General features: G+C 40.9%; 5 protein-coding genes across 8 annotated transcripts in view; 3 read left to right on the forward strand and 2 right to left on the reverse strand.

Moving 5' to 3' along the window:
- Positions 1-196, forward strand: part of pla2g6 (phospholipase A2, group VI (cytosolic, calcium-independent)) — an 18,531-nt gene extending 18,335 nt beyond the window's left edge. For all 3 annotated transcript variants that reach the window (XM_055041313.1, XM_055041314.1, XM_055041315.1), the window contains one exon: positions 1-196. This exon is cut by the window's left edge and continues 784 nt beyond it. The gene's annotated coding sequence lies outside the window, so the exon portion shown is untranslated.
- Positions 197-1,997: 1,801 nt separating this feature from the next.
- Positions 1,998-5,002, reverse strand: LOC129367154 (uncharacterized). Its single transcript, XM_055041451.1, has 9 exons — positions 4,978-5,002; positions 4,468-4,779; positions 4,142-4,375; positions 3,972-4,070; positions 3,573-3,791; positions 3,140-3,475; positions 2,483-2,822; positions 2,322-2,388; positions 1,998-2,192 (listed from the first exon to the last, which is right to left on the reverse strand). Exons 1-9 carry the CDS (start codon positions 5,000-5,002, stop codon positions 2,004-2,006), a joined length of 1,821 nt encoding a protein of 606 aa, XP_054897426.1. The 3' UTR covers positions 1,998-2,003.
- Positions 5,003-19,492: 14,490 nt separating this feature from the next.
- Positions 19,493-31,286, forward strand: LOC129367366 (platelet-derived growth factor subunit A-like). 2 transcript variants are annotated; one of them, XM_055041745.1, is made up of 7 exons: positions 19,493-19,747; positions 20,041-20,228; positions 20,470-20,566; positions 24,096-24,203; positions 24,346-24,539; positions 29,596-29,722; positions 30,765-31,286. In XM_055041745.1, the coding sequence occupies exons 2-7, from the start codon at positions 20,166-20,168 to the stop codon at positions 30,773-30,775; spliced, it is 600 nt and encodes a 199-aa protein (XP_054897720.1). In that variant the 5' UTR covers positions 19,493-19,747; positions 20,041-20,165; the 3' UTR covers positions 30,776-31,286. The 2 variants fall into 2 exon arrangements, with proteins under 2 accessions (XP_054897720.1, XP_054897719.1); XM_055041744.1 differs by having other exon boundaries at positions 19,493-20,228.
- A 17,556-nt stretch (positions 31,287-48,842) lies between these two features.
- On the forward strand, positions 48,843-54,633 carry LOC129367271 (dnaJ homolog subfamily A member 3, mitochondrial-like). The gene is made up of 12 exons (XM_055041595.1): positions 48,843-49,065; positions 50,066-50,202; positions 50,325-50,408; positions 50,540-50,749; positions 51,975-52,127; positions 52,243-52,390; positions 52,582-52,646; positions 52,995-53,123; positions 53,433-53,548; positions 53,789-53,883; positions 54,032-54,160; positions 54,263-54,633. The coding sequence occupies exons 1-11, from the start codon at positions 48,861-48,863 to the stop codon at positions 54,145-54,147; spliced, it is 1,458 nt and encodes a 485-aa protein (XP_054897570.1). The 5' UTR covers positions 48,843-48,860; the 3' UTR covers positions 54,148-54,160; positions 54,263-54,633.
- Positions 54,634-55,010: 377 nt separating this feature from the next.
- On the reverse strand, positions 55,011-56,050 carry tmem187 (transmembrane protein 187). Its single transcript, XM_055041604.1, has one exon. It carries the CDS (start codon positions 55,994-55,996, stop codon positions 55,211-55,213), a length of 786 nt encoding a protein of 261 aa, XP_054897579.1. The 5' UTR covers positions 55,997-56,050; the 3' UTR covers positions 55,011-55,210.
- Positions 56,051-70,983: the final 14,933 nt, after the last annotated feature.

Raw genomic sequence — 70,983 nt, forward strand, 5'->3', positions numbered from 1 at the left:
TTCCAAATGTTTTCTGTCTCCATAATGTGAACTGGAAGCTTTTTGCAGAGACTTAAATGTAACAGATCATGGGAGCTGCTGCTACTTGCAAACACAACAAAAGCAAATAAATAATGATTTTGTATTGTTTTTTTTTCTATCATATATTGAGACATTTACTTATATGGTAATAAATTTTATTACGACTGGCATAAGATTTGTTTCTGTTTTTTGTTGCCACAGTTTATTGCAATTGGTATTTTCAATAACTTTACCTAAATAAAAATAAACGTAATAAAGGTAATATTCCTTTGCAACATTAAGAAAACACCAACATAAAAACTACACAAAAAAAATAAACTTATGCAACCGTTTGCTGATGAGTCAGCTGTAGTTTCAAAATCAGATAAAGATATTTCAGGATTAAGTGTGAAAAACACATTTAATGTGAAATTTGTTTTTATCTTCTTCAACTTGCCTTGAATAGCCTTTGTTACTTTTCTTTTTAGTTGTAAGTGTGACGGAGAGTTCCCATGAATAAGCGTCGGTTTCACTTCCTCAAAAAGGAAGGAGCTACTTCTCAGTGTAACGTTGAAGGTTTAACAATGTCAAAGGTTTAATAAACGAGTGATGGGATCACTTTATAAAGGCAGAGTTTCATAAAGAGCAAAGTCGAAGTTTATTTATATGTCACATTTACAACAGTCTCAGCTGATCAAAGTCCTTCACAACAAACATACAAAAAGAAAAGAAAATTAGGTTTAGTAAAATAATAAGACAAAGATACTGTTAAATAATGAAGAGTTTCTTAAAGAGATACAGGCCCAATCTCCAGGCCTTAAATTAAGACGTCAAATTTATTTTAAGACATTTAATATTTAAAGCATTTTCATAATAACTGAAAGTGACATAATTATAAAATGGCACTATGTTGTAATAGTTGTCAGAACAAGTAAGAAATGGCCCAGGCATCAGCAAGCAGCAGGAATATGATGCTATATTAGAGAGAACAAATCTCTCTGTTCTTGTTGAGTTTGCATGTTGAAAAATTAGGTTCTAAATTACTACTAGATTTCAACTTGGCATTAAGACCTAATTTTTGTTGGCCTTTCAGAGTCAAATCAATAGAATCTCTTCTGATTAAAATCTTGCTGTCCATAGTTGAATGTTCTTACAAACATGTGTCCCAGAGTCCTTTAAAACCCAAAACTGCTGCATTCTGAGCCAAGCTCACAGCACAAAAGCTTACAGCACAAAATAATATTAGCTACCATAACTATGCGGATGATACACATCTCTACATTACGAAGTCACCAGGTGACTGAACCATTCAAGCACTGAATAAATGCTGCCAAAACTTTCTCCAGCTGAAAGAAACAAAACTGAAGGTATTATTAACGGTTCCTGGTTCTCACTAAAACCAGGAAGATAGAGACATAACACCAGTTTTAAAGTCCCTCCACTGGCTCCCTGTCGCTCAAAGAATAGACTTTAAAATACTGTTGTTAATTTATAAATCATGCAATGGCTTAACACCACAATACATTAAAGATCTGCTGTTGTTGTATCAACCTTCCAGACTCCTCAGGTCTTCTGGTTCTGGTTCTGGTTCTGCTCCGCATCTCCAGAACCAGAGTCAAACGAGGAGAAGCAGCTTTCAGCTTCTGGAACAAACTTCCAGAAAATTGCAAAATAGCGGAAACACTGACTTCCTTTAAATCTCGACTAAAAACCCGGCTGGTCAGTCGCCTTCGAACTATAATGGATCAAGAATTTAACAACGACATTTGACTTCACATTACATTAATGCCTTGTTGCTGAAATGTGAGGTACAATTTAATTGATTGGTTGATTGAACACAGAAGCAAACTTATATAGTAATGCCAAAAGTTAACACCAGGTTGCAGGCATAAACAATATAGATTTTTTGTTTTTTTATTAATCAAACTTTCAACCACAATTAAACTTTGTCTTGAAAGTATAACAAACAACGCAACACATGGTTGGACTCACAGCTGTTGGTTCTATCTGGCTGAATCTGAATTGGTGCTGGTTCTTGTTTTGAGCGCAGAGTAGCAGACATGCTCTTGCTCTTGATGCTGCTGGAAGTTGGAGTAAATGGGGTTTATTTTCGCCAAAGCTATCTGGCTGTAATGAAGCTCCTGTTTTGCTGGTTGAGCTTCAAACTCTTCATACATACCACCAGTATATATCTAAAGAAAGAGAAACATGACATTTTTAATTCAAGCGAGCAAACGACCATAAAGGTGTAGCGTTGGGTGACACTTCTAAGTGAAAATGAACACTTTGGATAAGGGAAGAAGCAGAAAAGGCAGGTTTACCTCGTTCATATCGTCCATATTGTCGGCAGATTCACTTTTAGAAGACTGATGAGAGGGCTTGAATTTCCTGGTTGGTGAAATTGATAAAACATAAATAATGAAGATGGAGCTCATAGTGAGCGTAACATGTTGATAATTAATAACAGGGATGTGATGATCACCTGTACAAGAAAACAGTCGCCGGTACCAGGACCAAAAGAAACACAGAGAGTCCTGCAGCTGCTGGTTTCCAGTTTACTGTTGTATCTGTTCTTTGTACAGTCAGAGTCTTTCCAGTTGAGTTGATTGATCCAACCGAACAGGAATAGTTTCCCTCATCCTGCCTGCTAACTGCATCTATGATCCAACGCTTGTTTGCTGTTTGAGTCAGACTCAGAGGCCGACTGTTCAAGTACCAAATGTAGTTTGTGTTTTCACTGAGAGGACAGCTGGTGCTGCAGGTCAGCGTGACTCTCTGACCCTCAGTGACCTCTGCAGCAGGTCGCACGTCCACTAGGAGACCTGGAAGACAGTTGGACTAATCGGTGAGGAGATGAGTGACGGTTAGTCTGCGGTTGTATGAGAACAGGCTCAAGAGGTGTAACCAAATTGACGTTTACTAATTTTATTATAAATGACCTCCAACTATAGGTAATTATGTCTCATTGTCATATTTAAGATATGAAATGTTAATTAAACGTACAAACGTTATGTTTACCTAAACATAAAAATTCCAGACTTGGACTTTAAATTTTGTAACATGAACATTTTCAGAATACAATACAAGAGTAACACATTTAGTTGGGAAAACATGACATATGAAAACTCATCATATGTACCTGTTACAATCAGAGTAACTCCAGGAAATTCAATTGATTTCTGTTTACGTTGCTCCGTTTCCATTCTGAACTCGTATTCTCCTGAGTTTTTCTCATCCAGGTTGTTCAACATGAGGATGTGTTTGTCCCTCATGTCCTGATAATTCACATCGGTTTCCTTCTCCATCACCTCTTCTTCAAGCTTTGTATTTATCTCTTTCTTATACCAGCGTTTAGTCTGTGGTGTTTGGCCTTCGGGATGTGAGTATTTGCTGGAGATGTTCACTGATGAACCCTTCAGGCCACAGATTCTCCTGCTGTCATAACTCACACTCCAGCAGTCGCGACCATTGACGCCTGAACATGAGAGAATGATCAATTAAAATAATTGTTGTCATTAAAATTCTCCCTTTTTTAATCAGCATGTCAACTCTATAGAATAGTTTATGCTCACAAATTTCATTAGAAAGCATATCATGATGATCCTTCACGGTGCAGAAGAAGCTCTCTTGTGATGAGATGATAACTGAAGTGTTTTGATTAACTTTCTTTTCACCACTTTCTGTGTTTGTATACAACTGGAATGAAGTTTTGCTGTCAGTCAGAGAACAGCTGGAGTTACATGTCATCTTGCAATGGTCTAGGACTGGTGTTGTCCTTTCAACACGGACTTCTGTTGGGACATAATGGACATGTTTTGGATATTTTCTTTTTACGTCGATAAGACAAACTGTTTAATCGTAATGAATTTTAGAAGCAGATTGTGCGAACAGGCGGATAAAGTATGAATATTTCCACAGTCACTGTAGAACAATCAGAGCCGACGTAAAACCAGTGCTGATTGTGCCGTCACCTGTAGGAAATGTGATGGAGCAGGACCGGTTCTGTGATTTGGAGGAGCACATTCTGCCTTCGGCGTAGGTCACACTGAAGCAGCTCCCAGAGACAGAATCTGAACAGAACCAGAGATCAGGACGTGTCCCACCAGAAGAGACAGAAAATGAACCAATCGTGGTCACTGACCCACTGAGACGTCAGGAGCTCTGAGATCCTCGAAGCGTTTGATAGCACAGGAGTATCTGACCGCCTGATCACTGCTGACCAGCTCTTGGTACCAGGGGGACCAGTCCTCATAGAGGAACTCTCCGTTCTGGTACCAGATGAAGGCCGCAGGGCTTTCAGTCAGAGAACAGCTGCTTGAGCACATCAGAGTCACTTTCTGTCCCTCTGAGGCAGGAAACACTTTCACCTGGAGGTCTGAGATATTGTTCATAAAAAAACAAAAAAACAACAAGCATCAGTTTAATATTATTGTTTTATAAGTAAAACATATTTAACAAAAAACATACCTGTAACCTGGAGCTGAATGCTGTTTTGCTGACAGCTGTCGGTTTCATCTGGCTTCCCTTCAGGAATCGTTTCACTGCAGCAGTAAGTTCTATTACACTCTGTTTGACCTCTGACTGTCAGAGTGAAATGATCCTCTGATAAACTGAACTCTTCATGAGTTGCATGTGCAGACACATTTTGATAAACATACTCTGCATCCTTCTTGCTCACGATGTACCATGTGATGTATGCAGCTGAGCGTTGAGCTGAGCAGCTCAGCTTCACTGATGACCATTTCAGAGCAAAAATGCTTTTTGGTTTTCCTCCAACACCTGAAGCAAAGATTAGGTCAACTGACGTTTGATTTGTCTGGTTTTGGTGTCGTCCTCTATAAAGCCACACATTCGTCACACTGTTATGGATCATGACCATATTTCTCAACAACGCATGAAGGTTCAACAAGTCAAATCTACGTTTTATCAAACAAACTTACAAAATTCAATTAAAACAGCTGAAGCAGTTCAACGTACCTGAGATGCAGACAATATAAACCATCAACACACATCCGGCTGATGATGGAAACATCACTGTTGTTGAGTACTACGACTAAAAATGATGCTAGAATTGATTTCTTCGTCTAAGTCCAGCTGCAGTTTAATGAAAAGTTATTAAAATAGTCAAAGGAAGAACAGCTGAGCTCAACAGCAGTCTAGTGAAAGCTGCTTCATGTGAATCTGTCTAATAACCTTGAAAGCCACTTCCTACTTTGTCATTTTCCTTTGAGAAAGAGGAGACCTCTGGTGAAAAACCTGAGACACTGCATCACTACTTCTGGTACTGAAAATGTGCTATAAAATTCATACATGTTTTATTTGACTTTCTCCTGTCTCAAGTAAAACGCAAACACACAAAGCTGCGTCCTAACATAATCAGAAAAACTAACACAGTGGCTTTAGAATCCCAGAAACAGGAAACTGACGAACATTTTTTGGAAGAAAAGCAGCAGAGGAAATAGAAAAGACCTGCAGCTTCAGCTGCTGGTCTGGGTGATGCGTGACTCCATGGCAGCACAATGGAATATCACTCTTATGTAATCACTAAAACTTAGTGTGTAAATTGATCAAGAGGAGAGACGTCATAAAGGAACTGATCAGCTGGCTCAACTCATACAGAAGATCCAAACAAAGATGGTTCGATTCCAACAGGAGAGTGTTTAATGTGAGGCTTTTATTGTGGCAGTCAGTAGAAATATTACAAAGTCTTAAAAGCTTTTAGCGACGTAAACCTGTTGCAAAACACCTCGAATTTTCAATTTGAAGTTGACATGCTGAAAATGTCAATTACATGTAGTTACTGAGGCCTAAATTTGAAGAAAGCAACGCAAATCATTGTGATTGACCAAAGAAGACTATAAATTACAAGCTCTCTTTTTCTCTTGCAGTCATGCTTGACACAAGCAACAAAATGTTTTCCCAGGAAGGGCGTAAAGCAATTTTTGTGAGTCCAAAAGTAACTTTGATGAACATCCAGAAGATGGAGAAAATGGAAGATGGACACTAGAATTTTCTACTGTCAGAATTCTGCACAAATCTGACAGTAGAGACGAGATAAACTGGATCAAGACAAGCTGCCAATGCAAGACAGGCCTTTTACTAATCCATCCACTGTCTGTCTACACCTGTTTGTAGGGCAGGACTGGTTAAATGTGATTGGACAGTACTTGTTGTAAAGACTGCCTAAACACAGTTTGACCTCCAGAGGGCAGCATAACTTACTTTCAATCAAAACCTTTTACATATCATCTATAACATCAGCAGTCACATTCAACCTCTTCCTGTATTGGTTTCATCTGTTTGTATTTTGGTCACTTATTGACTCAGATGACAGTATGACGACTGCTTATAGAAACTATTCATATTGTCATTGCGTTCCAATATGAATAGGTTAGATGGAAACAGATAAGTAAAAGTCACAACAAATAAATAACAGCATTTAGTGGTGGTATTTATTGTAAACTATAAGTTGTAAAGTAAGTAAATAGCTGTCATTGAATGTAAACAAATGTTCAGTGCCATCAATTAATACCTCAATATATTAGCATTATTATTACAAAGCTATTCCAACTTCTCATTCACTTATACCACGATTGCACAGTAATAGTACAAGACGAGTCATAGTGTTTAAACAGGCAAGTAAACTGACTGGTCTGGCATTGAGGAAATCAAATACAGCAAAACATTTCTTTGTCTGTATGTCAAAATAATGAGAACTTTGTAAAACTGTATCACTCTCTTCAAATTTGGAATTTTACATGAACTGAAATGACCACGCTTTTAAGACATTTGGGAAAGCCTGGATGAGGACGTCATGTCTGTGCAAGGTTCTGACAGGAGGTACATCTCCCTGAAGACCGGCGTGTGCTTCACTGAGTCGTTATCTGTCCAAACAATTCCTTTGACGAATACACAGCGTCCCTGAGATTCTCATGTTTGGGGCAAATTGTGCGGATCAACCACAAAGCGCAAAATCTACTGAAGGAGTGACTGACGCTGATAGAGTACTTTTATCAGCAGTGACAGCGTCATGTGGTGGAGATGTTTTACTGCAGGAGGTGCTGGTGCAGTTCACACAACTGATGGAATGAGGAAAGAAAAAAAATAGTTAAAAATTGAGCACTTATGGATCTTCAAAATGGATAATGAGCCCAGCATACCATCAAATGATCTACAAAGTGTCTAAAGGACACAAATGAGTGTTTTGTGGTGGGCGTCACAAAACTCTGATTTCAGCCTGATTGAAATTGCGACGGCAGAGCCGAATATATCTGTTTTCAGTTGTAGCCGATGTTAAACTGGCAGCTTAAAATAAGCAGGCGATGTGGTCGTCCCTCCCAACATCCCAAAACAAAGCTGGAGCAAGAGTTTTTATAGCTGCTGCAGCTTGACGTTGATCCCACGAACATTCAGCCCTTCAAGCCGTGTCTTGTTCAGGGCTTGCGTTGGACTTTTCAAGCCTTCATTACAGTTATATTGTGGATGATAATGAAGCCTGATGAAGAGGGGAGCAAAGCCAGGTCACAAGTCTCAACACAGGAGAGAATTTCTGTCTTTCTGCCATCACATGCTGGCTAACAGGTAATAACAAGACTTGTATATTTGACTCAGAAACTGACACAGGCATGCTTCAGATCTGCTCTGAGCCAAACAGCAGAAGATTGGCATTGGTTTAGTGTATTTCTTAATAACGTGAAATAACAGTGATCACTCTGTCCTTTTAAATAAAAACCATTAGAGGCAGGTGTGTTTCAAAGACGTTGTTCACGCTTGAAAGAACCTGTTCAGTGTTTCTTCTGCCTGACAGATTGTATTTACCCAGCTTTGTATTTGTGTTGCTGGCTGTTTGGCACATTCAGAGTAATTATTATTGTATTTTTTTATCTTCGAGGAGATGATGCTTCTGGTCTGATGAACATCCATACATGCATTGCTTTCATCTATGCAGGGTCGCTGGGGTTCCCATCTCTGGTGGGCATTTGGCGAGAGGCAGGATACATCCTGGACAAGCTGCAAATCCGTCACAAGACAACACAGGATAAACAACCACACACACACACACACACAGGCTCACACCCACACATACAAACATACCTAAGGTTTGTGTAATTAAGGGTAATTTAGATCAATTAAGTCTGAGAAATGCTGAGCTTTGTGCTCTTCACTACTGACATCGCTGTGCTCTGTTCAAAGTTCTCAAAAAAGTCAAGTCCTCTCATGGATGACTTGATGCACAGAACTGCTCTTGAGGAATCACCGTTTTGTCGCTAAAGTAATCTCTTACGTCTCTTTTTAAATTGCATTCACAGATTCAACTTAAGGGTTTTGAATTTAATAATTGGCTGCAGTTGCAGGCAGTTTGACTCTGTTGTGTTTCCCTGTATTCACTCATCGGGCAGACACTTTTTGTTTTAGATAAAGTATGTAGTTAAAGTTTCTTCATTCATCGGCTCATTTAAACGTCCCTCTACTGTCGCCTGAGACGCACCATGGCAGAAAAAACACGAAAGCGTTCACCACACCAGCACTATCAATAGTGTTACTACTAAATATCGCATTTCTGAACCAAAAGAATTTATTTTAGTAAAGCACACATTTTACTGACAAAGCTGCCAATAGAATGGATTATTAAAGCTATTCAAATTACAGCACTTTTTTCCACATATGCCAAATGAAGAACAATCCAAGCCATGAACAGATACAATAAGGACTCGTCTAACTGAACTGAAGATGTTTGTCTAACTTTATTTTTGCTCCACTTTGTCTTCCCTGCTGCTCCTTCCAATCACATGAAGTGATTGTGATTCTCAACGACGCTTCCTCCTCGTTCCAGAAGCTGCCGCGCCCTCCGGAGTGACGCCGTGATGTCACCGCGCCGTTGCGGGTCACACAGAGGGGGCAAAACATGACCTCTGCTCCTTCTGTCTGTTGCCCCTCTTCAGACAGCGCTGCATTGTTTTTGAGCCAAAGTTAACAGACCAGCAGCCCTGCAGATTCTTTGCTCCCAATCTGGCCACAACCTGGGAGAAATCCCTTCGTTTTTGTGAAAAGAGGACAGTTCCCAGCGTGGGGACACCTGCCGTCAGAGCTCTACTAATTGGGCTTCTGGTCTTTTGAATCGAAAAAAAAAAAAAAAAAAAAATCGAGTGGGCGAGATGGGAAAGAACAGACGGACGATGCTGTGGAGGAGTTGGATGTTGTGGGATCCTTTGCTTACCTGTTTGATTTCATGTTTTGTTTTGTTGTTTTAAAAAAAAAAATCTTTCTCCGCATGAGGGTGTGTGCAACAGTAAAATATGAGCAGATTTGTTGGTTTGGGAACATCTGTGGCTTGTGCATGTGCTTTCAGTTGGGCTTTCATGGGCGCGCGGTGGCGTGTGTGGTCAGGAGGGGTCCACTGAAACCTCCTGATGACTCATCATCGGAAAAACACAATCAACTCCCTCACTGCCTCCCGATTATTTCCGGAGAGGGTTTCAAAGTCTCCCGACTGAAACGCTGAACAATCGAAGACAGACGAACGCTGCACTCGAACGTTCCACAGCGATGCCTCGCATGACACTCCGCTGACATGGCTGCCATAGGGATCATAAAACAAAAGCCTCTTCTTCTTCTTCTTGTTGCCTCTTTGTGACTCAGACGCAAAGAGGGAACTGTGTTGATTGCAGTTGTTGAAATAATCAACTGGCTTGCAATGAAGGCAAAGGTGGAAGAATGGGAGGAAAAGGAAAGAGGAAAAAGGTGTTGGCGTTCCCCTCATGGTTGGAAAAGGTCTGGCTCAGGACCCGAAACCAGGCAAATAAAAAAAACTAAGCAGTTCGTTTACTCAAGTTCAACATTCACTAGGGTTTTTTTTCTTTTGTCAAGCCACCACTAAATATTAGACGAGTACAAAAACTCCTCAGTGCCCTTTTGTTCTTCTTCTCCTTTTTGTTATTGTCAAATTTAAAACATAAATAACTTTTCACCATCCCATTCAGACCGGGTTCTTGAACTTTTCAGGACCAATTGCTTTCTCTTCTTAATGAGAACCACGTCAATGTTTTGTGGGGAGAGCTGGAAAGGTGCCTGTGAGCAAGGCAGCCTAAAAGACTTGACTCAGATGCTTCGGTTCTGCCAGGAGAAAACAACTGTGGGCAGAGGGACAACACCCACAATGTTTTACCAAAGTCATTTAATTTATAAAAGAAGTTCTTACACACGCTAATGGAAATGCAACAAAAAAAACAAAACAACAACAAAAAAAAACACCCATTCATTGTCTGTAACTGCCATGGTTACAGGGGTTGGCACCTATATCCTGCCGTTGCGAAGACGCTGCACAAACCCCAAAAGGGTCGCCGCTGACAGTCCATCACCGGGCAGCCAAGAGACGCAAAAGACAAACAGCCGGGGACGCATCGCTCGTTGTTTTTAAACTGTGGGAGAAAAGCGACGCATACAGAAGGTCAGGATTTCACACCGAGGACCTTCTCTCTACCAACTGCGCCGCCGTTCAGCTGGCAAGAAGATTTTCCATTTCAAAAAAGCCTTGCACGTTCCTGTCATCTAGCAAATGGAACTAATCTTGGTCATGGCAACTGACAAGTAAAAATTAGGCTGACATAACGTTCTCAGCTGCAGGTGATTACTTTAAAACACGCCACAGGTGTGAGCACTTAAAGGGGGGGTGTTGTGTGTTTTACAGCCACATAGTATCATTTTATAGACGTGTCAAGTAACTTACGCCGCCTCCAGTCGTTGCAGAGATGCCGTAAACTTCAAATATGACCTGCAAAAGAAATTTGACTTTGTGATTTCACTCCTTGAAATTGGGCCCCTGCCTCTTTAAGAAAGTCATGCAATGTTTGAGAAATCCTTTCATCTCCCGTGGCAACTGCTCAGCTGATCCAAGCGCCTGGGTGGACCTGGCCCCGCCTTCGAGGTCGAAGCTCCTCCTCGGAGCCGCAGTTTCTGAGCTTCTGCCTCACAGAGCAGCTCCTCCTCTGCTCAACTCCTTCAGACTAGCCAGCAGAAATTAGGAAACACCTGGTGGAACTGCACATCCACAGTTCCGTTATACAAGCTTCTTCTCAGTTCAACGATGTTAAAAATGTCGTCAAAGGGTTAATGGAGGAGAGACGCTGTGATGACTTCCTGAAGGCGGAGCTTCAGAAAGAGCAAGAGTTTTAAAGCTACACAGGCCCAATTTAAAGGTGTTACATCAGAAAGTAAGATTTCTTTCAAGTCATATTTGATATATGCAGCATTTTGATAACAACTGAAGGTAACATAGTTACTTGATTATGCTATAAAATTGTACGATGTCCCTTTAAGGAATGAGAGAGGGATTCTAAACATGGTTTAAGCTCAAAAAAATGTTATTAAAAAGTCATGAACTGACAATTTTACTCATAGATCAAGTCTGTCTATCAATACCGAGCTGAGAACTTAGAAAACATCAGGGCACAGATGAAACTCGTTTATGAAGACAACCGTTTTTGGTTCACGTCAATCTTTCATGAACAATAAATCATACGACTACAACAACAACAAAAAACAAAACAAAACACATGTCCAGCGAGGTTCTTAAAAAACTCTTTAACATATTGTAAATGTGTTGAATGGGAAATTTCTTTTCCCACTTTGAAACGTACGGCTGCAGAGTGACGCAAACAAAACCCAGAGGCAGAGTCGGCTGCACAATGCGAACGTGGATTTGTCCCGCCACAAATCGCTTCCTGCGTCTAATCTTCGCAGCTCAGATCCTGCGGCCTGAGTGTCAGAGAAGGTTTTCCGGGCCACGAGGGCTTACGAGCGGATCACCGTTTAATAGTTTACTTCGAGGTTTTCCAGAGGATTTTCATCAATCCGAACCGAAAGATTAGTGAGACTTAAAGGCACTTGGAGAATGCCAGGCTCTGTACACTGTCGCATTATTTTGCAATAAGCAGATGAGAGCAAAGCCTATCGTAGACATGTAAATATCCCCTCAACCTCCCTTCTTTTAGCAGCAGTAAACAGTACCCAGTATTTCCTTTGTCTATTTTCTTCTTTCTCCTGTTTTGTCACCAAATAGAGGCTGTAATTTGGGGGAAATCCTGCCAGCAAACATTTTCATAGGAGGGATTTGACAGAGCTGACTGCACCTGCAACCGGTTCAAAGGAAGTCTGACTTATATTGATTGCTTAAACTGGTGATCTTTTCTTTTATTTGAGTCAAAGGATAGCGCAGGATTCATTTTTGCAAACCAGCTAAATTTCCGTCCTTCTAGTAGTGAGATCTCAAAAGGATTTCTTTGTATAGACGCCTGGGAAATGGGAAAAACTCACTGCTGCAATGAAACCCAGCAATGCAGTCATTTCAGGTAAGTTGGATCAGTTCAGCCTTTTGTTGTTTGACATCATAATATTTCTTTTTGTTGATTCTCTCAACAAAGTTTATTTTTTAAATTGTACGCTGCATATCAATCAGCGTTTGCTTGCAGATACATGAGATTAGAGGCAATTGGCTAATTTCCATCCCTAATCCCATTGACAGGTTGATGTATATTATGTTTAATAATAATGACAAGAAAAAAAACATCGTCAGACTCCTCCACAAAAAAGAGCTCCTCAAAAAGGACAAAATGGGGTGAAAGTTGTTAAAATTCGTGTTGTGAAAGGCTGACATTACACAAATCTACCAACGAAGTTAGAAAATAGGGAACAGAATGCCACTAAAGGTCAGTGGAACCAGTTGTTTTCTATGCAGGGCCTTGCAAAGTAATCACAACCGCTGGAGGGGTTTTTTTTCCGCATTTCGCTACATCACAACCACAAACTACAATTCATTTGATTGTAATGTTTCATGGCACACTAAAACGTTGTGTCTCTAAATCTGGAGTGGATGCTGAATTGTCCAAATAAAAATGCACAAAGTATGGAGTTATATTTAGCCCCTCTGACTGAGTAATTGACGGCAATTAATTCTGTCGGTCATTCAGAATATGTTTCTAGTTTCCGCAGGCCGAAGGTTTTGCCCTTTTCCTCTTTGTGAACCAGCAGAAGTTCAGTCAGGTTGGGCTTTTTATTTGATTCAGATTCATGCTCAGATTACACCATTCTAATTCATGGATTAAAAAACGATCATTTACATCTCTGATTGGATCATGAACCAGTTCTGATCAGCTCCTCTATCCCTGTGAGCACAATACGGCCACCACCATGTTTTGGAGTGGAAGCGATGGACAGGGCGACGCGCAGTGGCACTTTTACACCTGGTAGTGTTTAGTAAGAAATTAGAGTTTTATGCTCATCTGACCTTCTTTAGCACCTTCTTACGCTGTTTTACTGTAACAAACATCCATTGATGTTTGTTGATTTATTTCTTTCACCGTCTTCCTCTTTCTTTCCGGTGACATAGTGAGATGAAGATACGCACAAGTTATATCAATCTGCCAGTCGGGGTGGTTATGCTAAGTTTCACTCAGGAATATCGGAGTAAAAAGAAACGTGAAAAGATTCACAACAAACTCAACTGTTCCCCCGATTCATGGATTTAGTGCTGGTCTGTCACATTGACGTTTGCACGAGGAAAATGTGGCATTTTCAAGGCACCGCGTGTGAAAAGTGAACTTCGGTTTTGCCGTCTGCAGCGAGGGACGGGGGACTGGAGACGCATGAGCAGGACAGGAAGTCCTCAACGAAAGGGTGATTGGCCTCGTAGAGCCTGATAAGACGGTGAGGTTGTGTCTGTCCCGCACCAGGAAACATTCCTGCCCCGGCTTCCCACATTCATCGTTTTATTTGACTTTAATCTACGTTATTTTCACCTGTTTTGGCAATAACAAATCATTGTAATCCTTACTAATGAGGCTGCGCCTCATTAATCCAAGATACAATAAAAACCACATCAGGACCACGAGGTGCTTTTCCTTCTTTTTTGCTTCTTCTAATCTGTCGTGAAAGGCAACCTTGTTCCCATGAGTACGGATTTCCGTACCATCGTCGGCATTTTAATCCAGATACATCTGTGACATGAAGCGAGTCTAAATATTTATCTTTTCATTGAGTAGCAGAATTAAAAATGGGCTTTGCGGGCGCAGAGGCATTTTTCCCCTCTGAGGGCTTTCCAGTTTAGTTAGCAAATCCGACTCAGACTGGTGGGAGGTCCGGCGCTGCCGACTGCATGACTTCTTCAGCTGAGTGGCCTTTCTGCCTCCGCGACTCGGAGCTCGTTCGGCACGAGGGGCCCCGCGTCCTCACGTCCTCAAACAGAAGGACGTCAGAAGACCCGTCTCTCTGAGTCTGTGACGAACGGTGGAGTGGTTGAGGGTGAATAGGTAAATCCTTGCATGTTTTATACGATAATCCCTCGTAAATCCCCACTTGGCTCATGACCAGAGATGTCATGTCCCGCTCAACCGGTTCTGGCAAGCGTCCAACTGCGGACAAATTCTGGGGACAGCAGCAAAAGTGTGTGTGTGTTTATTTATTTATTTTTTTTGCTTTTAATTTTATGTGGACTGAACTGAAGAGAGAGGGAAAGTTTCTTAAAGTGTTAGTTTTTATTATTTTCTGCCACCACAAATAAATGTGGGGATAGCCCTTAACCACCACACTGTTCATAAAATGGGTTTTTTCCCCCCCTTGTCTTTAATAGATTAACTTTAATTCCCTCTGTGTTTCCTAAACACTCATTTTACCCAAATCTGCTCCAGCCTCCTCCTAAAATCTGCCTGTGATTTTTATGTCTCTTCGTCTCGCGTCCAACAGCAGAGCAGATGGAAAAAGCTGACTCAGTTATGTGTTCTGGCCCGGGTTGTCCTGCGGTCTTTTCTGCGTGGTTTGTTGGGTGTTCTTGTTTCGGGTACTCCGGGTACCACACTCCCCCAAAAAAATCATCGCGTTAGGGTCAGAATCGGTCTCTCCAAATTGCCTTTAGGTATCAATGTGTGTGTCCAATGAACGTCTGTCCTGCGTTGAACTTGTGACCCGTTCAGGATATTCCTGCATGTGGCCAAGCTGCTGCTGGAGAAACCGTGGAAGGACGAGTGACGTCAGACCAGGGGTGTCCAAAGTGTGGTCCGGGGACCATTTGTGGCTCTTGAAATGTTTTTGGTCTGCCCCCCAAGTCACAAGCTAAGAACAACAGACACAGAGAATGACTGACTGTGACAACGAGACGGCTGGGAGTTTGGAAATTGTCTGTTTTCTCTTTTAATAAGGCCTCAGTCTCAAGCCTTGTTTATGTTTTGGATCATTAAGAACTTTAATTTTTTTTTTATTTTATTTTTTTATTTAACAGTTAAAACAGCAACAAGAAAATAATCATGCATGAGAAAACAGAATGCTGGTTTTGCCATCTGCAGTTAAGGACCTGGGTGTTTACAGACATCATTCAGTCATTTAATGATTTGTGGCTTGCCACCCGTTTAAATTTGGCAGTTTTGGCAAATTTGAACCAGAAGCATCCAAAAAGTCTGGATGCCACTGGTGTAGACAATGGATGCATACTCTGCAGATGGAGAAGTGTGCACTTTCTACTCAACAAATATATATGGCTGCATATTCTTGCTTCTTTTACTTTTTTTTTGTAATTGTCCATATTTCATTCAGATTAAGTTAAATTACATTTTTCTTCTATTTTATTCTTTAAAGGAATTAACTAAAGAAAATACTGTGATGACTTAAAAGCGTCCCTTAAAGGCACGGTATTGTGTTTTTTCCAGCCATGTAGTTTCATCTTGTAGCACAATCAAGTAACTATATACACTTCAGTTATTATGAAAATGCAACGTATATCAGACGTGACTTAAACGACATTTGCTTTTGTAATTTAATTTGGAGCTGTGTCTCTTTAAGAAACTCCTGCTCTTTCTGAAACTCTGCTTCCAGGAAGTCATTACAACATTTTTCCTCTATTAACCCTTCAACAGCGTTTCTACCAGTGCTTCTCTGACAAGAAGCTGATACAAAGAGCTCCGTCGACAGACGGTTTCACCGGGTGTTTGCTAATTGCTGCTGACTAGTCCGAAGGAGCCGAGAGTGGGGAGTGGTGCACCGTGCCACTGAAGGCGGAGCAAAAAGCCGACGCAGGCGTTTTGCAGAGCTGAATGGTTTTCACGGGAGATTGAAGGATTTCTCAAACACCCATCAAAGAATCAAGGCAGTCCAGTCGGGGATAAAGACTAAAAGAGGGGCCCACAAATGTGTAAAAAAAAAGATTTGTTCTGCAATAAATAATCTCATATTTAGTGATTAGTTATTATTTTTCACAAAATAAATGTCAGGGCCTTTAGAGGAGAAACGGACCAGAAAGTCTTTATGTTGGAATAATTTGTTGCTGATTTAACTGATAACAGTAAATACTTTTATTTGGCCTCTTCCTGCTCCACTATCATTATTTCTTATTGTATCTTTGACCAATATTTTAACCATGCAAAGTAAAGTAAAGTGTGTTGTCCTTAATTTCATTAAAACAATTAGCTGGTTGAAACTACCAACATCTGTTCTGATGAACAGATCCCGGGCTTCATTCTCACAGCTACTTTATAACTTTTTTTTTTCTTTTAAGACAAGAATATTGTCTGAAAATAAATGTTTTCTGCTCAATTTCTTCTCGATGCCTGAGTCTCGCTGTCCCCAAACAGCTTTGGTAGAAAAGGGAAAAAAAGACAGAAAAAAAGGAAAGAAAAGAAACGGACTGGGGAGCAAATCAAGTTCAAAGAAGCTGCTGTCGAGAGGAAGCAACAGCGTCACGGCGCCGACGATGCCATTCGAAATCCGAGTCGGTTCTGACCCAATTACCCCTCCATCTTTCCGGTTCTTTGTCTCTCCTCATCTCCCTCTGTCTCTTTGTATGTGTGTATTTTTACACGGAGGCCTCTGATGGAGGTTCAGAGACAGCGGTGGACTCTTTTGTTGTTGTTGTTGCTGAAGTGTGATCTATGTCGATCTAACAGGACTTTTAATTTGGGGCCTCAAATTCATCAAATTACTCTTTTCTTCTGAATTCGAGATGATCCCCTCGCTTCCGTTCTTGGCCAGGAGTTTCCGTCTGTTCCTTCCGCGTCTAACTTCTGCTCTGACGTTAAAACTTGGACAACACTCGAAGCGAATCGCTCCGAATGCCGAAGTGAGAGGTCATGAGGTCAGGGAGGACGTGCGCACATGCCAACGAGAAGCAGACAAAAAGGGGAAATAAATGTGTGTGTGTGTGTGTGTGTGTGTGTGTGCGTGTGTGTGTGTGTGTGTGTGGGTGTGTGTGTGTGTGTGTGTAGGGGTGTGTGTGTGTGTGTGTGTGTGTGTGTGTGTGTGTAGGGGTGTGTGTGTGTGCGTGTGTGTGTGTGTGTGTGGGTGTGTGTGTGTGTGTGTGTAGGGTGTGTGTGTGTGGGTGTGTGTAGGGGTGTGTGTGTGTGTGTGTGCGCGTGCTGGAGAGCTTGAGGCCTGGTTTTATGGAGCATTATATCAGGAAAAGAAGAAGAAAAAAAAAACAAAAAAGCACAAAGTCTTTTATATTTTTCCCCCCACACCCTGACCCAAAGAACCGCTTCTCATTTTTCTTCTTCTCACTCACTCTCGGTTTAACCACGATGTCAGAGGGAGTTTGCTTAATTGAATAACACGTTGCAGGAAAAGACTTTTTATTCTCTCTGAATGAACTGCGATTCCCTCTGATTTTGTCAGGATCCCGACTTTGTTGTAAGGTCTGTTTATGATTCTGTGCCTCTTTCTCTGTTTGGATCAGCCTCGTTTCTGATTTACCTGATCTCAGTCCGTAGTTCGTGATTCTGGTTCATTTCTTCTTCTTCTTATCCTTATTTATTTTCTAGTGCCAGTTCATCTCTCTTTCTCTCTATCTCTTCTTACACCTGCAACGATTACAGCCAACCAGAACCATGTCTCTTGTTCCACATTCGCTCCCCAATGCTTGAATACTTAAACACTCCTCTCACTCTTTGCTTGTTCCTCTCGTTAAATCTTATTTTCTTCGTTTCTTCCCCCGTGTTCCCTGCTGGCTTTTTTCTTCTTCTTGGATTTATGGTTTTTGTTCCGCTCTGGCTCCCTGTGCTCTTTGTGAGCTCGCCCATCGTTTTCCCGTCAAGAAGTCTGCGTTTACTCCGCGCCTCTGCTTTGACAGGTTTGTCTTTAACGCAGCGTTTGATCGAGTGTGATCTGGTCAACTCAGGATATTGACAAAAGGTCATCCATTGACCAGTTTGGCCAGATGTTCCACTCGTTTGATCGTCTCATCTCTTTGGGGGAAATATTTGTTATCTATAGATATTCACGGCGTGATGGGACAAAGAATTTTGTCGTTAGCGGAATCTGTTAGATTTAGTTCATTCCCTGGAAATCATCCAGTTCCGTCTGATTTCATGTCTCCAGTTGCTCTCAACACGTTGTAAACATTTTGGTTCCATGCTAGAAGTCTCTGCGACCTTGGCCGCGCGATGGATCGTGGGAGCAGCAAATCTGAGCACAGTCATTATGTCCGGCATGAGCAAACACCAAGGCCCTTCGTTTCGCAGCGAGCCAACATCCGGCATGGCCGCTGACTTGCTCGACACACACTCCTGCTTCCTCTCCTTTCGGAGGCTCGTGCGTCTGTGGTTTTCGCAGAACTGTTTTCAATCGTGTGACTTGGACTCTGAAGAAAATGTGTGTCGAAATGGTTTATTAGGTCATGAATCACCGTCCGTGTCATGAATGTCACTGCAGGACATCAACGTTTGATTGTGGTGGTTTGTCCCATTTCTGGAAAAAAAAAGAAGGGTCATTTATTTTTTATGACAATGTTTAATGTAAGTGTATTTTTTTCTTTCTTTTTATCTTTATTGACATATTTTTGGGGGGGACAGGGGGTCAAAAATCCTCAGTTCTCAGTCCCGTCTATATTTTATTACTTTATTATTGTCATTATTATTTTATTATTGTATTAATATATAATATTTGGCCCGGAAGACACGTAACTGTTGAAATCTCATTTAAAAAGGTGTCGTGTCCCAGAGGAGAGCAGTGAAACACATAAAATGTGACCTCCATCCAATGACACAAAAGTTTGGGCAAAGATTAACAAAAAATCTGCAATGACTTGCAGATGAATAATTATCATATTAGTGACAAATATAAACAGTTAATTTACAATGATAGGAACGATAGGATAGGAAGCCAGGAAAAAAAGAAGGAAGGAAGAACAGAAGGAAGGAAGGAAGGAAGGAAGGAAGGAAGGAAGGAAGGAAGGAAGGAAGGAAGGAAGGAAGGAAGGAAGGAAGGAAGGAAGGAAGGAAGGACAGAAGCTGCATGGATAAATGGATAAATCATTTAATTTCCCATATTCACCCAGTGACATTTCCAAACTGGGACCAGTGGGGGGAAGCGGTCCCACTGTACATTTTGACCGAACTGCGCAGCTGCAGAAACTTGAAGAATTCCTCGTATGTTTTTTTTAAATATTTTTACGCGGCCACCGTTACGCAAAGCGCGCTCACGAGGGCGCGCGGCGGCGTTATATTGGAGGCGACTGGAGGCGTCTCGTGTTCATTCACCCCGGAGACCTCAGCCAGTCAGCGCGTGGAGCCCGCCGCCGCCTCCTGCGCTGCGGATTTCCGGACGCATTCACCGACCGTTTGGGTTTGGCTGCTGCCAAAGGGTCGAGCGGATTTTCCAGAAGAAGGTTCCGCGTGATCCGTCGACACGCCGAGGGGAACCGCGAGGCTGCAGGTGGAATAAAGTGTGCGAACTTGGACCGGGTCCCGCTGTGAACAGAACTGGATTTCTGGATGTGTGTAAAACAATATAATATTTATGTGTGTGTGTTTTTGATGAGCTTTATTTGTTCACCTGTGAATCTGAAGCAGAGAACTGCTGGAGATCACCTGTCTCCGTTTTATTTCAGTTTTCCCATTAAGATGCTTTTCTGCTAGGATTTTTAAAATCAATATTCTTATTGGGAATCTCTCTTGTGATTGTGTCACTTAAAGTGACTTATAATCAGAAGCGCCAGCGCTCTTCATTTAGTTTCCCTCATGGTGTAAAACCTGCCCTGAATGCTGAGCCGCAGTCACCTCCTCTAAGGTGTCGGAGGCAGCGCTTCCTTCCGAGGGATGGTTGAAAGCTGCGGGGATCAGGGAGCAGCAGCCCGGCCGGCTCCTGCACCGGAGTTTAGCCTCGTCGTGCTCATGCAGCGGACCTGAGAGGAGATGAAAGCCGCGGTCCTCCACCTCCTGACCGGCTGCTTTTGCCTATTGCGCGCCGCTGGCGAGGTGAGCCCTGCAGATCGCCGTCGGATTTGTGAGAGACGCCGCACGTTGCCATAGTTTCACGTTACAGTTCAATCATAGGCTCGTGCAAGAGCAAAACCAGAGTGTGCATCGGGGCTTTTTTAATATAGCCTATTTTATTTTATCTTCATTTTTAGAATACATAATTAATGTTTTTACAATACGTAACTTCTCGGTTCCATATCGTGTTCTGGATTAACGTGATGTCTGTGTGTGCGTGCAGGAGGCTCCCCTCCCTCGGGAGCTGCTGGAGCGGCTGTCCCGCAGCGAGATCCGCAGCATCAGCGACCTCCAGCGGCTGCTCGAAATGGACACCGGAGGTAAAGCGCCTTTCTTTTTTCTTTTTCTTTTTCTTTTTTTTAATGTAGCGTCTCGCCCTCCTCCAACATCCCAAGTTGTCCTTATAAACGTGTTACTGAAAACTAACTCAGCGAAACATGTGGTTCAAATTGCTCTTGTTAGGAATTAACTCGTTTTTTTTTCGAGGTGACGAAAACTCAACGGAAACGGCTAAATTAGCATTAGCATTTTTTAAGCTAGTTCTCCGTCTGATGCTGACCGGTTTATCAACGAACACAACCGGGGAGTTTACATTTTTATATAAAATAATTTTTCTTCATCTCATTGGTTATTAAATACTTTTATATGCAAACTAAAAAAAAAACACACAGACTGTTATTTTGTCCTTCTTGTCTTCACAGTCACATTAGAAGTTTAGGATGCAGATTTTAATTGGTTAATTTACGCTAAAAAAGTGCAGCTGCCTTTTTCTTTTTTTTTTTCAGCCAGCTGACCAACAGTGCTCAGGGGAAGGCCAGTGCTGGCTGACTCAATGCTTGTTTTTGAAACGTAGGAATGTGATGACTTAGCATTTTAGTGATTTAAAAAAAAAGAAAAATATTCTAACTATTGGAAGCCTTGGTTTCTCTCGAAATTTTGCTGATAGTCAGACAGAGTATTCTAGGAACACGGGAAGCATATTTGATTCTCGTCTATAAAAATGTAAGTAAACGACATTGACAGGAACCCTTGGAAAAACACCTCTGGTTTCTTTGGCTAGTTGTAAAACGTTAGTCACTGGGGGCGAGCGTGTGCTGTTCTTCGTCCCGCCTTGACCTCCGTTTGCTCCTTGAAAGAGTATTATTTTTATGTGGTTCATGGCAGAACGGGAAGATAGTGAATCATCTCATTACTGGGATGTCTTTCCAGATGCTGCTGGAAGCAAAAAGCAGTTTGAATCCAGTTTAAATCCTCCTTGGTCCTTTTCCACTTGTTAGCTAAAGGTTTGACCTGGAAGTGGAAACAGTGAACACAAAACAGTGAAGAAAAACAAAACACACACACACACACACACACACACACACACACACACACACACACACACACACACACACACACACACACACACACACACACACACACACACACAAAAAAACAAACCCTGACTTCTGCAGCACTTCAAAAAATTTCCTGCATCTTAAATCGTTTCATTTCTCGTGAGACGTCCACTGCTTTTTTTTCTTTTTTGTTCTTTGTCTTTCAGTAAAGATCGGTGCCACCATTAATCCTGGCATCATTGAGATGCAAATTCAGAGTGTGACAGCTCCCCAGGCTCAGTGGGGGTCAAGTGGCTCACTTCATTATACTGTTGTCATGCTGCCCATTATTAGTTTGAGAGGAGGGCTCCCTGCAAGGCTGCTGTGTTGCTATGTATAATTCATGCTGGAATTCCAGCGTGTCAGGCCACAAGAGGAGCGAGACGGAGACGGTCAGGGGCGGACTCTGTCGGGTCAGCCAGCGCACTGTGTGAATATCTGCACAACCAAAAAATATGTGCACCGTCACAGAAACAAGTTAGAGTTTAGAGTTATTACCACAAAGAGATCTGAGCTCCATGAATTCATTTTCCTTCAATATCATCGTGAAGATATGACAGAGATGGAGACATTTCTGAACTTTGTTATTCACTTGAGGTAAATGGAATAACCTCAGTAGAAACTATGAAACCAAACTTGGACTTTCCAAGTTTCTTGGGATTAAAGGAAAACTTTGGTGTGACTTAACTTCAATAGATTGTTACTTAAGCAGTTGAATATTCTTTTTTTTTTTTGCCTTAACAGAAAGCTATAACTGGGTTTCATCATTGATAAAGTTAAAATAATTGCTCGTTTTCTGATCATATCATTCCCCAATGGAGTTTGTGTGTGGGATTTAAAAACCCTGGGAACTAAAACAGAACCCTGAGGGACACCAACATCTGCAACATGGTCCGCCAGACTACTTTTTAATTCGTCTTCCAAGAACGACATAAACCGGCTTTATAAATTTATGTAACACCAATTCACAAATACAGTACCAATGCACAATAAATCAAATTCATACCACTATAGTCCAGTCAAACAGATTGAAATCAGTGACTTGCAGTCCAATGTGGTCCTAAATGTGACAAATGTATCATTTCTCGCTGTCGCACCCAAAAAAACACAAGTTTCACACTGTATCCAAAAGCCTTGAACTCATCGTTTACTATATTGTTTCTGATGGCCAAAATGGGATCAATATTTCACTTCACAACTAACCATCTGTACTAAAAAAAACAAAAAAAGAGGTTTTCTGTGCTTTAAACTTACTGTCTCAAACCCTGACTCAGCAAAACATTTCCTCAGCTGACGACCTCTGGGTGACCCCAAGCAGCTCCCGTTGGCTTTCAAACTCAATTTAAGAAATTCTTCACACGCTCTCGGACAGGTTTGTTTTTCTCAGATGAAATTGACATGGAGAAGACCCAGTGACCCGTTGAGATGTATAAACACCATAACTGAGTTAGAATAACCGCGTTAGACTCTGATCAGGAGGATGTTCCTCTGAATGAGAAATCGAATTCATCCTGCTTTGTTTTTCACATTTCTGTTCATCATTCATCAAAAGTATTTTAAGAGGTTCTGATCAAACAACAACAAAATTACAGAATTATAGGTGGAGATTTATGTTTTTTATTTGTTCTTTGAAGCTTATGAGCCCAATATATTTAATTATGAATGTATAAATCCCTAAAGGGGATTTTACAAAAGTCAATTATGTAAAATTGACTTTTTTCAACTTTACATCAAGTTATAATGTTACTCCCTCATTGAAAACATACCTGGACTTGCTTTGATTCTTTTCTGAGGTCTCGAGAAATCTTTTAGTCTCCTATGACAACCATTCAGCTGCGCAAAAATGGCTGAATGGTTCGGAATGGTTGCCTCCTCCAACAAAGAGTTTGTTCTGCTTTTAATATTGGTTAAATTTATTTCAACTCTAAGTATTTAATATCTAGGTGTTTTTATGGGAATGTGAATTTTTTAGATCAATTTGGTTTGCAATTTTGAGCATATTTCACATTTTATTGTGTCATTTAGCATGGGGCGTCTTGCAGTCTTGGTCTGGACTCGGTCGCGATACACTCTGGTCTTGGTCTTGTCTTGGTCTTCGGTGAGGTGGTCTTGACTACAACACTGCTGGGTGGACGTAGCAGTGATGGGGAGAGATGTTGTGACTTCCCTAGGGCGGAGCTTCAGAAAGAACAGGGGGTTCTTAAAGAGACAGACACCTCAATTTCAAGACGTAAAATTTTGAAGTCAAATTTCTTTAAAATCATGTTTGATATGTAGAATTTTTCGCAGTGTAATATGGTTATGTGGCTGGAAAACTCAAAACACTTCTTTTTTAACTGTTTAATTTGAAACAAGTTTAGACTGGAGAAAATCTAAGTTTCTCAAAGGTCATTGAAATGACGTGATGAGTGTGAGAAGATGTGTTTTACTGTGCTCCCAGCAGTACAATGTGTCCTATTTTGTCTCCGTCCAGAGAACGAGGTGATCGAGGAGACCAAACACATCCACCACAAGGACTTCTCTCACGTCTCCCCCACTCACAAGAAACCACACTTACACACAAGACAAAGGAGAAGCACCGGTGAGGCCCGCCGAGTTGCAAAATGATTCTGTTTCAAATCAATTTTTAGTTCTTTGTGCAGAAAATGTTGCAAGATTATACAGTCTAGCCGTTCAACAGCAGCTTGCTGAAGGCGTTTGATGTCCTTTCTTCCCCCCTGCAGTGGTGGAGGAAGCCGTGCCGGCCGTGTGCAAAGTGCGCACGACAATTTATGAAATCCCGAGGAGTCAGGTGGATCCCACTTCGGCCAACTTCATCATCTGGCCTCCCTGCGTTGAAGTGAAGCGCTGCACCGGCTGCTGCAACACGAACAACATGAGGTGCCAAGCGGCGCGCAAACAGCTCCGTACTGTCAAGGTAAAACGGAAAATCCCACCTCACTGTGTCCGTTACTCTGTCAGTTCTCCTCTGAGTCAGCTCTTTATTAACAGCTGATTTCGGTACCAGATAACAATAATAAAAAAACAAACAGATACACAATTAATAGCACTTATAAAATTAATCTTGTTAGGTTCATTTACTTCTCTCTTCCCTCTAAGAAAATTCTCAATGTTTATGAAACCAGTTCCAAATCAAATCAATTCAAATTGCAAATGAAACTGGTTTAAATTATATTGAATGCTTCTAAAAAATAAAAAAACAGTGTGAGATTGTGATTTTTAATAATTTTCACAAGGCTTAATCTTTGAATCACTGGAATTATTTCCACCCTTTATTGTTAAGATTAAGGATGGCTACACTTAATCAGCAGAGTATGTAATTCAAAGTAATTGAAGTCTGTGTCGTCTTTGCATTCAAGCACCGTCTTCCAATAACACAACACGGCTTTGCCATGACACCAGCAAACAGAAACTGTCGCTGAATAAGCTTTCATGTTCTTTGCAAACACTGATCACTTCTTGACTGACATGTACAATAGGATTCTATTATTTGTCCATGAGTAGCACACACTCAAGACTTACACACACACACACACACACACACACACATGCAAGACTTACACACACACTCACACACATGGAAGACTTTCACGCACATACATACACATGCACATACACCCAGTGGTTCAGCTGATGGTAGGAGTTACTTTTGGCAGATTCTGTGTTCATCTAAAGTATAAAGGCCTGCCGTGTGTTTATGTTTTCATTTGTTTTATATGTGTGCGAATAAGTCTTGAGTGTGTGTGCATGTGTGTGATTATGAGTGTGTCTTCTGATGCCTGAGATTCAGCCAGTGAGTTTGTTTATGAAAATGTTAGCTTTCAGAGCAGAGGCGTCTGAAATGTGCTTCACAGATAAACTTGATTGATTGATTGATTGATTGGTTGAACATTAACGGGAATTAAATTCATGTTTCTGATCTTTACCAACTGACTGAAGTTGAAGTTTAAAAAAAAATGTTTTATAGGAACAAACAGAAAGCTGGAAGGGGCTTTTGAGTGCTTGAGAGTTGCCAGAGACAAAGAAGAGAAGGAGAATTTTATTTTCGAAGCTTTGGAAACCCAATCTCAGATGAAAGGAGTCGTTCTTTGTCTGCTCACAGAGGAAATCAAAAATAAAGTCGTATGCCGAGGTTCAGCATTCAGAGGGCAAACGGTCACCACTGCGTCCCTGCTCCATATGGCAGGAGTCAGAAGAAAAACAGTGTCGGTGTTGCTTTATATATTTATTTCAAGCCTGATGAGAATCAACAAGTCTTTCCTGATGACCCATTTTTGTTTCAGCAGTGGTCTATTAAAATTTAATCTCAAATAGATCTTGAATCAAATCCATTTATTTTATTTAACGCGTGTATAAAAAATGTAATAAACAGATGAAAACACAAAACAGATCAAAAAGAAAAAAACTTGAGATAAGTGCAATCACGGAAAATGCACCATGTTCAAGAGCTCGCCAAGATTTCTTCGGCCTGAGGCAGAAAGCCGTGCAGCCTTTGAAGCTGCTGCACTGTTTGCCTGATTGCATCTCTCTATAAAGTTCACAGTGAGGTTGTGAAGAGTTCCTGACAATGTTCAGACAATTCTGATAAGATGCAGTGTTTCTAACTGCATGCCGCTCTTAACGTGTAAAAGAGCAGCTACTCACACAAAGTTAGCATCCTGCTAAATGAAAAACATGAAACAACAGCAGAGTCTCTTAAACTTGTAATAAAGGATAGTTTTACTACAAAAACCCGTATCGTTATTTTCCTTACTGGGTTCTCTTGGTCAATTTGTGTGAGATTTAGCAACATCGTGGCTGAAAGCCAGAAACGTTCCAACTGCAGACATAAACTGTGCTACTGAACATAAACTACATAAGTACTAAACAAGCACCAGCCTGCCACTGTAAACTTTCAACTGCAATTAATTTTTCCCCCTCCGTTCCTAGCAAAGATTTTCTTTTTAATATCTAGACCTTGAGGGCGTAGATGTGTGGGGTTTTAATTCCCGTCCCTGATTTAATCGTTGTTACCGAACGCGCGTAAAAAAAATGAACTGCAAAAGAGCAAGAAAACCACATTATTAACCTCTAATCTGCTGTGGGGATTTGAAATTAGCCAACGCTATAAATGTGATAATGTTCTATTTTTGTTGATGCGGAAAACTTTTCCCCATAAAAATAAGCAAAATAGAAAGAAGGAAAGAAAATGAGATTTTTTCAGATTATCTGACTCAATTTACACAAAACAGTGACAGTTTGACAAATACATTAAAAAAAAGTATTATAAAAGTTACATATATCATTCTGTTCTTACGTGACCCCAAAAGTGTTAATTGCTATAAATCAACCAAAGCATCGACATAAACACAGTGTAAAAATGGATCCACCGCAGGCCGCAGCTCAGACTCAACTCACAAAGCAACTTTGCGTTGGACGAATGAAGTATAATTAACTTTTCCAGGTTTTCAACTTTGCCTCGAAATCCTGCAGCTTCCAGTTTTGTCTTACCCAGGCTCAAGGTTAAAAAGATAATACAAATAAAAATCCCTGAGAATAAACTCAGTTTATTTGTTTTTTTGTTTAAGGCCAGCCTCTGCAGAACAGCAGGGCTTACCTTCCAGCGGCGTCTCACCCGTCTTTCTCACCTCGGCTAACCCCGCTCTGTCCCTCTCCCAATCCTCGGCGGCTTGGCTGTTTGTGAATTTGTTCAGACTTGAAGCGGAGACGCTGTTGCAATCTGACCTAAAGCTCCAACCAATTTGGGAATGTGAGCGCGAAGCACCCGCGTTTTATGTAACTGCTTTGGGACTAGATTACTGCGCACACGCGAAGAGCAACTCCAAGTGTGTGTGCCTGTGTTTGGGTGTTGACACTGAAATCAAGCCTCTTGTCCTTATGAATGCAATTCATTCACCCAAACAAGAAGAGCCACACCCATCTGTTTACATAGGGCTGGAGGTGTTACATAAGATCAGGAAATTAAGGAGGAGCCTCAAGCTGATGTGTTTTTAGTTTAAGTTGAAGTAATTATATTTTGATACAGAAAACGGTATTCACATGCAAATGACTTGACTTTAAATGATGCAGTCCAGATATTGCGTGCAGCATCTGTTATGGTTTCCTTATGTAGGTGAAAAACGGTCTGTTCATAATACCAATGGCCACAGACATCACATTTGGACAAGCGCGTTTCCTCAAACTTGCGGAATTTCTCCATAAATTTGGAAGTTCATGATGCAAGTTTATGTGTTATTGAACACTGAGCGCAGGTCGTTTCATGGACATTTAAATACATTTAAAGCGGCGGTGTGTTTTCCAGGCACATATGACTCCAAGTGAATTTTACTTTCTGATTTAACGCCTTCAAATTGGGCCTCTGCCTCTTTAAAAACTTCTCTTTCTGAAACTCCACCTTCAGGAAGTCGTCACAACGGCATCTGCCATCAGAGAGCTGCTGAGTACAGATTATCTTAATTATGAGTTTAATCACGGGGAGCGACAGGAACACCATCGTTAAGTTTTGTAACCAAATGACTGTGAATCACTTCTCTGAAGAACTGTCAGTAATAAAGACGAGAAACGCAGAGAAGCTGGTCAGAGATCTGAGCTGCAGTTAGTGGCGACAGTGTAAAACACCAGAACTGCATCATATTAGCTTGGTGTGATGTCAATTAGATTTTTTTGTTTGAATTTAAAAAATAATAAAGTTCAAGATCTGAGTCTTTATCATTATAATTGGGTCAGGAAAATTTATTTACAAGACAAAATAATATACCTGCGAGTAGTTAATCCATCACAACCAGAACCTCGAGGTTCTCCGTTGCTGAGCGTCGTTGCAAATCAGCGGAGAAATGACCGCAGCTGCTGCGCTTCAGACTGTGACATGGAGAATCTCCCCACTGGACTAGAACCGAACCGAATCACACATCAACCTGTTACAGAGAGCAACTTGACACTGGAAAGTGTGATAAGATGCCCTTTCGAAGCTCGGCTGACTGTTGTGCTGATTGTGGCTGCAGTCTAATAGTCAGACCAAGTTTAATTTGTGGCTGCAGCAAGTGTGTCTTGAACATGCTGCCAAAACAAAGGTGGTAGTTTTTATCACCTACTGACAGATAAGCAAACAAAAAAAAAATTTGGCTAAAAATTCTAAACTTGAACAGAAAACCCAAAATGCTTTATGTCTGCTCATTTCATTGTGTTGACAAAACGCCAAGGGAAGAAAACCTGTATCTGCATCCGAAGCAACTGAGTCAGTGAAGTAGCTACATATGCTAGCATGGCAGTATTTCTTCAAGTCACCCTCCCTCCCCGCAGCAGCTGTAGGTTTTGGTAAAACAATATTGTCACATTTAAACTGTGATAGTTTGTGTTCCCACATATTTTAGAGCCTAAAAGCTCTGACGAAAGCTGGTTAGTGAGTTGCTAACATGTAAACAAATGGTGGTTCTGGTTTGCGGCGGGAGCCTCTTGTCCATGAGGCTTAATACAGCAAGCCTCATGATATTAATGTGGATTAACCCTTTAACAAAGTTTTTACCAGCGTTTCCCTGAGAAGTAGCTCCCATAATGAGCTCAGCAGATGTGCTGTTCCACCAAGTGGTTACTAATTGCTGCTAGCTAGTCTGAAGGAGCCAAATGAATAGATGTTGTTTTCATTGGCTTAAAAAAAGTTTTCTTCACTTGCTTCTTTGTCATCTGCATTTTAATCAATCTGAAATGTGCTTTCTGCACAGCACCTTTCAGAAACAAAGCAGTTCAAAGTGCTTTACATCATAAAATCATAAACATATTACACTGTCACCAATTATGGAAGCCAGTAACAGACGTGGCATTTTGTTAAGTGCTCCCTTTACAGTCAACAGTGTTGGGTTTTTAGTCTTGACTTAGAGAGGAGGTCAGTGTTTCCGCCGTTTTGCAGTTGTCTGGAAGTTTGTTCCAGATCTGAGCAGCATAGGGACTGAATGCTGCTTCTCTGTGTTTGGTTTCAGGTGGCGAAGGTGGAGTACGTGCGGCGGCGGCCCAAACTGAGGGAGGTGGAGGTGACACTGGAGGACCACTTAGAGTGCACATGCAACAACAAGTGGCACATCGGCCAAAACCAGGACAGAGATAATGGTGAGGAAACCACTGAATGCTACCGGCTGCTAATGGCTCAAACTAATTTATTAACACTTCTCCTGAAATGTACCGCTGGACTGAAACTGAAACACGTCAAAACATTTCTCACCTTTACATAATAGCCATCTTTAAATCACATTTGGGTTTTTATTGTTAGTCTGTTACATTTTAACTAGCTTAACTTATCTTTTTGTAAAGAGAACTGGAATGATCTCAGAGGAAAGAAATATTATCACTATTTAAAATAATAATAATAATAATAATAATAATAATAATAATAGACAATATTGCTATAATGTCTGTTATTATTATAATGATAATGTTCAGCAGACATTATAATATCCAGTAGACATAGTAATAATTATTTTTATTATAATAGTAGACATTATTATTATAATGGCTATATTTATTATAATATACATTATTATTATTGTTATTAACTGTTATTTTACCAGGAAAACCGTGTGAGATTAAAAATCTAGCGTCTCATTTGGGCATTGGAGCGACAAGCCTTTGATACTTGAGAGAGTTATCAAGACGCTACGCATGCAGCGTTTTGGGAAAATTGTAGTCTGTGATTTTACTGGAAAGTTATGGATGCAACATTTTGCAATGACACGACTTTTTAGGAACTGTGAGGTGCGGTGAGAGCTCTGGAGGAGCCAGCTGCACAATGTCCAAAAGAAACACAAACAAACCATCATCCTCCTACTACTTCCTGTCCTTGTCTTTTTTGTCATTTCCACCAGCAGCAACATCCAGATGTTGATGATGTGACTTGTGTGATGTGGTTAAAGCTTTGCCATTGCAATTTTAAGAAATTCTGCTATTTGAATACGGTGGAAAAGCCACCTCATCTTAGTGCTAAAACTTTTCATCAAAAAACATGATGTATTATTTTCAAAATTAGCCCACTTTCTTTAGGCACATTTATTTTCGTACTTTCAGTTTGCACAATTTTATGGCTAATAAAAACGTAATTCTTCTGATTCTTCATGAGTTTCCATCCTCATATTCATAAAGACTCTTCTTTAATCAGGTATCAGGTGAGCCGACAGGCAGATCCTGCAGTGGATGGGACCTTCCTCACCGCCTGCTGAGGAAGGGACAAATTTTTCTCGATCCTGTGTGGGACTCGTGCCACTCATTTGGACCTGAAGTGCACACTTAAGAGTTTGCTGCAAAATAATAAACTCTGAAACTCTCCCAAGCCCAGAGACGCACCTCAGACAGACAGAACATTTCTCAACTCAGAGGACGAGCATTTGTGATGCATTTCATCATAACATCAAAGAACTGGTGGCTCTGCTTCTTCACCTGAACGGTAACAGCTGAGCACTAAAGACCGCCATCTGGCTGAAATCGTTTCTCTTCTTCAAACAGTGACTGGCTTGAGGTTTTCTACTCCAACGTTTGTTCTTCCTCTGGTAAAACATTCATGTATATCCTCTGATTTTTATAATCATGGTTTTTTTTAAAGCTGTGTTTTTTTCTACTTCTGGTACTTTTTATTCATCATAAATGGAAGCAGGATTTTACTGAATCAAATAAAAATATTTATATAAAACACAAGTTGGTGCTGTCATACAAAGACAGATTAATAGGGCTTGTTTTTAAAGTTCATGCAAAGCAAACTGGGAGGTGAGTACATGATTTAGGATGTGTTGCATTTGTGGTTGTGGATGCTACGTAATTCATTGCACATTGTATCAAATCACAATTGTCAGTGTTTGTAAAATCACAAAGTACTGTTTTGATGCAGACCACCGGCCATTTCTCTCACTAGTACTCAACTAGTGGGTTTGTTTTTGAGCGATCATATCTGGACCGTGCCAGAGTTAATTTGAACCAAACTGAGATCGAGGACCAGAGCTTGATTGGGCATTCACACCTCCCCAAACAAAGTGGACTCTCTAGAAGACCACAGGTGTCAAACTCCAGTCCTGGAGGGCCGGTCCCTGCTTTTAGATGTGCCTCTGCTGCACCTCAACAGAATAATTAGGTCATTAGCAAGGCTTTGGAGAACTTATCTACATAAGAAGGAGGTAATTTAGCCATTTTATCACGGTGTTTTGTACCTGGGGCACATCTAGAGACTGCAGGACACTTGAGGACTGGAGTTTCACACCCCTGCTCTAGACAAACAAACTGGAGTTAGGTTAAAACGGATTGAACAAGGAAAATGTGAATGCACCCAAACAGAAAGATCTCTCTTCAGTACTGTAGCTTTCAAGTAGATGTCCTTGGACACCTCGTCTCCATTATTTGGCTGAATTTAGCTCATTGAGGCAACACCTTCTTTCTCCTTAGGTGTCTCTATAAATCCGGTGGTGGAGACGTTTCAGGTGACTCACATGGATGATATTCACAGACACAAAGAGTCTGTAGAAAAGCGGTTCCCCAGGGCAGAACATGCTCTTGGACGTTCTCCTGTTTGGAGCTGATTGCTCTTTAATTTAAACCCGAATTAATTTAGACCATAAATCCAGCATCAGTCGGAGGCTGGGCCCATCTTGCCATTCTTTGGGACTCTATTGGACTTGCTCCAGCCAGGACCATTAACAGCTCTGAGCTTGTCGAGAGCAAAGTAAGCATTGAAGTTTTTGTTATACGAGTGTCCAGACCTCTGGTTCTCAGTAATGAAACGTTGCTGGGCGATTAAGTGAGTCCCTGCTGTCTGGACTTGAGTCTGTACTGCCATTATTTCCCATAACATGCGTCAGTGGGTGACTTCCATTGACTTTTAACACAAGACATCTCGAACGCTTATTGGTAGGCTGGTGAAAACTTACATAACTTTGCTGGCATATCATGCTTGGTAGAGGTAAACCACGCGGAGACGCCAGCCAGCAGCGCAACCAGACTGAATCGTTGGTGTAAATACATAAATTTCATGATTCAGTGGTTGTGTGTGAGCTGAACAAAGAGGCTACTGTTGGAAAACGCATTTTCAAAGGTTTGGATTTGTTGTCTTTTTCTGCTGTTTTCCCACAATTTTGTTAAAGCAAACGCATAAAGCAGACCGGTATCATGTGAACAACGGAGCATCAAAACATTATTTTTTTTTTTTTCGTTTTGAGAAAGGGAACAGTGAGGGAGCGGAGGCAGATGGGGGATAAGACTAGCAGGGTCTGAAAGGTGAGAGAGAGGAAATGAAAACAGACAGGATGGACTACAGTGCAAATGTGTGTGTGTGTGTGTGTGTGTGTGTGTGCATGTGTGTGTGTGTGCGTGCGTGTGTGTGTGTGCGTGTGTGTGTGTGTGTGTGTGCGTGTGTGTGTGTGTGCGTGTGTGTGTGGGTGTATGCGTGAGAGTGTATAGCACAGGGAGAAACTCCATCTCTCTAAAGCTCCGATAAGCAGATTAACAACAGGCTCGCTAAAATGCACCGAATGCTGCGCAGGTCAAACACAACTTGATATAGTCTGAGAAACGTTCAGTCCAAGCCTTTTTTTTTTTTTTTTTTTTTTTTTTTAGCACATATTTCAGATCAGATTGCAGAACTTTCATACCTTCATGACCTTCACAGCCTTTGAGAAACTGAGTAAATTCAGAGATCAAGAGTTTTTTTTTCTGTTGTTGCTGTCGCCTGGTCACAGCAGGTAGAGTTACTGGAACCAGTTTAAAGGAAAAGCCACAAGACCTTTTATGCAAGCAGTTATTTTACCAGCTTAGTGTGAAGATGACGTGACAAGCTTCTTTTCACTGGACAATATGTATATCTATCTATCTATCTATCTATCTATCTATCTATCTATCTATCTATGTATCTATGTATCTATCTATCTATCTATCTATCTATCTATCTATCTATCTATCTATCTATCTATCTATCTATCTATCTATCTATCTATCTATCTATCTATCTATCTATCTATCTATCTATCTATCTATCTATATCTATCTATATTAAATTCTATATAAATGCTGATTCCATTAACTTTTTGGGGGGAAAGCTGAGTTCAAGTTCTTGAGCAACTCCCTGACCCTTAAATGACCTCAATTAAACAGAAATGACATGAAGCAGGTTAAAGAGCAATTCAGTTCCAATCCAAAGAGGTAAATAAAATCAAATAAGAAGCAAAGACAATGACGTCTATAAATCCCGAGAGGTCGATATGTCTCAGTGACCAAAAGCCACTTATGAAGCTTCTGGATTCCAGTGAGCTGCAGTGAAAGACAAACTGAAAAAAACAAACAACAACAAAAAAAAAAAAACAGAAGAGTGTTGGACAAAAATGAAAACATGAGGGTTTTTACAACTCGTCCATGTCGCCACCAAAGCAATATGTGTTGCACTAGAGGCTGAGTGGAGAGGGAACAGTGAGCTAACATGGAAAAGTTGGTGCATGTTGTTGTAGCCGGGCGATGATGCCACTCATTAAAACCGGGTTTTATTGGATGAAGAAGACTGATATAAAACCTCTAAAAGGGTTTTCCTGAAAACATGACCCTGTTGGAAAAGGTTTGAGACACAACCAGTTTAAATGGATTCTACCATTCAAGTAAAGTAGTGAATGTAGTGAAACGAATTTGTTAAAAAATGTTTGAGTTTGACGAGCGATGTACTGAAAGATATTGATTAACATGTCAGCAGGTCTCTTCAAATCGACGCCGCCAAGTACATGTTTGGCTTTCCCAATGAACTCGGGCTCGTTTTTCTCCGAAGTCCTTAAGGTTGTTCGTTCTGCGATCACTTGACCACAAAGCGGAGGAGTTCAAATGTGTTACTGAAAGCCCCAAAACGAGAAGCATGCATGTCACCTAGCTCACCTATCAGCTGCCTTCTGGCCTGTAAGAGATCAAGCTCTTCATCCCAGCCCGGTTTCATCTCTGAGTGGCTTCTTGTCGTAATTTCCATGAGTCAGAGCTTCTTTTTTTTTTTTTCCTTCTTCCCAGACGAATATGTCCGCCTCATTCCCACCACTGGATACAGCAGGAACAGAGAAGTGGACGACCCGGGCTGAGGTTGTGAAACCTCAACTGGGGCTGAGGTTTGGCATTCTGTGGTGGGGATTATGTTTTACTGCTGGCTGATGTTGTAGCGCTGGATCCCGTCTACGTAGATCTGGTTTCCAGAGATCAGAGATGTGAACAGAAGGGGGAAAAATAATCACTTCTAGAGTTACCCGGTTGACTGGTGACATTTTGAAGTATCAACCTGTCCCACATATTTATAATGAAAGCTGCTGGAGCCACCTCAGCCACCCACCAATCAGCTTTGAGCTCTGGATCCCCTGATGTAAGGGACTCTGGCGGACGGTTTGTTTGCCTTCTCGTGTTTTAATAGACCATTGCAAATCCATTCACACACGTTGGTCAGAATCGTTTCAAATCCCTGCTTAAAGCTGCAGTATATAACTTTTTTTTTAAAAGTATGTTTTTACACATGTGTTAAAACTGTCACTATGTCTTGACAGTACAGTGTGAGACAGACAGTCTGAAAAATAATCAAGCTGCGCTCCCATGTGCTAAGTGCAGAAGTAAAAAGCTTGACCAGAAACAGCCAATCAGAGCCAGGAGGAGGGCCTTAGCGCTGTCAATCATGTTTTCCTGAAACAGTAAGTTGTTCCTCTGCCTTATGACAAAGAGCAGTATGTACACGAATGTGATTGACGGTGATAAGACCCGCCTCCTGGCTCTGATTGGTTGTTTCTGATCAGGAGCTGTGCATTTTACACTGAGTCATTACACTAAACCTAAAACGCATTACTTTGCATCTCAGTAACATAGTGCAAGGTGTGTACACAAAAATTTTTAGACTTTATCATTTTTAAGACGCTAAAAAATTTTAAGTCTAGTTTTCGGACCTAATCTATTGGAATATTTTCTGTTGCTCTTCATGGTTCCCGTTGATGGGTTGATGTGGTTGTTCAAGGAAAAGTCAGACTTTAAGTTGAAGCTCTTACATTTGACGTGAGAAAGCAACACAGAGATCTTTTGTTCACGTTACATACTAAAAGGAGAAATGGAAAGTAAATATATATATATTTATATATCTCATTAAAAGTATGAAAAGGTGAAGAAACATTTTAATTAAAGCCATGATTATGTCGTGGTTTGCGTCAGATATTTTCCTGTAGATCGTATCTTTAATGTTCTCGGTTTTGGTGACGTTTAAAATGAACAAAAAGCTAAAACAAACAAACAAAAAAAAACTAGGCAGTGACATTTTAACTTTGCCAGATCTATGAAATAGATTTTTCTTTCCTTAGTGAAGACATCTTTGCTCACGTCAGACATCCTGCATTTCCTTCAGCCTCAGAAATGAGCCAGTCTCGTTCCCAGGTCTGTTCCCAGAAGCAGGCGAGGCGCTGGTGGCTGCAGGTCTTCATTATTATGAATCCTCAGGGGAAAACAGCTGCCTGATCATTATCAGATACTCAAACACCCACTTCACCTTGTAAACACACACCTCCTTTTTCTGCTCTTCACCGCTTGACTCCAACTCAACTTCTTTTTTTTTCCTTTTTTTTTAATGGCGTAATACTGTGGAAAAAAACGAGCTGTCCTGCTGTCAACAGCTCCAAATCAATCAGCTCGTCTCTCCCTCCTCTCCGTCTCCGTCTCCTGCGGCTCATCAATTGTCTTTCTTGTTTTTTGGGGGGAGGGGCCGAGAGAAAGGCCTGCTGCCGCCGACACAAAGAGCAAGGAAACAGAGGGATTGAGAAATAAAATCAGAGCATCAGAATGAGTTTCGCGATTCTTTGGTTTTTGTTTGTTTGTCTTCGCAAAAGTCAGTAAACCGGGAGGTATATATTTTTAAAAATGCTATCGATGTTTTTTTTTTTTTAATCAACTCTGACTCACCCGATACTTTCACTCAACAACGAGGCTTGGAGCATTAAATGTTTTCACAGCCACAATATGAACCTTTAATAAACATGAAAGCCTCTTCCCATCACTTTGACGGAATAAAAGAAGTCAGATCTCATAATTGTGACTTGATTATCTCACAATAACGAGATACCATCTCATAATTATGAGATGCCTAAGTCGCAAAATCTAGATGGTATCTCGTTGTAATTTAGCTAACTCACAGGGAGCCAAGATTAGACTTTCTTTTTCCATCAGCGAGGCGGAAACGGGCTTCAGTGTATAATATTGCATTTACGACCTATTTTCCAGGACTGCATTGGTGAAGATTAAATCTAAAAGCAGTGGACTGTAGTTATTTTTAAGCCTGGCATGTTTGCCTTCTTTAATCCTCATTTGCAACAAAGCCATCATGAGCTACTTTGAAACCAGAGGATCACCAGAGCGTCAACAGGGAACAATAAACTGATGCTTTTGTCTACTTTTTATACGTCATGCTCGAGCATGAAAGTGATTGACAGCACTAAGACCCGCCTCCTGCTTTTGATTGGTTGTCTCTGCTTAGTCCTGGGAGCACTGGGAGAAGACAGACGAGCTCAGATTTTGTTACGACATAATCACACTTTTAAAAATAGGTGGAAAACATTTTTTATGTAGCCTATATGTGGAAGGATTTTATGCGGCCTCTTCTTCAAAGCCAAATAAAATTTGTTCAACAACACGTTCACTCTCGGTTCCCGGAAGAGCTAATGCTGTTAAAAAGTAAAAGAATGACCCTCATATGACCAAAGGCAGTAAATGTGCTTCATTCAGGACTTCAGGAAGGGGGTCTGACTTCAGAGAGGCCGCCGCACAGCGACCCATCAGACCAAACAATGACTCGCCTCTTTATCACCCACAAACCTTGTTCAGCTCTCTGAAAGTGGAGCACTGCACTGTTTGTGCTGTTTCTAATATAATCGCATTTGCCCTTGAGGGCTTTTAGAGTTGGTGTTTTCTGGGTGAGGCTCAACACCATAAAGTGGTACATTTATTAACTCTGTGAAGGACTCAATACTTGGAGCGACTCGTCTGCGTTCAGGTATGAATTTCGTTGCACGGGATCATTTTTCGCCTCAAAAAAAAGTATTGATTTCTAGAAAACAGTCCAGTATCTTAGTATAATCACAGGCCTCCAAGTGTGCTGTAAGGATTTTACGATGTGATGGAACAGCATGTTGCTGCCACCACCGTGCTCTGCCAAAAGGATGGTGTGGCGGATCCACGTTTGCTCTAGTTTTTTGTGTTTTCAAAGTGTGAACTGTCCCACTAAGCTTTAGCTTTTTGAAAATAATTACGTAAAAAATCAAAACCTGTCCTCCATGCCGGTATTCAGCAAACAGAACTGGTTTTGGAAACGCTAAAAAGCCCCAAACAGGAAAGATGTAATCTGGTTTTAATGTAAGATAAAATGAAATAAACAAGATGAGCAAAGATACAAACAACAATAAATGTGTGCAGTTTTTTTTCAGTACAAAGAGGCAATGCTTATTTACCAGCAAGATCTGGACAAATGTTCTTTTTCTGTCAGAACTTTGTGAAATAGTTGCATAACATTGTTGGTTCCTCTTGGGAACTGCTCCGACATTTCATCTATTCTGTCATCTGCCTTTGGAAAGCCATCAGTGCATGTGCAATTTTCTCATCTCACGAGTGAATTAACAAAATCTTTTATTTTCTGTGGCTGTAAATAAAGTACTAACTTCTCCTAGTTTGGATTCTGTTATGAAGGTTGGTGGTGTTGAGCATTCCTGTAAAAAAATAAATCTTAGGACTAAAAAGAACTTCGGATGGTTAATAAGAAAAAAAAAACGAACGGTCCGATGTGTGTCACTGCCTCTTTCTCTCTTCAGTATAAGGCTTCTGCTGACCCTTGACACTGACCTCTTGACCTCTGCTTTGTCAGGTCGTCAGGTGCCAGCTTGGTGTCCACAAAGATCAGAATTACGTCAAGACTCTCTCATTCGAGGCTCATAGCATTGTCTGTCTGGACAAGAAAAATAATCACCAGTTAAACACTCATGAGTAAAAACAAGATAGTTTTCTTTTAGCAAACTTTGTTTTTGTGTTGCCAGTTGTTTTCTTTAAGGGACAATAATATGTCTTTTCCAGCCATTTTATAGCATAATCAAGTAACAATGTTGCCTTGAGTTGTTATAAAAGTGGCATAAACATTGTGCTTCGGCATTTGGTTAGTAGGCTTGTTATGAACCCTCAAAGTCAGTCGAGTGTTATTATTATTCTTTCTAGGTTATAAGCAAAGATCACGTCTGACCTTATACATGGTAACAATGCACTTCCAGTAAATGATGGTTTACTGATAGCAACAAAAGTCCTAACCTGATCATATTCCATTCCTTGTTGCACTCCAAACATCCTTGTTGCGCTATAATATTTGCTTTAAACCATCATATAAATGGACAGAGTTGTTGCTGCGAGGTTGGTATTTTTAGCGAAAAACATTTGAAAATTCCTTTGTCAAATACCAGATAAGTTGAGAAGGCTGAGAGTGTGACGTAAGTCTTATGCCGGAGGGGGTTCACAGATAGCAAGCAGCACTCTGGATGTTCTGTGAAGATGACAAGTAATTTCATGGAAGGCTTTGCGAGGATTTCTGGCAATCTCTGCAGAAGAAGTTATGATGATATAGGGTTGTCACTTGCCGTGCCATGCCTGGCAGAGTAAGACCTCAGGATCAGATGTGTAAGAAAAGTTAACCTCTGTGATCTTTGCTTTATTCTCTTGCTTCTTCACATAAAAATTGCAGACTGCTATGCAGCAGATGTGAGGTCACAGGCAGTTGTTCCAGCCAATCATTGTGAACCTTTGAAACACCCTAACAGCAGTCATTTCATAATCAAACCAAGAATGAAGAACAAACCGTTTAATGCTCGGATATCAAAAATTCGGATGCAGAAACAAACCTAAAAAGCCTAAAAACCCAATTTCATTATCCCAATAAAGGCGGATTTTAGACAGAAGCCAAGAAACTAAACAACTCAAACTCGTTCTTGTAGGCAACTTGTAGGTTGTCCTAAGGAGCCATAGAGTTCAAGTGGCTGAACTGGAGTTCAACAAGCAGTTGAACGCCATGCTTCTGAAGGAAGCCACAAAGAATCTCAGGGGGACAGCCAAGCTTGGGAGGCAGGCAGACGTGCAGGTGGTCAGAGGTGAAAGTGATTAGTTGGTAAGGTATGGCTTGGATGGAGGCCTGCAGCGCAGGAGCTTAGAGTCTGGAAGGATGAAGTGTCAGATGGCGGGATGCTTGTGGGGTGAAAGGTGAGGATGCTGGTGGCAAAGGTATTCGGTCTGTGGCTGTCTGGAAGCCGACTTTGGCAGTGCAGGAGGTCTGGAGAGTTGTGGTACGGAGGTAGAGTACCAGAAGCAGATGGACATGAGCTAGAGGTCATTGAGGTAGATGTGTAGTTGGAGAAGAATGAATGGTTTTAGGAAGTTATCTCCATGATGGCAACAGGAGGAGGAAACAGGAGGTAGGCTATAGGTGGTGGAGAGTCACAGTGAAAGTCACAGTTTGTGGCGAGAAAGAGTGATTGTGTCATTCTTGATGCCAGGTAGGTGACTGGCATATTGAGAAGATGCACAGGCTGTGGAGTTTTGAGTTTAAAGGTCCCCTGGAACCTTTTGAGACCACATCCAGTTGGAGCCAAAAACAATTTTAAGCCCCAGGAAAGCTGACTCAGGTTGTTATACTTGATGCTGCCTTTTTCACATGAGTGTGTATTTTCTGTGCAAAAGTCTGAGACGTTTGTAATTTAGTGCAATTTGACCCAAATTATCCCAGATGCCTTAATTATTTCACAACTTTCATGAGTAATGGTGACTTTTAACACCATGGAAACAAATGACTCTTGTTGCCTTGAAATAGTCACTTGTTTTTTTTTTTTTTCTTGTTTCCTGGAGAATTTTAACCGTCTTGACGGATTACGACAGCTATTCTCACTTCTTTTCTTTCCTTTTTGGCCGCAAACGATCAAACTGCAAGTTTTATTTGATTTAAGATCAGCAGAGAAAAGCAGTCAGCTCAACTATCAGTTGTCTGACTTGACATCTCATTTTCTTCCTTTTTTTCCCCTTTACTTGTCCGCTCTTCACGGTTGCTGAGGAATGGCGAGAAGGCTTTGACAGAAGCAAAGGGGTGCAATTACATCTTCTGGTGTTGACAAAACAGCACAGAGAAAGTAACATCCTGCCAGCTCGAGTGTTTCCAACCGTGGCCGCTCCCGCAGCCCCCCCGCCATTGCAAACATCTTTCAGCCCTCCCCTACAGCCCTGATGGAGCTTTGCTTGAGTCGGTGTGAGGCTTAAGAGAACTTGTCAATGTCCTGTCAAAGATGAAAGGAGCTTTCTTTGGTGGTCCCTGATTGTGTCTGGAAGTGGGAAGAAAAGAGTGAAGACAAGAAGAAAAAAGAGGACCAGGCAGGAAACGCTTGAAGACCTCAACGATGCACTTCTGGTGTAATGTGCCAGTAGCTTTCTGGCATTGCTTGTCAAATTTGACAGGTGACTTGAGGAGATTTAATGCCTTGAATCTTTCAGCGATCGCCTGAGGGGAGGAAATGCTTAAATTTATGAGCTGGAGCAGGTTGTGAGGGTGAGACACCACACTACCCTCTGCTTCAGGCAAGAGTTTAGTGTCAACAACAACCGGACCTCTTTGTTTGAGGGCTCAAAGGGTAGACGTGAACTTCCTGGGAAATAGACAGTTTGACGGACAAGGGAGACGTCCTTTTTGCAAATTAGGGACGCACGTACACGGTTTTATAAATTAGAGTGGGCCGGTTGACCCTGGCATAACACCGACGGCGGGAGATACTCACAAGGAACTGGGTCAAGCCAACACAAGGGCTTTATGCGGAAAACTTTTAAACAACAGAAATGCTTCTGTGGCTGCACCACGTCTAATAATAATGGCATTGTATGAGCCACGTACTGCAAAGGTCAGAGAGCAAGAAACGTTTATAGTCTGACGATCATTCAACAAAGCCAAAGGAATCCATAAAAATGAGGACGGAGGGGTGTCCTCATAATATGAGACAAAAACACAACTGATCAAATTTATGAAATAGAAAAGATTGGTGACATGGTTCTAAAAATTGGCTTTAGGACAGAAAGCGATCATGTGTAAGTAATGCATCCATCTATTTCCCTTACCAGTTTTATCCTATTGTTCAAGGATTGCAGCCAGTGGGACTATAGGCAAGTTGTAGCAGAAATTAAGTGGTGCATGTCAAATGATCTCAATAGAATATTAAATAACCCTCTGTGTAATTGCAAAACAAGTAGTGTTTGTACATTTAACTTTGACCAATCACAGCTTCCCACTAGATTTTATTTTGGGGATTTTTTTTAATTAACCTTTCAAAAACATAAAGACATCTTATATGCAATAAACAACACAATACATTTTATCTCTTTTTTTTTTTTTTTTTTGAGAACATCTAATTCTGTGCAAATGTATTCATACACCTAGAACGTTTTTGCCATTTATGATGCTACAAGAACAATATTGAACATGTTAAGGTTTCATGTGACAGACAAATGCAATGTGGTACATAATTGTGAAGGAGGGGATTAATTATTTGAGGTTTTCAAATTGTTGAACAAATATAAAGTGCTGGATGCATTAATATTTAGCATTATTTAAAAAATTAAACCCAATGTAAATAATTCCCTTCAAACGTTACTTCACAGAAAATCAATGGACAAATTAATTACTTTTTTTTTGTTCTTGTGATAAAGAACAATCCATGATAAAGATTTAATCAATTGATGGTCAATCATGTCAAATTATAGATTTTTCAGAGTGAAAATGCTGCAGCTCAATGCATGAAAACACACAAGATGTAAGCAGAATGGAGATTAAAACAAACTTTTCCCGAATTGACAACATAGCTAACAGAATCAATAGCTAAAGAAAACTATTTTCATCCAGTTTTTATTTTATTTAATTCTTTTTTTTTTTGTAGATAGAGCCCAGATGGAAAGATCATAACTGTCCTGTGTTTGGCCTGCTATGTAGGAGGAAGCCTGGGAACAAACCAGCACACAGTGGATCTGAGTGGGTGGTCTCATTCATGGTTTTATAGTCTACACATCTCTTCAACACATCAAGGTACACTGGCATGTATCACAAATATGGAAAATGTAAACAAAACACAATGTACTCAGCTAATCACACGCCCCTGTCAGCCAGAAATGCTTCCCCGCTGTGGAAACAGCGGAACGACTAACCGCGGAAAACCTGACATTAGACAAAAACAAACTCACAAATTCCTTAAGCGATCAACCACAGAATGTCTGTGGGCCATTTAGGGTTTCAGAGCTTAGATTTATGGTAGGATGAAGTCTGGCAAATGACAACACAATTAAATTGAAAGAGGTGTGTGTTGGGATTTTAATGCACAGCCATCTCGCAGGTTAAGAGAAGTGAAAATATCCACAGGGACGACATAAAAAATTTCCTGTTGACGTCAGAGAAGAAAAGGAAGATTGGTTTGAAATGATAGAAAGGAGGCAGATCGTTGAACCAGGGTCGTATCGAAAAGTTTCAGGACACCGACTCTCGAGGACTGGATTTAAGGACCAACGCTCGTTGTTGATCTTATCATTTTAGCTGTTTTTCCCCTTTGAGTTAGTTAACGTATTCTCTTGCGTATTGGATTTTTTCCTCAGATTAGTGTTCTTTCTGTGTATGTTAGTATCAGCATCAACACCCCTTAACATAACAAAATCCAAGACTGAATTTTGTTAAAACCTTGAACCAGATGAGCGTCATTAGCAGAAAACCTAACCAGGAAACTGAGTCTTTGTGGGCTTTCTTGGATTAGCATTGCTAAATGTAGCAGTAAGTAAGAGAAGACAGTGACTGGATAACTTGTGCATCACTGCACATGGGTTCCAAAGCCAAGAATCGTCATGCCTCCTGAAAACCAAAACGCAGAAAGTGATCAGAGATTGTGGATCAGGGAAAAAACACAAAATGCTCAGCATGGTGTCCTTAGAACTCGAGACATGTTAGGAGGCGTCGCGCGATCTCTGTTGATTTCGTATTGAACTTCAGTGATGAACTTCAGTGATGAAGTTTGATGCGAATCCCACCTGGCAAGCTAAAGACACGATTTGCACAAGTAAAATTTTGAGCTCATACACACAGACATGCACGCACGGATGAGTGACGAGGAAAGTTGAAAGATGTTCGTCTTTTGTTGCTTGCATCCGTCGCTCCGTGCGTGTCGAGCCCATTACTTCGAGCTGAAAGCGGTTGATGCAATTAACCAATGACGAACCATGCTTTAAAATAATGATTTTGAAAAAAAAAAACTTGTTTATGGCTACACAGTTGACAGATAAAGGTTTTGTTTTTGCCATGTTCTTGTGTAGCAGTGTTAAGGTTGTAGAATCCCATTGCTTCATATGTATCAGTGCAATAAGGAAATAGCGCCCCTCTTTGTGTGGCTGGTTATATGTTGCTGGCCCCTGTTCTCAGTGCCAGTCTGTGAACGCTGCATGGGAGGTGAGGAGCATTCTTCAGCTCACAGTAGAAAAGTGTTAGCAACACATAAAACACATTTTTTATTAACTTAGATACGGCCAGTCTGTGAAAGCTGCGCAAGAGTGTGCTGAGTGAAGCTGAGCCCCTTGGCCTGTTGTAATTCAGGAAATAAATTGCCTGATCACCCACAAACTCCTAGTCTTCATTAAAAACAACCACACAGTGCAGAGTGGAGGGGCCTGGTACAATGGAACGAAGCAGAACCCGGTTACACTTGCACCTCTTTCTCTTTCTAACGCCTCCTAGTTAAGTGCCTATATGTCCTATATCAAGAAACACCAATTGGTTTAAACACAGACACACTCTTTCAGGGAAACAACACCTCCAGAGTTTTTTCTGCCGCAGCAGTTTGAGTCGTTTAAACAGCGCTGCGTCTTTACAGTTCTTCTCGAACTGAAACTGCTTCGTAGCAAATAAAACGCTCTTACATGTGTTATCATCTGTATGTCAGGATTCTACTTCATGTTTCAACACACGACGTCATATGTGTTTGAATATCACCACATCCTAGGCTTGTATAACCAAATGAAAACAATCTGATTGGTCGTCGCACTTTCCCAGCATTCCCATAGTGAGGTGACTCATCATAGGAAATTCCTTATCTAATTAGAAAACAGACCACCTACATGCAGCTAGGAAGACAGTAATTCTGATGGGAAACAATGTTATTTCATTTAGAGTGCGCTCGTTTAAGACAAAATAGAGAAAATCCACTGTTTTAAGGAAGGAATTAGAAGAACTGTGAAACATAATTTTAAGGGTTTTGAAAAATGGAGACCATGTCAGTTTCATAGAACCTCTTTAGTATCTGCTAAGGTTTATTTTATTTTACAACTTGTCCTAAAATATACTGATAAAAGCGACAGTAAACTGGGTCAGATTTCACTGACCCAGCTAGAAATGTTACTTGGGCTCAAACAAATAAAATGGAAAAACTGTTTTTTCTTTTTAAATGTTGTTTTTCTCAGGTCAAAGTTTATGCAAATCTAAGCCACATCTGCCTTATTAGCATAGATTTTTATGAAAAGCATTTAAAATGAATGTATATTAAATGTTTTCCTTGCTAATTTCCAGCATTCCCCAAACCATGCATCCCTTTCCTGCAACAACACAAAATCATACAAAGAGTATTTTTGGTCTATTTTCTTGTGCAAATATCTAAGTGCACCTGAAATAAGACAAAGTTAACTGAAAAATAACTTTTCAGCAGAATTAATGAGCTTGTATTAAGTCATTAATTACTTAATATTGCTGAAAAACTACTGCTTCCACTGGCAGATAAATTGACTTATTTTTCCATATGATAAATGAAATTATCTGCCAGTGGAACTAGAACGTTTTAATTAACGTTAAAGAATTATTGACTTCAAACAAGCTCCCGTTCTTGCTGAAGTGTCACTTGTACGTTAGTTTTGTCTCATTTCAAGTGTACTAAAACATTTAGCACTGGGAACCAGACCAAATAAATACTTGGGAGTATTATGTGTTTGATATGCGGAGGCCCACACGACACACTGATTGCAGTAATTCTGAGAGAGCGCTCAGTAATACAGTAGCTCGGCCTGTTACCATAACAGGCAGCTCATCTCCACAACAGAGAGGAGTGTGGAGTGTCACGCTGGACATGGTTTGACATTTTGCTCCTTCTCACTGATGATATATGCGCTTTGCCCTGCGGGACGTTCGCTTTCCACTAGTCTGTGAGACGACTCCGTTGTTGTCACATGGGCATGCGCGCACAAAAGCCGCATAATAGAGATTAAAAGAAAGCATGTGTTCCCGTCTTCTTTGAAACTTATTTGTGATATATTTATGAACGTCACAGTGGCTGTGGGGGCTAAGTGGGATCCACATCAGTGGGAAAACTTGTGACTCTGTGACCAAGGTTTAACTATTGCACCCACTGCACCCACTATTGGTTCCCCTGGGAAAAAAATATGTTGAGATGAAAACGTCTTACAAGATCACAGCTATACTCTTCGCAGTGGTATTCCTTTAAAATACTGATAAAAATTCACTTGAAATTGCCTAGAATATGCAAATTGTTTGTCACAGAGGGTTTGATGACAGGATTTATGGTGAAAGATCTGAAATGCTGTGGGTCCGTTGGCTACCCAAAAGCTGGAGGAATCTTGATGGCATCGTGAATCTGTTGCAATAACATAGAATGTTATATGTGAAAGATGCATTGAATCAATTTTATGCTGTACTTTTTATATGATTAATACAAGAATTGAAGTTACGACTGTAAATATATTTTAGGTATTTCTGCACACAGTTTATGTTAAAGTACCTGTACACAAAAAAGAAGGAGAGATTGAATTTGTTTCATTTTAAACACCCAAATTTGCAGTTGGCCGTATTTTTGCGATTAAATATTAATTAATTTGTAGCTATTTTTTATTAGACTATTATCTAGCAGTCATTCCTGTTATATACTAATTTGCATTCCACTATTTCTTAGGATTTTAAGTTCTTTTTTTAAAATCTTGTGTAATAAAAAATAACATAGGAGCAAGATACATTTTGGAGTTAAATGTTAAGACATTTTCTATTTTAACCCATGATATTCATGTATGACAGCTGTGCTGGTGTTTGACAATGGTTCAGGCATAATGAGCTTCACAGCCTCAAAACAGTAATGGCAGCAACAAGCATAAAATAAGCTGCCTTAAAACAACACAATGTGTCTTTGAATGTTTAAATGTGTTCGTGTTAAACTGGGGAAGTGGGTGTATGACCTTGACTTGACCTCTTTACCAGCTCACTTGACCTCCGACCTTCCACCTACATGGTTTCAGATTTTAAAAAGCTAGAAACCGACAACTTGTTGCTGTCACTGCTAACTGATTATAGAAATGATCCCACTCAGATGAGCATTTCTTTGAATCTAAGTGTGCTATTCTTAATAACTGTTCAGTATTTAGGCAGTATTTTGATTTTGTTATATTTTATCTGGTGAGAATTTCCACTTGGTGCTGGTACATGTCAGTTTTGCCACTGAAAGACAATAAAGCACATTGTCGTCCAGTCTGGTCTATAGAATAGCTTCATAGCTTCACAAGAATTTCTTTCTTGCCTTACAGAAAGAAATGAGGTTAGAACAGGGCTCTAATCTGTCTGGAGCTTTTTTACATGGAGATTGAGAGTTCTCCTTGTGCATGTGTGGGTTAACTCCAGGGACTCCGGCTTCCTTCTGCAGTCCAAAAACATAGTTTCTCTTAAGAGTGAATGTGTTGGTTGGTTGGTTGACTGACTGGTGGGTTGATTGTCCTTTATGTTCTGGCGACAGGTGATCCACTAGCATGTGCACCTTGTCTGCACCCTACGTGGGTATAAACAATGGAGGAATGATTATATACTATATTTACTCTTACACTTAGACTCAAATAACTTGGATGCTAGTCTGGAATTTGTTTTGAAGACGACTGGGACTGACAGGAAAGTCACGAGGCAAGAAGAGACAAAAACAGAGTTGAGTGAGGCATACTAACATCCATTCAACACTTTCTTGTAAAATGTCCAGAATGTGTTTTGGACCTGATCGTAAGCCTTGATCTTTGTTTTTTCCCCTAAGATCCCAACCACTGACACATCAAATAACTGGCTGTCTTTCCCTTGTGTTGTTAAGTAAATATAGCAGAGCGGGATAACTCTAGTACGTAACCTCCATTCTACGTTTTTTCCCCCTGCTGGATAGTTGGTTTTAATACAAAATTACCACCCAAACTAAAGAGTTTAACATAAATATTTAAGTGAAATGCAAACTCAATCTAAATTAACCTACTTTCAGTGATATTTATTTTCCTGAACAGATGACTTTTGTTGACCATTAAGACTATAAACCTGAATTGTCATTATTATTTTTTTTTTTTTTCATTTTTCAATATCAAACACACAATGCATTTTTATTAAAGAGAACCACTCAACAACAGACTTTTTTTTAAAAGAAGGAAACATTATTTTAAGTATTAGGTAACATAGCATTGTTTATTTCTCAAATTTTATTCTACAGTATGGCTTTCTGATGCACAATTTCCAGCTGCCTTTTAAAAAAGTTGAACAACAGTCCATGACTGTCGGTTCTCTGTGACGCTGCAGCAAAAGCAGGATCTTCCTCTGGTGGACGCCGCAGTCTTTAACTGAGCGCCTGTCAGCTCAACATCGCCATCTGGCGATCATAGGAAGAAGCGCTGGATTCTTTTTTTAAATGTAAAACTTCATCCATTCGGTCATTATTCATAATGTTGGCGTTCCTCAACAAAGAAAAAAAAAAAAAAAAAAAAAAACAACAACAACAATTGCTTCAAATTCAAAAATACTTTATTAATCCCAAAGTAAGATGTTATTAATTATTATTAATTAATTATTATTGTTATCAACTTTTGTAAGCGATTCGCTATGAATATATGACATCAATTAAAGGTTTTCACGGAAGTCAACTAAACAAGCGAAATTTTATTTATTTTAATTAATCAGGTGATTTGACCTCAACGTCATCAATAATTGTACTAATACTGCAACAGTTACAACAACGTATTTTTGATAAAACTCGGTGGACTTTCTAAGTGGGATTTGTGTATTTATTTAATTTAACCACATTTAGTTCAGTTTAATTTTCAAATATTTAATTTTGAAAGGCAATTTCCGTTTCAGCCTACCACGCATGCGCTCTCCTGTTCACCAACAGCGGCAGTGACGACAATAATGGCGTGCTGTGCTAGCCGGTTGACAACACGCCTGTTGGGAGTTTCTGTTTCACCCGGGCCTTTCTCCGGGCGCCTCCTGGTTGCCCCAAGCAGACATGAGAAGGCTCTCCACCCGGCGGTCTGTCACCCTCACCGGGGACGGATAGCGGTCAGCCTGAGCTCCTGGGCTCCCGGTGGCGTGGTGACATTGAGGGCTCTGCCAGGTGAGAGGAGTTACCTAACTCCAAACAGGACAGTGAGAGCCTGACAGCACAGCAGCGCGTCTTCTGCGGTCCGTAAAGCCCGCAGGCTGCTGTAACATCCAGCTGCTCTGGGTCTAAAAAGCTAAGAAGTGTTCAGCCGCTTCTGTTAGGTTAGCTGACCTTGGTGTGGGGATGATGCAACAACTGTTGCAAAAGTTTTTGGAGACGGGCAGAAAACCAAAGGGTCTACTCTGGGGGTCGTCTAATTCTTCTGGGATGTTACAAAGCGGACTATAAAAGCACTGTTGCTTAATTTGAAATCAAAATCTAAGCAGTGATGTGTACAAAAGATCCTCCAGGATGTTGGAGAGCATGCTGCCATGACATTGTGTCTGAAAATGCCACTTATTTGCATGAAACCACTTGCTGTGGCAGCATAGAAATGCATATAACGAGCAGAAGCAAGAAGAAAAGCAGCTGTAAAAGGGCCTAAATCATTGTATAAATTATGGTCAGCAACATTTCTGCCAAACATTTCAAGGTTTCCCCCAGAAAACATGCTTGTCATGGTAGTTGGGCGGCTCAGCACTCCTTCATCCAGCAGCCTGCCATGTTTATGAGTTACAAATGTTGAAAATATCACTTGATAATTATGTCAAGTTTTTGGAAGATTGGAAGAACACCAACCAGAAAGTCTTTAAAAATGCCAACATTGAAAAAACATTAATAAATAATAAGCAATGCTAAGCCTGGTGGGGTCACAAATAAAGTCTGATGGCCCACCAGGCTTATAATACACTGAGGGAAACTTGCATTTAAGTGAATTCAATTCCCTTATATATAATAACTTGATTTGAAGTTCTGTTCAACTTCTGTTTGTTTAACTTCTGTTCTTGGGAGTGGGCATGTCACCTTTATGGATTTGTATTTAGTAGTATAGCTACACTATGTTTTGGTCAGTCTAACACACATTTCCATCAGCTTTATAGTGTTCAATCCTTTTGTTCCCTTTTCCCGACAGGAGTGAAATGCCCCCATGGCATCACCTGTCACTCCTTCCACTCCAGCTGCAGACTCCCAAACAAAGAGGACTTCTATGAGATCTTGGGTGTCACTCGCACTGCTTCACAGAAAGAGATCAAGAAGGCTTACTATCAGGTCCAAGACACATTGAGATGTTTCTTCAACCCAGAACTGACTTTTATTCCTAATCTTAACATATTTAAATGTTTGGTTCTTTTTTGTTTGTTTTTTTGTGTGTGTGCTTTCCCTTCATCCAGTTGGCTAAAAAGTACCATCCAGACACAAACCCAGATGACCCGGAGGCAAAAGAGAAGTTTGCAAAGCTGGCTGAAGCCTATGAGGTGCAAAACCGTTTGTTTTTCTTTTATCCTGTGACTTTAAAGTGTTGGGGAATTAGTTTTGAAATTCAGTCATTCAAAGGGGATCTGTCAGTATTTTGGTTCAGCTTAGCTAACTGATTTGTTTTCTATAGGTGCTGAGCGATGAGGTGAAGAGAAAACAGTACGACACGTACGGAGCTGCGGCCTTCGACCCGAACCGAGCTGGAGCGGGCCAGCAGCAGTACTACCGAGCGGGAGGGTCCACCGTAGACCCCGAAGAGCTCTTTAGGAAGATTTTTGGAGATTTTCGGGGGGCCATGGGCTTTGGAGACTTCAGCAACTTGTTCGACCAGCCACCTGAGGTAATACTGGAGTTATCAAGCTCATTTTAATTTATCTCCAATAAATTAAAATGCTTATTGCCCACAGGCTTAACTCAAGGGAAGCCATTTTGTTCATTGAGGTACTAGTTGGGATACAAAACTTTAGATAATTTAATTGTTTTCAAGTAAATGTTTTTGTGCATTTTTTATTTTATTTTGCAAAAGTACAAGCTTAGTTTCATTACACCTGTAACACATTTTCACATACGTGGGAGATTAAATTTTTATTTTGAAAGAAGAGGCATCTTTATTGCAACCCTGCTGTCTAATCCAGACATATGAGGAAAACGGGAGATTGTTGTGAAACACAAACAATATATTTCTTCAGATTTAAAGGAGCAGCATCGTGCAAAATCGACTGTTTTGAGCTTTACTTCAAATATTAACATTATATTATAACATCATGTTGTGATATTATTCCCTCATTAAAAACATCCCTGGATTCTTTTATGCATCTTTGCGAAATCCTTTAATCTCCCATGGCCTACCAGTCAGCTGTGCAAAACACCTGGGTGGACCTCGCTCTGCCTTCCAGGAACGAAGGTCCTCCTCGGAGCTGCACTTTCTGAGCTTCTGTCTCATTGAGCAGCCCTCCTCCAGCTGAACTCCTCCAGACTAGCCAGCAGCAGTTAGCAAACACCTGGTGGAACTGTGCATCTGCTGAGCTCATTGTAGGAGCTGCTTCTCAGAGCAGCGCTGGTAAAAAATATTGTTGGAGGGTTTATGGGTGAACCATGTTCCTGATGGTAGAGATGGTAGAGCAGGAGTTTCTTAAAGAGACAGTGGCCTAATTTCAAAGCGATAAATTAGGAAGTAAAATTTCTTCTAAGTCATATTTGATATATACAGCTTTTATATAGCAACTGAAGGCAACATAGTTACTTGATAATGCTGTAAAATAACTGGAAGATGCATAGTACTGCCCCTCTATGCCACGCTACAGCTTTTGCTAAAATATGTAAATGAGCAGATACCATCAAAATCCTTCCAGGACAGCAGCACTTTAAATATTTTAACAAAAAATATTTTTAGTTTGAGTTCAAAAATGTATGCTAGTTAACTTGTGAGTTTTATAATGACTTCTTTTCAGACCCACTGTCCCAACTCAAACTTGGAAGTCCTTTTTTGAAAAACATCAATCCATGTTCTTGAAGCATGCACTTTACATTGATTAACGTCCATCACATGCTGTTTTCCTCCGCAGTATGTGATGGACCTCACGTTTTTCGAGGCAGCGAAGGGGGCGAGTAAGCAGCTGAGTGTGAACCTCGAAGAGGACTGCCCTCGATGTGGCGGCAGGGGCAGCGAGCCGGGCACCCGGGTGTCTCAGTGCGGCTACTGCCACGGCTCCGGAGTGGTTCGTTTCACACCCGTTCTCTCTCTCCGTCTCCTCGGATCGGATCCTCAACGAGGAACCCATTCTTTATACAGGCAGTCGGAGTTTTTCCATCTGTCTCCCCGTCCCCACGCAGGAGTCGGTCAACACGGGACCCTTTATGATGCGCAGCACGTGCCGACGGTGCGGCGGGAGAGGGACCATCATCATCACGCCCTGCGCGCTGTGCCGAGGGTCGGGCCAAACCAAGAGGAACCAGAGCGTGATGGTGCCGGTGCCGGCAGGTGGGTTTTCACATTCTGAAGAGGGATAAGTATAAAATCTGCATCAGCTGCTTCTAAAGTTGGTTGTATGCAGAATTGTGACTGGTGTTGAATTCATCTCGTCTGGTGTTAATATGGAAGCCTTTTAATCTTGAATTAATTAATTAATCGTAATTGTGTTTGTTTGGTTTTTTGTTTGTTTGTTTTTGCAGGTGTGGAAAATGGCCAGACAGTGCGCTTGGCTGTAGGGTCCAAAGAAATCCTTATTACATTTAGGGTAAGTATTGAAAGTTGAAATGCCTACCCTCCAGTGTATGTGTGTGTGTGTGTGTATATATATATATATATATATATATATATATATATATTTTTTTTTTTTTTTTTTTTTGGGCTATTGCGAGTTTACTACAAACATTTAGCAAAAATAGACAAAAAACATTGGCTTTAAGTGACTGACTCCCACCTGCAGGTGGCAATATTTCTGATTTCTACTACACTGCTGCTTCAGCCTTAAGTGACATAAAGTTAAAAGATCAAGAACAATCAATGCAAACCATATTGCGTATCAAAATCAAGCGGTAAATTTGATCTCTGTTTGGACGTTTTGTGGATTCCAAACTTGCAGGTCCAGGGAAGCTCGGTATTTAAACGGAATGGATTCGACATCCACTCCGACGCTTTCATCTCCATAGCCCAGGCCATCCTGGGAGGAACAGCCACAACACCGGGCCTGCATGACACCATCAGAATAGCGGTGAGTAAACCCACAAAGATGGACCTCAACTATTTGTTAAAAAACAAAATTAGGGGTTAACCGATTTATAGCGACTGTCTCGCCACATTTAGTGGCATTTCAGACAAAAAAGAATTGGTGTTGGCCAGAATCGGAATCGGCAGGTGGGCTTTTTATAGATCAGCGATCGGCCAGAAAATTACAATCAGTGCACTGCTACAAAAAAAATTAAATGACGAAATAAAACAGAAGTTGTTTATGACTTCATTTGTAGCTGAACTGCTTGGTGTTGTCTATTTAATCACACAAACTGCTGCTTTGTGTCCTCAGATCCCTTCTGGCTGTCAGAGTGATCAGGTGATCCGCTTACAGGGCAAAGGCATTCGGAGGATGAACAGCTACAGTTATGGAGATCATTACGTTCACATCAAGATTAAAGTACCAACGTAAGACCCACACTTTTACCTCTCGGTTGAAACCTAAATCTGCTTGGGTGTAAATACATTTGGAAGTAACTGTTTATTATTTCCTACTTGTTTAATCACGTGTTTCTTAGGTTCAGTTATTTATAAATGGCTGAACTATTTCATCTCTATTTTCTGAACATATGAATAAATGGATCATTAACACCCTGTTAGTGTTCGAAGACATCCCGGTGTGAATTTGTTGTTTCCTTTATACCACAGGAAGTTATCTCGACGGCAGCGGTCTTTGTTGCTAAGCTACGCAGAGGAGGAGTCGGATGTTCAGGGGTCGGTCAACGGTGTCAACCCTACAGCAGGTCTGGAAGACGGTTCCCATCTTTTTGAGATTTTTGGCAGAAATGTATTTTTCCTTTTTTTTTTTTTCTAAAAATGACCCCCAGATGCTGGAGTGTAATTTAGATCTGTCATTTTGGCCGCGGCTGATAAAATGCCTTCTTTGTCCAGGAGGGGGCAGCAGCACCTCAGACTCCAGCACAAAGTCGACATCTGAGGAGGAGACGCAGGACAAACAGAAGGAGGAAGGAGGCTTCTTTTCCAAGCTAAAGAAAATGTTTAGCTAACACTCAGCTGCAGGTCAGCTAGTTAAACTCCCAACTATTCTCCTGACGCATGACGGACATGACAAGTGTTATCATAATGCGCTTTATTCTTCTACTCTGAATTCTAATTTTGCAGATAGCATGAAGGAAGAAAACAAACCTACTCCTCCTGGCTGGTCCTCCACGTCTCTTCCTGGGGAAATGAAGCAAAGGAAAAGCTGGCTCCTGCGGCGTTTGTTGCCGTAGACACACATACTGGTGTATATTTAAAAGCCGAGGTTGGAGAACCAGCAGGGTTCATCCACACACCCTCTGACCCTTCACTACAGGCAGAGGGTGGCTGAGGAACTCAAGATCTGCTGAAACAAAGCAGAGACAGCAGACTGTTGTCTGAGTGGAGCAGTTTGAAAGATGGAAACAGTCAAACCAGACAAAACTCAATGAGCAAAGAAGGCACTAACTGATGGAAGCTGGATAAGAATAAACGACGTAAATGGATTCTAATAAGCATTGTTTTCATTTATTTTACGGCACTTCAGTGAAACGCTAGTTTAAAAAAAAAGAAAAGTTGGTAAAGGGTTAAGAGGATGTTGCGATGACTTCCTGAAGGTGGAGTTTCAGAAAAGCAGGAGCTTCTTAAAGACAGAGGCCCAATTTGAAGGCGCTAGATTATGAAGTCAACTGTCTTTTTAATCAGGTTTGATAAGCGCAGCATTCTTGATTGTGCTATAAAATAACACCATGAGGCTGGAAAACATGATGCTACTACTGAACCTCTAAACTGAAAGGGTGAAAATAAGACTGCACAGGACTTTATACCATGCAAAGAAAAAGCAACATGAAACAAATGGTAATGCAGTTAAACAATACACAAAGACAAAATGTCAAATTAGAACTTTTATTAGAAATGGGATCTCCTGAGGATTAATGTAGTCCAGAGGAAGGTTTTACAGGAATGCTAAACTTAAGGCCACACATCATTGGATCGGTGTATATATGACTTTTATTTTAAATTAAATTCCTTCTGCATTTGATGGCTAGCTGTTCATACAGGTCCAGTCCCAGATGAGAGTGATTTTCCTGATCACCTCTGCCGTGCTGCAGTCTCTCTCAGCGCCTTGTCTGTTAACGCAGTCAGGAAGCAGAAGCTGTAGTGGAACTGCAGCACGTCACACACTTTGGACCAGAAGTGTCCCGTGAGACTCTGGAAGACCCGGTACCGAGCGAGCCAGTGATCCAGCAGCTTCAGCGCCACGAACCCCACACAGGACAGCACAGCCAGCAGGAGGTAGCCCGCTGTGCGGCTGTCTCCGCGCGCCACCTGCACGCGGACTCCTCTGTACAACGCCAGCGCGACGTGACAGCCCAACGCCACCTCAAAGCCGCGCTCGTGCGCGAGCGCCAAGCCGTAACTGGCGACGGAGCAGAGCTCGAGCGCCGCCGCGCGCGATGCGCGCCACTTCCCAGGCGCGCGTTCTACGTAATCGATCCACACGGGGACCCACGCGAAGATGGGTAAGGTGAGCCACTGGTCCAGCACCGCGGGGGCGCGCCGCAGCGTTGCCAGGCGCGTCCATTGGACTGGCGCGTAGAAGACGGCCATGAGGGCGAAGACCTGTCTGAAGTAGCAGCTTTGCTCCGTTTCCGCTCCGCCTGTGCGCCAGAGCAGCCAGTACAGGCCCAAGAAGATGTAGGCCACGTTCACCGAACAGTTGAACGGCATCGCCAACCACGCAGGCATGTTCTCAGCCCTTCTTTCTGCGTAATGTTCGTACGTCAGGTCCACTTCAACCTCACCGAACAGGTTCGTGTTCACCAAAGCGACACAGAATATGAGCGGTACCGTCACATGCAGCAGAGCCGACCTCATCCTGCTCCAGCAGTTACAACCGACTGGGGAGAAAGTGGACTGAAGTAGCGAGCTTTCTGGGTCAAAAGCCTGAGCGTTGTTTATTTCCGGGTTTGAAAAGCGCGTGTTTTGGTTTGAGGTTTTCCATTGGTCGCTTTTTCGCTCGTGCTGCCAGCCGGACCCCCCTCCCCCCTCCCTCTTTCTCCACCTGTCATTTTGTTGAGTCTGCAAAAGTGAATGCAGTCACACATTGATTCTCGATTATACTTTAGAAAACAATGTGCAGGAATCCTCGATGATCATAATCATCATATTTTCAAAAACTGAATGGGAAGTCGGATATATATATATATATATATATATATATATATATATATATATATATATATATATATATATTTGAAAATGCATAAAAAGCATAACATTATAATAAAGAAAACTAAAAAACCATTTTTACTCACATGTTGAGTCTAATTTAAGATGTTCAGAGATGGCCAAAGATTTGAATACAAACACACACAATAAAACATGAATGCGTATTTGGTTAATCTAATATATTTTCTGTAAAATCTAAACATGCTCCGTTTTTCCTTCATTCCCTAAAAGGTTCATAATATATTGAGTTGGGATGTAAACCACTCAGACATGACATGACAATCTGCTTAGTAACAGTGTTTTCATCTCCTGTTTGCTGAAACTCATCAAGCCACGAACGACATAATAATGATAATAATAATAATAATAATAATAATGATAATAATAAAGTGTAGCATTAAAACTGGACAACAGGTGGCAGCATTTAGCCAGCCATCACTCATCTTCATTCATCCCTGCAACACCACTGACCAGAATGCTGACAGAAGCTCAGGCTTTCTGTTGGATGTGTTTAACCAGACCACAAACCTTTGGCCACAACTAAAGCTTTACCAAGACGAAGTGGATTTATTCATGCAAATAGGACTAGAAGTGAAGCAAGAAGAAGAAGATATGGGTGCACACAGATTATGCCGATAGGTTTTATTATGGACAGTTCAAACTTTCATCCTGTTTTTGTTTTTGAAAACATGATATATTGTGATCTCAAATTGAAATTCTAGAAATATGTTTTATGTCTTAGGTTTTTGAGCTTGTGTAAATAAATAAATTAAAAAATATATATATTCTGCCTGCATAGAACATCCAATAGTTATGAGCATAATGGAACAAAAGGCAACTTTTTATCATTAAAAAAAAGAGAAAAGAAAAAAAAATACAAAAAAGGTTTGCACGTTGCTGCAACAGCTTGATGCTGTGGGTCAGTGTGCGTTGTGTCACCGCCACTCATTAACCTAATCCAGGCCTCATTGCTGCAAATTGTTTGAAACATTCGCTAAAAACAATGAACTTCAAGCTGTCTGTTCAAGCAAACAAACGCAAACAACTTGCCAAAAGAATTCTGGAAGCAACTCAGCCTTCATGGAGTGAGTCACACACCACTGCAAAAATAAACATAGCAATGAACTGATGTGTTGTTCATATCTGATATATGAGAGGACCCATGCATGACTTGCGGCAAGAAACGCTGCTCTTGCAATTGATGCGTTGTTGGCAAGCTGGTGTTGATCATAATTAGGTTTCACTTTGCTTTTTTTCTAAATCGGAGCAGGTTATTCTTTCCCAATCCCAAATCTTGTCGTCCAGTCAAAGTCCCCCACCCAATGAGCTTAAACAGACACGTGTGGGAGAGCCGAGCAGCCAAAGCGTCAGAGGCTAAGGCACTGGAAAACGTTTGAGTCCTGCTCTCTGAAGCACAACACGAAGAGTCAGACGTTACATCAGTTCTTTGTCAGTTCACAATCAAAAGTAAAAACAAAAATCCGATTGAAGCTGAAGAAAATAACCTACATATATATATAATTATTGTGGATTCACAGTTCACGTAGAGCAGCTTAAGCGTATTTCTATCTTTGTAAGGTCTTCAAAACTGTGCTAATCGACCAGATTTCCCAGTTATTATGACGTCATGATAACCATAATTTACTCGTTCATGGTTTGCAATATTCCATGATGAATGATTTACTATATGCTGTGGTATTTTCTCTAACTCCTTTCTTTGTTTGCGTTGGGACAAAGCCTTGTTTTGTATTAATCAACATTATTTTCTCTCTGAACTCAGGTTTAAAAATTAAGAGAACAGAGATTAAATATTTAGTCATGAGCATGAAAACCTCACAATCACAATCTCATTTCAAGTAACGGTTTCAGTCATTGAAAGTTTAAAAATAGATGTTCAGCTAAAGCACTTTGTAAAAAAATATAGTAAAGAACTGTTTAATGATCACCAGCTGGGTAAACGTAGAAATGACGTGGCTCATATTTGTCAGAAATTATTTACTGTTGCGCCTCAAAACAATAATTTTAACTAAACTATAGAATTGCTGCAAATGTTACAACCAAAGACTGCTGTTGTTTCTATCAAACGAACAAGCTCGTTCATGCGACCAGTCATTAAAAATCAAGGCAGTGACGGATGTAAACAGTTACACGAGATGCATTAATATTTCAGTGTTCATCATGGATCAGCCATCAGAGGAGACGTTGGTTGAATTATTTACCTTCCTCTATCTGCCCATTTTCTGTCTGAGTGGTGTGGATGGAGGCCGACGAAGGAGAGCCACAGGAACGCAAAGATGTCGATGTTGGCTAATATTAGCATTTTGGCTCATGAGAACAGCAAATAGCATCAGGTGTTTCCAAATGCTGGCTAATAACATACTAGATCATCAGAAGATAAGTCTAACTTCAAGGTAGAAGACAATGTTTGATTTTAATAGAAAAATGTCAATAACAGGATCATTTTTTCAAGGAGTTATTATAATAAAGGTTCATTCAAGAGTCCTAATGGACTTTTTGTTGTTTATTAGCACACAAAAGACTGTAGTGCAGAATTAATATTGTAGTCTTTTCATGAGGTAACTTAAATGTTGTGTATCTTCATTTCAGCTCCCAGTTTTTAATGAAAAGCATCAGCCCTCAATGAGGAAAAAGTCCACAATCTTTGTGAACATTATACATCCAATGTCTGCTTTGCAAGGCCAAAAGTTAAGTATTCGCCAAACACATTCACATTCATATGCTTCTGACACTGAAGTAAAGCTGGAGGGACGGGGGGGACCAAAACCTTTGCAAAATCAGAAAGTGGACGACTTTTGTCCAAGACAGCAAGACTTCACCAAGGTCAATAAAAGCCAATTAAACTCTGGCCAGAACAAGCAACTTAAAGACCTCATTTAACCTTGTCTTGCAATTAATGCCAAAAGTTAAACAACCTTTCACCTATACAAACAGAGAAAAGCTCCTGCCTGCCAATCAAGTGTGACTGACGTGTGGTTGCTGGGAGTAACTGGGAAACCTGAAATGGCATCATGGGGAGGTCTGATTGATTTTTTTTTCTTCAGCCGCACAAGTAAAGGAAGCTCACATCTTCTCACGGTTCAATACAAAAGGTTAAAAACAGAGTGTGCTGGGTAATTGGACTTTTAGGGTACTCCTGTGCCACTGTGCTACTATTGCACGCTCATAGGCAATTATTTTTGAGAATAAGAATACATAGAAAGAGAAAAGGAACGAGGCCACACAATGTAGCCACCTATTTATGGCAGGAAGCTCTGTCTGCATTTATGTTCATTGGCGTTTAGTCTGGAGGACCCCCCAGGCTTAATGGCAACACACTCTTAACAACAAGCCTAGTTTACTAGAGCTGCTACATACCTGCTTATAAATGAATTTTGTTTCACATACAGAGCATTAAGTCAGGGATTTTGTTTGATTTGTTCTCTGTGGGTTCTCATGTGTTTTAATAAAGACTTTTGAAGGTCATGGGTCTTGGTGTCGTGCCAAAATATGAACCAAAGGGGGTTATTTGGTTGTTTTCCATAATCAGAACTTTATTCATGATCAAAATAAGGTGATTTCTTCCTTCTCTTGAGAATAATGAATAATGGGACAATACTGAATGTTTTTGGTATGGGCTCTGCTTTCTACTCCAACTCTTGTTTGAGTTGTAAAAACAAAATGTAGGTGGGTGATCAGGGCACGATTTGTACTGCAACCTCGCATTAATAGAGTCATTATGTATCGAATGACACTTAAAGACAGCAAGTTTTTCAGCTAGGTGAAACCCATAATATCTGCTATAATGTAGAAGTGTGGGCAGATCTGAAAAGGTCTATGTGGATGAGACGGCTTGCAAACTTCACGCAGTTCCACCAGTTCTGTCAGGAGGAATGGGCCAGAACTTCAGCAAACTACTGTGAGACATTTTTGGGAGGAAACCCAAAATATTTGACAAAGTCGTACAGTTCAAAAGCAAAGCTACCAAATACTGAGGACATGTCTATAAACTTCTGATTTTAAAGACGTTCGTACACAAAACTCTAACATATTCTTTCTTTCATCATTGAGGCATTTAACAAAAGAAGCAATTCTGGTCATTCTTATTGACCTAACCAACAGGAGTTTGGTCTGATTCAACTTTAGATGGAAAAAAAAAAGATATCAACATACACAAACTTCTGGTTTCGACTGTACCAAAAAATAAGTGTTGGCCTGCCCAAAACTGAAGAGTTAAAATCAGAATATTTTACACAAAAGTAACTTTTTTTTTCTTTTTCTAACTAAATATACTTCCTCAGTGTTTTTTTTTTTTTTTTTTTGCATGCCCATGGAATCATAGAAAAAACATCCCGGTATCATTAATTTTAGTTGACGGCTGTATGGCGTCTCCTGCATAAAGACAGAGAGTTTTGATAGGAGACTTTGTGTCTCCTATCAAAACACAAAAGACCCAAAGTCTCCTATCAAAACACAAAAGTAAACCAGAGCAACATTAATTTTCCTGAGATGCATGAAGGCACCATGACGGAGCGCATCCATGTTTTTGTAGGACTTGGGTTTTACCTGAGACAAAAGACCATTAAGCCATTGATCCGGATTTTAAAGGCCTGACCTTTTCGGTGTTATAAAAAGTAACCTTCCGGGTTCTAATCTTAAACAACCACTGCCGATGTCTCTTACATGCGTGGTTTAGAAATGCAGAAGCAAAGGTAAGAATGAGCGATCCAAATCCGATTAGCTAATGATTCACGCCGTAGCTGTGAATCATAAAACGCCCAGAATGGAACGTTTTATGTGGGCAGATCTGAAAAGCCCAGAATGGAAACCCGTAATCACAAAGGATAAATCTGCTCCACGCAGCAGGCCAACTCTGATATTTATTTCCAGTCCGGTACGTTTTAGTTGCACGCGTGTGTGCACAAGTGTAAGGCGAAAGGGTAACATTGGTCTGAGCCTGTTTCCCATTTCCCCTCAATCAGGGGAACCTCTCATCCAATTTCACCCTTCCCCTTCCTTCCACCCCCATTTTCAGCTAATTATGGATCCAGATCACTACCACATGCATGTAGGCTGACACTGATGTGTGTGTATGCGTGTGTGGGTGGGTGGTGTGTGTGTTTGTGTACATGAATGTGTATTTATTCTCATCTCAAGAGGTCAAGGAGATGTTCTTTACCTCTTCAGCTATTAAAAGGTTGACCCCAGATTCAGTATCAGATCACCAGATTGCTAAATGTTTTCCACATGGCCTTTTCATATATTTCCACAATCCTCCTCCTCCTCTTCCTCCTCTCGCCCTGCCACAGAAACACAATGACACTCAAATGGATGACCTCATAACTGGTAATGCTTTTTCAGAGATCCCTCAAATGCATCACACGGACTGATAGGCTGTTTGCGTTCAGCCAAGCTACCAACTGGCCTTCCTGCATAGAGGTTTGAGGTTTCTTTGGCTGACTTCGGGGCCTGGAGTGAACAGAATAGGATATCTGGGGGAAATCAGCGCCGGGTGGATGATTATTGCAGAGACCAGCGCTCTGTTCCAGGAGAAAAAAAAACTGAACAAGAGCAGAAATAAATTGTAACTCGATGTGGTTTGTCTTTGCATGCAAAACAAATTCTGTTAAACAGTTTCGAGCCGCTATAGCCAAGTAACGACATTTCGTTGTCAAGATTCACCTTGTGTTTTTTTGTACAATGACAATAAAGGAAGTCTAAGACTACAAGTTCTGAAAGCAGCGGGTTCTGACAGGGGTTGTCGCAACATACATCAGTTAAGAATACCTTTCTCCTTTTTGCCAACACAATAGATGAGACAGCACTTAGTTATAATGTTAAATAATGTCAATAACTGTACAATATATTTTACTTATGCTATAAATTTGCCCCTTATTGTACAGCCTGTGTTCTGATGTCAGTTTGTCAGTTCTGCTGCCCCTGGTGGTGGTATTCTGTAGCTTCAACTAGCGGACCTTTTTTTAGCGGCAGCACATATATGCTACTCCACAGAACCAACTGTGAATGTGAACACAGTTGGTTATTTTTGTTTTTATACAACTCTGTATTATGTTCTAGTATTTTAAGGAGGTTGGCTTGAGTTATAAAGCCGTGCTAACGATGCCAGTGCTAATTGTGACGCTAACTGCTAGCACGCGGCTAGTTAGAAAGCGAGAAGGCCAGTTTAGCTCATTGTTTTTGTTGTATTTGTGAATGTGCATTTTATATTATTTCTATGAAGACTGTTATAAATAGCGTAAGTATCTGAAATATAATATATTTACAATTCATTGATAATATATATATATATATATATATATATATATATATATATATATATATATATATATATTTGCACCCCCAGAAGGTTATTTATTGTATTTATTTTACGTCTTTTTAATGTTTGTCATGGTGTTTAGGTTGTAAGTATATTTTTCTCACATTCACAGAAACACAACTTCCATCTAGAGCTCCATAACTTTTATATACTGACTGTTATTGATCTTTTTTTAATACTGATTGCGTAAATCTAATTGAATCAGCAGAAGATTCTCAAAACTAGCGATTAACTGAATATTTAAATAGCAGCAAACGTGGCTCAGCTATGAACGGAGAGAGCGCTGCGCATGAACGGCTCTGCTCCTCCACATCTGCACATGACCTGAACACCATGAGGATGACAGGCACTGAGAGAAGCACATCAGGGTCCATTAAACTGCTCCCACTAATCATAAAATCCCCCCTACTGTCTCTCCCACTCACTTTCTCTCACAGTCAGGCTCCTCTGGTTGGGTTTTTACTGGCCTCGAGGCAAACAACGCAAGTTGTAAATCGTCAAACGTCGACAGCAAAGTCTGCAGTTAACCAAAGCGGAAGATTTCATCGCTAATCGTTGCCACTAATTGTGAATCAAGAGGCTCAAATTGGTGCTCAAATACGGGGCTGGCTGTAATTACAAGGACATAAACTGATCAGACAACCACCTGTATAATGACACGGTTCAACTTTTGCCTGGAAGCAGCTACTAGCTGTCAGGTAACTGATAGAGAACATCTGCTTTGCTACTAAAAGGGAGGGATTTTTGCAGTGTTGGGCTGCGATTGGTCTGCAGGAATCTCTCGGAAAACATCCATGAGAATATCTGCGTGGAGTTTTTCCCAGCAGGACTCAAGACCGGCCTCTGTCACTGTGTTACGGTTGCCGGCTACATCAACACCATGGGCTGCTGGTGGTTTCATTGTTGCAGTCGTGTTAGCAAATGCATTTCATTTGCACATAGTTTTGACACATTAAGCAAATGGCAGATATTTTGTCCAGTCTGAGAGGCCAAAACCACATTTTTATGGCTGTTTGTGAGCTGCAGAGCAGACGGCTATCCTCTGCATTTTCAAAATGTCCCTTAGCAAGCGGTTTATATCAGTGAAAAGGGAAGAAGGAAATGATGCAAGTGTCTGACTGGTTGGGGTGTAAATGATTTCTCACCTCTGCACGAAGCCAAAGCTCGTTTCTTTCAGAGTGGCAAGTCAACCCCACCCACTCTGATTGTTCCCATGCTTTGTGTGGGTGTATTGTTTTTCATTGCTGCTAACTGCAGTTTAATTAATCTAAACGATTGATTAAGAGTTTCTTTTTTTTTTTTAAAGAAATGGTAAAAAGTTCAATAGAAGACAGCCAAAAGCTAAACCTTTAACAGATGCAAAGGATGGGAAATTACAAGAGAGCAGGAAGAATGATTTGTCATTCAGACACAGAAAACAGAACCATAAAGCAAAATCTCCACCCAACGGAAAAACCAACGAAGAAGACACTGAGCGCAACTTCTCCATTTACAAAATGGAACAAAAAATGGAGCTGTGTCAGATTTTAGCGGTTGTAGGATTTCTCTAATAACACACTACTAAAACATTTATTAAGGCTTAGCAATGTTAATTAGATGTGCATTATGACTACGATATCTGTCATTATCACTGCTATTATTAATTGACCAAGATGAGGTCAGCAAACCAAAAGAAGCTGTTGACAACTTTTCCATGTGTCATTATTCCTCATGTGGCTTTTTGCTGCCTCCCCGGATGTTTGAAAAGCAAACAGAACAAAAAAAGCTTCGCCAGTCAAATATAACCCCTGCTGTTTCTTCTTCCTTTCTATAGGAAATAAAGTCTTTGTCTATTTTAGCATGTCGTCACTCTGGTTGTGGCTTCTCGTCGCTCTCATGTGGAATGTGCCAGTCCACCAGAGGCTTTTCGGCCTCGCTCTCCGAGCGGATGGGAATCTTCCTCAATTTTGCCCCCAAATTGTCTTTAATTACAGGAATCCGCAAGTGCAGAGCAGCAAGTGGCCTGTAATTACTGCAAATGAAAATAGAGCCTGTTTGTGTAACTCCGAACAGATTACTTAAGACAAAAGGTGTCAGGCCTGGAGGATAAAAACAGCTCTGCCACTTTCTTATTTTGGGGCTTAAGCTATGTTATTTGGTGGCCAGACATGTATAAATGTTTAAGTTCTTCGCAGCGACATGAATTGGCCTTGTAAATGCAGGAAGTGAGGGAGAAAGTACAAGAATGTTTCTTTTGGTTTTGTGAAGAGACCATGCCATCACAGGAATGGATGCAAACTCTCGACCTTGCGTTTCCCTGTAAAGTTTGGGGAAGTGGGAATGACCAATAAAATCGAACTGTGGTCCACCTAAAAGTCAAGGTTTTGGTTCGGTTGAAGTGAACTTTGGTTTCTTGGCATTCACAGAAGCATACGAACTGAACCAGAGAACGCTCCAAAAGCAGGAAGCGGGTTTTAGTGCAGTGCATTCTGGGTAAATACAACCAAAACCCACGCAGGAGTTTAACTCTCGTGGTCGTTTCCCGGAGACAAAAGAGAAATCCTACAGCCTCTAAAATCTGACCTGACTCCATTTTTGTTTACATTTTGTGAAGAATAAAGTTGCGTTCAGTGTCTTCTTCAGACACTGAACGCAGTGTCATTTTCTTCAGTGGCTCTGGGCGCAGCGCCACCGCAGGGCTGTTTGACACCGTGCAGTGAGAAAGCGAACCATTCTACCAGAAATGTCCTTTTCATTCCTTTTTGCCTCCCAGTGTGTAGACGAAAGCTAAATTTATGCATCATTTTACTTTAATAGCTATGAATTAGTATTTAAAAGCACGTTTCAAAAGCGCTGCATTCAGTCAGCCTGCTTAATTAGCACCTTGTGCTAAACCAACTGTATTTGTAGCATAAATCTCTTCATTCCTGCCTTCAAAGTTTAGACTGTAATGTGACAACCAGAGGAAGTGAGTAACTATGGCATAAAGTACTGAAGATAGACTTAGACCGCTTGCGGTTTCACTCTATAACATTGTCTGTGTACATGTTTCTGTCTTGATTTTTTAAATTTTTTTTTTATTTTCCCCATGGCGTGCTTCGAAAACCTCTGGCCTGAACGGAGGTCTGAACGTGCAGCCGTCCCGCTGCTGACTTCGTTTCACGCGAGTGGCGTAAGTTGAGGTCAAGAGGGTCCTGCCCTCTTCCTCCTCCTCTGTCATCTCAACAACAGCTGCCTTGCTTCATGTGAGCCCTGCAGCACGTTCTGCTGCACGTCATTGTGTCGGATAAATGTACACAGATGTTTACGTCAGTGGAAACACAGTGAGGCAACGGTAGTTAATGGGGGGAGAACTAGAACTAACAAGGTGCTTCACGTAACAAAAACAGAAAAATCCAAAGTCATAAAGAAAACACCATGCAGTCAACAAGTGGACAGACATAATATTTTGATGAGCGCAGTCAGCAAAATTACCATCCTGGTTCACACAAGAGGTCGTGATGCTCAACTCCGATAACTTTTTCATTTTTTCCCAAAATCAGATTTTTATGTTGCTGCTGCTCGGTGGGTCGTGAATGATGCGATCTCGGTCACACAGCAGCGCGCCGTTTATGGACGTAATAACTGACGCCGCCATCAGTGGGTCGATTTTAAAGTTTACTCAGCTACCGCGGAGCAGACAGGATTGTCACAAAATGATAGCAAGATGAAGGAAGCTAAGTCAGTGAAATCACAACAGATGCGTGCGGCGTTTTGTGGGGCCTTCGCTGCAGCTCCTGCAGAGAATGTGTAGAATGGTGGGACTGTGATGTGAAGCACAGTGCACCAGGCTTCTTCAATCATTCCATAATTATGATTTTTGATTTTCAGCCTTTGTTTACGTCTGGTCTCGCTTGGCCATTTTCACGTCTGTGCTTAATATGATCTCTGTGTGTGTAGTGGCGGTATAAATATAGCTGTTCTGGCATTTGTGCTCACGGATGGAGGTCTGGGGACCAGCTTTTTCCCCTTTTTTTGAAACCCGAAAGCCGAGAGGGCGAACTTTCAGGGGTACAGAAAAATAAATATGCAGAATACGTGAGATTGTGTAACCGTCTGAAACTAATGGCTCAGGAAGGAGCCGGAGAGCAAGAAGTATTTTGCTAAGTGAGAACGGTGTTGCATCACTTTTAACAGCCCTTCTGAGAACAGGAGAGAACAAAAACACACCAGCAGAATATATTCGACTGTCTCAACTCTCAGCAAGAGCAATAAAAATCTCTGGTAGAGGAAGCAGAAGAGATGAATCATTTTTGTTGATGGAAAACATAACTTCTGGTTTATTTGTTTGACATGCGTTGCCATTTAGTAGCCAAAGCATACATGCAAACCATATCTCTACTAATAACTTTTATCTCGCCAACTGAATCCAAAAATCTTTTTAATTTACTTTCTAACTGATTCGAACAGTGTATATTCATCAACATGGTAATTCGTGGCAGCTTAAACATGCGGATATGAGCACAATAGCCAAGTTTGATCCATTGTCCTAAAACTTTTATTTATTTATTCTTTTATTTTGCGAGAGAATCCTTCAACAGCATTCGCAGCACATGATGCAGATGCAGCCATTCTACACTCAAGTTGTTTTCATGCATGTAAAGACAGTAAAGCATATCAAAAATGCATTTCTGTGATTAAAAAAAGACTCATTATTGTATTTTTGTGGCGTTGTTACTTTACAGTTGACCAGCGGATGGTCTTTGACAGCCTTCACAATGAGGCGAAACGCAGGAGAAGGTTATTGTAGCTGAACTCAAGCATAGAGTGGAAGAAAAAAGTATGGCAGCAAAGACAGTGAACGCAGACTGGGTTCGTTTTCACTTGAATTGCAACAGCCGTACATAAACACTAAGATAAGCTCATTTTTCTCGATATTAACATATTGCTTCAGGGCGTCCGTGCTGGACGTCCGAACTGCACACAAGGCGAGGACAGAAACACGCTCACTGGGAGGGTAGAAGTTTGCTTTTGCACATTTATGCGCATTCCAGTGGCTGTCAGCGCTGAGTGATTTCAGCTCTTTAAACGGTCAAAGTGAGAAACCTATTTTCACTGCTTACCAGACAGAGAGACGGACACGGGCTGATTGTGAGCTCGGCCTCCTGCTGTGATGGAAACGTTCTGGCTTACAGCGCGCAGGCTGCTGCCAGCCTCTGCCTGGACACAACGTTTGTGAAGTTTAGTTGCTACAATCAGGAGTTGTGAATGTGAGCTGCTCCTGCTGTCATAACACATGGCTTTGGGCGGGCAGAACATTTTCACACATGGAAGGCAACGAGTCTTTTTTAATCTCCACTTTACTTTAAAGTACTTTTGAAACAGAGGCAGCATTAGTTTTCACTTTTTATGGCTCAATTAGGTAAATGATATCTTTGGTTGTTATAACAAGACAATATGACCTAAAGGAGATTTGACTTCATAATTTAATGCCTTGAAATTGGGATACTGTCTCTTTAAGAAACTCCTACTCTTTCTTAAACTCCAACTTCAGGGAGCCATCACAATACGACTCTTGTTTTATTAGCCCTTTAAAAACATTTTTGCCAGCTTTGAACTAAGAAGTATCTTGTAAAATGAGGCCTATTGGTGTGTGCTAATTGCTGCTGGCTAGTCTGAAGGAGCTGAGTTGGGAAGATTAACCTTAGAACAGAATATAAAGCTCAAATAGTGAATTCGACATAAAACTATCTCTTTAAATATTTTCATTTTGAACAATGAAATACCTGCAATGTCCAAAGCTGTATTGTTTGTGCTCTGAGCCTTGCACTCTGAAACCATGGCTGATTTTAAACAAGTCGCCATGTGTTTGTCTTTTATCTTTTTGTTGAAGCCAAAAATGGTGAACACAAGCAGATCTGAGAGGTGCTGGCTGCCATAGCGAGCAGTCAAACCCGTTTACAACCTGCCCCGTCCCCCTGTTTGCTTCCTCTTTCCCGTGTGCTGTAAACACCAGGACGCAACAGTTCTCACAGCTTTCAACTTCAGCCGAGCATGCTGACAAGTTTACGACACCACCTTTCTCTGTTGACCAGCTTGTCCCTGTTTGCTCTGAGCACATAATCCAGGTTCCATTTAGTTCCAGGTCGCACGAGCAGAGCTCCAGCAGAGGCTGCGTCAGGTGTCTGTGTTTGCAGATGACGCTTTATGGTTCTCTTCAGAGATCCCGCAGATGTTTAGCACCAACTCGGGTCGTCCGGCAGACAAAGACGGAGAACGCAGGCTGGTGGGCCATCGCCTGGTGGGACAGTCGCAGCCATAAAGAGGAACTAGTTTAAAGAAAACTTCTCCCATCACGTCGTTTCATACTAAACGGGTTTAGTCTTTCAATGTCCTATAGAGCTCACCTTTTCCTAAGGTTGTACCTCTCTTGATCTCTTGATCTCAAAGATATGTATAATTAAAACTAAACGTCACACACATCAACTAAAAACAAACACTTTTTTCCTCACTGTCTGAAATTAAATCAGACCAAACTTGCTAGAATCGACAAAAACTATTTGTTTTTGCTAAGTGCCACAAGAATGATTGCTCTCTTTTTAAACAATGAGGAAAACCATGGCTAATAATGCCATGGCTTTGAACATTTCTGATGTGTTGTTTGACACAGCTGAGCTAATTGGAGTTCCACCTGTGGATGTAGTTTATGGCCACACCTCAAAGACACTGCTTTCTTGAGGTTAGGATCTCTAACCAGAATGTTAAAGACTCCTGTTTGTAAGGAGCCTTGCCTGTGGTAAACACTTCTCCTAATGAAACACTCCAGGGTTTCATTAGGAGAGAAGAGAAAACAAGGAACCTAGACTGGTGGATGACCACCCTATTGTTTTATGTTTGCTTTATCCAGTGGGTCTGGACCCTTGAGAATCGACTGGTGGAGGTGTGTGACGTTTCATTGGACTGGATCCGATTTTACCGAATCACTAACATTTGGCCGTGACGTATGTAAAGCTCTGGCTCGATCGTGAAGGAAGCTACGCTATGAAGCTTACCTGAAATTGTGTACATTGTAAGCAACCATCCCCCACTAGATCGGGAGTAGAGCAACAACATCTTCCCCCAGCAATAAGATGTCTTCTTGATCCCACTTCAAGTGCTCTGTCTTCGGAAGTGTGGCCGACATGGATGGAACCATTAGGGACACAATTTAATTGTGCAAGAAAACACGGACAGGAATCCATTTATTCATTTTTTTGTTTGACTGTTCATGTCTAAAACAGATGTGTCAAGGATGTGCCACGCCTCTCACCCAACGACCGGCCAACAAGGCCCTTCATGGACGACTGGGTAAAAACAATAGATGGATGAATCCAAACAAAAAAAGAGATCATGCTGAACTCATCTATGACAGTGTTTATGCAGGACAGTGATCATTTCACTTTTCACAGTTTCTGGTAAACTGATGTGCAATGGATATTTTGAACTTGCAGCTAAATAAGTGGTTTTCTAACAAAACGTGGTTTGACTTTGATGTCTGAACCTTTGGTCTTTTTTTTCTTCCCATTTTTCTTTACACTTTCTCTGTGTTAAGGATGTACCTGACCTTTTGCGCTTTTATTGTTTTTTCTTTGTCTTTACAGCAAAGTATGAGGGTTTTATTTATTTATTTTTGCGCTAAGGTTTTTGGGTTAACTCCACATATTCCTGGTTTAGTAATCTACTGCCATCAGTTATTTTTTTGTCTCTCTGAATTTCAATAATGAGAAGGAAGAGGAGGAATGAGGCTCAGGGATACAGTGGGCTTTGGTCACTGAGTCACACCTTAGAGCTGCAGAATGTAACTTTTATTTTATCTATATGTGATATATATATATATATATATATTTATATATATATATATATATATTTTATATATATATATATATTATATATATATATATATATATATATATATATATATATATATATATAATAGCTGACTGGATAGCTCAATACATAAGGCATCAGTATATCACCCGAGAGGGCAGGGTTCGAATCCAGTCTGGGTCCTTAGGCAAGACCCTTCAAGCTACTGCCTACCTCATACCATGAGAGATACTAAGTTGCATAACATGCCGGCTCAGACGTCGCCCGGCCAAACAAGGTCTGCGTCAGGTGTTGGGGAACCAGAGCACCTTGATGACAAATGGGCTACTGGAACAAGACGGAAATGGGCGAGAGATGAAAATGTGGATCTGTTGGAATGCTACTACTCAAGTAACCCTAGTGAGAGAGGTTACATGCAAAGACTGGGGAAGGAATGGTTACTTCGACATCCCCAGTCAACACTAAGCGCTAAACA

The sequence above is a fragment of the Poeciliopsis prolifica genome, unplaced genomic scaffold (assembly GCF_027474105.1).
Source record: "Poeciliopsis prolifica strain line A6 unplaced genomic scaffold, Auburn_PproV2 SCAFFOLD016, whole genome shotgun sequence".
Classification (NCBI taxonomy): Eukaryota; Metazoa; Chordata; class Actinopteri; order Cyprinodontiformes; family Poeciliidae; genus Poeciliopsis; species Poeciliopsis prolifica.

Bases quoted from the DNA above. Each gene is read 5' to 3' on its own strand.
- LOC129367154 (XM_055041451.1), bottom strand. From the start codon at position 5,002: ATGGTTTATATTGTCTGCATCTCAG. The intron at 4,780-4,977 runs GTACGTTGAACT...TCTTTGCTTCAG, and splicing joins TTATATTGTCTGCATCTCAG to GTGTTGGAGGAAAACCAAAA. The intron at 3,476-3,572 runs GTGAGCATAAAC...TCTCATGTTCAG, and splicing joins TATGCTTTCTAATGAAATTT to GCGTCAATGGTCGCGACTGC.
- LOC129367366 (XM_055041744.1), top strand. From the start codon at position 20,166: ATGAAAGCCGCGGTCCTCCACCTCCTGACCGGCTGCTTTTGCCTATTG. The intron at 20,567-24,095 runs GTAAAGCGCCTT...GTCTCCGTCCAG, and splicing joins GCTCGAAATGGACACCGGAG to AGAACGAGGTGATCGAGGAG. The intron at 24,540-29,595 runs GTAAAACGGAAA...GTTTGGTTTCAG, and splicing joins AACAGCTCCGTACTGTCAAG to GTGGCGAAGGTGGAGTACGT.
- LOC129367271 (XM_055041595.1), top strand. From the start codon at position 48,861: ATGGCGTGCTGTGCTAGCCGGTTGACAACACGCCTGTTGGGAGTTTCT. The intron at 50,203-50,324 runs GTCCAAGACACA...CCCTTCATCCAG, and splicing joins TCAAGAAGGCTTACTATCAG to TTGGCTAAAAAGTACCATCC. The intron at 52,128-52,242 runs GTTCGTTTCACA...GTCCCCACGCAG, and splicing joins ACTGCCACGGCTCCGGAGTG to GAGTCGGTCAACACGGGACC.
- tmem187 (XM_055041604.1), bottom strand. From the start codon at position 55,996: ATGAGGTCGGCTCTGCTGCATGTGACGGTACCGCTCATATTCTGTGTC.